The sequence below is a fragment of the Cibotium barometz genome, chromosome 1 (genome assembly GCF_041138505.1).
Source record: "Cibotium barometz isolate CiBa-2024 chromosome 1, ASM4113850v1, whole genome shotgun sequence".
NCBI classification, from domain to species: Eukaryota; Viridiplantae; Streptophyta; class Polypodiopsida; order Cyatheales; family Cibotiaceae; genus Cibotium; species Cibotium barometz.
Genome location: NC_141046.1, coordinates 59,728,003 through 59,800,091, shown reverse-complemented (window position 1 = coordinate 59,800,091; position 72,089 = coordinate 59,728,003). Strand labels below are relative to the sequence as shown.

General features: G+C 44.5%; 1 protein-coding gene across 1 annotated transcript; it reads right to left on the bottom strand.

The window, feature by feature from the left end:
* Positions 1-14,023: 14,023 nt before the first annotated feature.
* Positions 14,024-71,480, bottom strand: LOC147642249 (receptor-like serine/threonine-protein kinase ALE2). Its single transcript, XM_086804400.1, has 6 exons — positions 70,701-71,480; positions 57,070-57,441; positions 56,714-56,992; positions 15,605-16,015; positions 15,195-15,438; positions 14,024-14,927 (listed from the first exon to the last, which is right to left on the bottom strand). The coding sequence occupies exons 1-6, from the start codon at positions 70,834-70,836 to the stop codon at positions 14,189-14,191; spliced, it is 2,181 nt and encodes a 726-aa protein (XP_086660526.1). The 5' UTR covers positions 70,837-71,480; the 3' UTR covers positions 14,024-14,188.
* Positions 71,481-72,089: the final 609 nt, after the last annotated feature.

Sequence of the window (72,089 nt, the reverse complement as noted above, 5' to 3'; positions counted from 1 at the left end):
TGGAACAAAGTATAACTGCATGCAAGAGGTGAAAGGTTTGGATTTATGCATCAAGCCTTTAACAGAAAAGAGGGATTTCTTAGTTGCACCTTTACAAGGGGTAAATATAATTTTGGGTATGCCTTGAAGACACAAGTACAATCCTATTATAGACTATGACACTCATAGCATTTCTCTAAGGAAGGACAATGAAAATATTATCCTCCAGTATCAAGTCAAAGGAGAAATGAGTCCTTTGTTGAGTCACACTCAAGCAAAGAGAGCTCTAAGAAAAAGAGACAAGACTTATATGGTATGGATTAACCAGCTTGATGCTGAGTCTGACACATCCAAAAGTCCAAAGTTTGATCTTTTTATCTCCAAATTTAGTGACTGTTTCATGGAAGATCTACCTCCAGGATTACCTAAGTCTAGGCCTGAGGATCATAGTATTGACTTATTGCCTGGAAATTCTCCACCTTGTAAAGCTCCCTATAGAGTCAATAATTTAGAGCAAAAAGAAATCCAAAACCAAATCGAAGACTTGCTAGAGAGAGGCCTTATTCGACCTAGTAGTTCACCTTTTGGAGTTCCAGTACTTCTTGTTAAGAAGAAGAATGGAACTTACCAAATGTGTGTAGACTACCATGCATTGAATAAGATTACTGTCAAGAACAGATATCCTATTCCTAGGGTAGATGATCTTCTTGACAAGCTTAGAGGATCAAAGGTCTTTAGCAAGATTGACCTAAAGTCTGGGTATCATCAAGTTTGCATGACTCAATCTGACATTTTTAAGACAGCTTTTAGAACCCAAACTGGTCATTATGAGTTTTTGGTTATGCCATTTGGTTTGACCAATGCTCCAGCTACTTTTAGCCGTATGATGAAGCGCATATTCCTTAAGTTTCAAAGTTTTGTTATAGTGTTCTTTGATGACATTCTTGTTTTCAGCAAGGATTGACAAGAGCATGAACAACACTGGGAACAAGTGTTCAACCTTTTGAAAGAAAATGAATTGTATGTCAATCCTGAAAAGAGTTCTTTCTTTCAAAAAGAGATTGAATACTTAGGTCATATAGTGTCGGCTGAAGGGATTCGTGTAGATCCTAAGAAAATTGAGTGTATTGCTTCTTGGCCTACGCCTAGAAACATACATGATCTTAAATCTTTTCTTGGCCTATGTAGTTATTATAGGAAGTTCGTCAAGAATTTTGCTTATATTGCTCATCCTTTGACTGAACTCCTTAAGAAAGCTACAAATTTCAATTGGACTGAAAAGCAAGATAAATCTTTTGCAACACTCAAGAATGCTTTAACACAAGCACCAGTTCTAACACTACCTGATTTTCAAAGACCATTCTTTATAGTAGTGACTGATGCTAGTGGCAAAGGATTTGGAGCTGTTCTTATGCAAGACAACCATCCTATTGCTTATCAAAGTAGAAAGCTTAAGCCTACAGAGCAAAATTATAGCACATATGACAAGGAATTAGCAGCAGTAGCGCATGCTTTGAAAATCTGGAAGCATTACCTAATGGGTTCTGAATTTCTTATCAAGACGGATCAACAAAGCATTAGGCATTTGCTTACGCAACCCCTTATTTCAGATAGGCACATCAAATGGGCATCTTTCATTCAAAGTTTCCAACCTATGATTCAATACCAACCTGGAAAAGAAAATGTTGTTACCGATGCTGAGTCGAAGACCAAATATCAACAACATTTCCATTATTGAAAGTGAACCATTTGTACTTATGAAAGAAACTTATGAAGTTGATCCAGATTTTTTTGAAATATGGATCAAATTGCGTGAAAACAATTGGACACCTCAAGGAAGTTATTCTCATAATGATGGCTATCTTTTCTTTGAGAAAAGATTGTGTGTTACTCAACCTTATAGACAACTTGTCTTGGAAGAGATGCACCAACCACCATTTGTGGGACATAGAGGAGTTTCCGCAACACTTCAAGTAGTTTCTCAAGAATTCTTTTGGCCTCATTTGAAGAATGATGTAGCTAAATTTGTAGCTGAATGTAACATTTGTCAAACAATTAAAAGCTACAAAGGTAAAGCTTTAGGATTGCTTATGCCTCTACCCATTCCTGATAGACCATGGGAACAAGTGTCTATGGACTTCATTATAGGCTTTCCTACTACTTCCAGTCATCATGACATGATTTGGAGAATAGTGGACAGATTTAGTAAGCAAGCCTATTTCATTCCATGTAAAAAGACACTAACTTCTCAGCAAGCCGCGAACATATTTGTGAAGCAAATCTTTGTTCATCATGGACTACCCAAAGTGATAGTTTCTGATAGAGGTTCTAAATTTTGTACTCACTTTTGGGTTGCTCTTTTCTCAAACTTAGGCACTAAGTTAGATTTTTCCACGGCTTTCCATCCGGAATCGAATGGACAGACCGAAGTCACAAAACATAGTGAGGGAGAGCCCGACTTAAGGAAGAAGGGAGTAAGAAGTGGATTTGTCCCCTTTTTTAGCAGTAGAACATTGGAGAAGGATCAAGGGTTAAGAAGTGGATTTGTGCATGAAGAATATTTTTTGTGATTGTGCAGTCAACGGCTAGTATCGTGATTGTGTAGAGATAACATGGTAGTCACGGTCGTGATTGAGCAACTATGATTGGTGATTTCAACACTATGATTGTGATGTGCAAGCTATGATTCTACAATATCACGGTGGTGAAAGTAGTTTGGTTAAGTCCTTTAGAAAAGATGTCTGGGTAGTTTCCCAATAGTTGTAGTTGCTAGATGATGAGGTCCTTCTTCCTTTGTGATTAGCAAAAAAATGATGTGGTGATCACAGTGGTGATTATGCAAACTGACAGTGGGATACCCAATGACATACACAGTTAAACATACTTCTAGAACCATTACCAAAAACATCAGTTTGAGTACCAGCCTATGGAGACACAGAATCATCCTATGGCTCTAGTACATTCGAGAGCTAAACCCAAATACTTAGCCGCAATGGCTCCAAAACCAACAATGGAGCCTACAAAACTTAGAGCACAAGCTCGTATTCTTGAAGAAACGAGAAGTGTTCTAGATGCCATTCCCATGGTGGTCAGAAGACTTAAAGGAATGAGATGAATATGATCATGGCCATCCGAGGATAAGAGCCTCACATATATCCAAGCTAGTGTCAAAGTTTGACAGATAGTGTCTTGACCACCTAATTAAGGATTGTACTTGTAGAAGCACATGATATACTTCAATGACCACTAACCTAACCATGATACTTTGAATGATTAGGGTATGATCAAGGGTGTTGGAAACACCACTTAATGGCATGACCCTTATGTAACCACGACCACTAATCCAACCATGAGACTTCAAATAATTAGGGTAAGATCAAGGGTGCTGGCAACACCACTTAATGTCATGACCCATGTGCAACCACAACCACTAATCCAACCATGAGACTTCGAATAATTAGGGTACGATCAAGGGTGCTGACAACACCACTTAATGTCATGACCCATGTGCAAGCATGAAAGACCCCACAAAACAATAGAGAACCTCTAGCCAAGTCTTCTAATCGTACATCAAGAAGAAGTATAAGGGCTAAGAAAGTGGGATGAGAAGACTCTGCCGTGGTGATACAGGATGGTTTTAAGGAGAAAACAATTGATATTACATCCACCAAGTCAAGCCAACAAGAAAATATGCTGGCTACCCAAGCCCTAGTTCAAGAAAATATGCTGGCTACCCAAGCCCTAGTTCAAGAAAGCTAGAAGAAGTTTGAGGAATGGTTATTTTTGCAAGCCAACCAAGCCACTAAAATAATCTATCCTAGATGAAACAATACATGGAAATAAAAAAAAGTTAAATGTGCCAAAGCCTGCATAAGAACATAGTGAGGGAGAGCCCGACTTAAGGAAGAAGGGAGTAAGAATGATTTATTCTCAAGGATGTTTGAGGAAGGAGGAGAATATCCTCTATATGTGTCATGATTAGAGATGTGATATTTGATGAGATGGCTAGTTTGTATAAGCAAAGTGAGAGTGTCATGATTGATGACATTAATGCCAATGTGAATGTACACTTACCATTAGAGGAGTCTGCTGGTATGTCTAGGCCATATGAGACATCAAAGTGACAATGTGAGTCCATGGTCATGTAGATTGAGACAAGAGGTAAGCACTGAGAGTAGTGCATTAGACAAAGGTAAGAAGAAGGTTGAAGGCATTGGCATTGGGAATGCGAGTTATGACTCATCTAGTTCAGAGAGTCTTAATAATGTGTTAGGAATCCCAGTGGTGGTGGTAAGAACTCTAGGTATAAGGAATGATAGGTATGTACCTCCACCTGCTAGAGCTCAGAGCTCATAGTGACCCATAGTCATTGAGGAAGTCACAAAGGGTGAGATATCCAGTACAAAGATTCACATAGCGGGCATGCTATACATTATTCATATATGACATCTATGGTCAAGCATGTGGAGCCTTCTTTTTTTTATTAAGCTATTGGCAAAGAAGCATGAGACAACGCTATGGATGAAGAGATGGATGCTTTGGTACATAATGATAACTCCCACAAAATCTGGTAGAAGGTGAACCACGTGTTGGCCTATGTATTTTTCAATATTTCTAATGGGCATGTGTGCCTGTGCATATGCTAGACAACCATAGAGACTTGGAAATGTGGACACATGCATTTCAAACCATTCTATTTCATCATTTTGAAAAATTCCTAATACATATATGCCATTACATATCCGACATTCAAAACTATAGAGGTAAGATGTTAAAATCATTTTTCTATTATGCATGGATAGTGCTTAAACTGATGGCCTAATTTTGTACACAATGAACATGGCTTAGCTAGGTAGTGTTTAGAGCTATGCCTTTTATAACCATGAAAATTATAGTCAACTAATCAAAAAAGGTAGATAAGATGGATATAGATAAGATTTTAATTGCACATTTGATCCCATGTGGTTTATTGTATTTTGTTTATAAATCAAACAATGCCTTAAAAGTCAAATACGTATGATACAGGGATGAAGGAAAGGATGTGGAATTGAAGACTCTCACGCAACTCACTAAGGCATGTAAATAGGAGATCAACTATAATATGGGGCTCATTATTGCGGTCAATTAGATAGTGCACACTAGGTATGTTGGGGGTATGTTAGCAACAATAATTGATGTTGAGTCAATATGCATGAGCCTTTTAATGAGAAAGATTTTGTATCATGCCCTGATTTTCCATAGTAAGCCACATTGAAGACCAAATATCATAGGGCAATAAGCCAACTTTTAAAACTAGCGTGTGTTAACTCAAATAAGCCCACCATTAGCGACCCATAGTAGCCCATGGTAATTTGAACAAGCATCGTGTTCTTGTTCACATATGTAATTATGAAATCTAATGATACACTTTGAGTATGATCAATCTAGATCCAAAAGAAATTCCTAATTTATTTTCATCATCTTTGTGATGGCCATTGGTATTGGTGATGATAGTTAGTTCTAAATATGGTGGTTCACTTCACATCTCCTTCACACAAAGGGGTCAATTAGCATGGTGGATACCCATGGCCTTAACACCAAGGAATAACTTGGGCACTAAGCTAGTTCGTTAAGCTAGTTTTATTGCATTACTTATGGAGTGGTTTGAAAAGTAATCTTATATCTATGGTCTATGGTCTATAATTAAGATTATCCCAATAAATGGTTGTCGAGAGAGGACATTACATATGAATCTAAAAATCTATAATTAAGATTATCCCTTTAGCCATAAATGATGGCTCTCATGAAAGGACAATACATATGAATCTAAAAATCTATTTATAAGTATCTCCAAGCTCCAACATGCAATTCCATTTGTTAAATTTTCCTGGTATAAGCTGTTGGGTTAGTGAGTGGATTAGCAAAGCTAAGGAGGATCAAACATGGCTATGGACATGGTTAGGTCATGGTTAGAAGCAAGATTATGAGTGAGTTAAGAGATGCTAATGAAACATGGTTTAGGCATAAACATAGAAAGTCGAGTTGTACTCTTCATTAGCAAGGGCCTCTTATATAGGCAAGTAGTACATGACCTCATGACATCACCTAAGATGTCTTACAAGCATAAGATGCCATCTCCCCCCCTGAGGGTTTGCCATAAATGAACAAGTTGCCCTCTAGGCTATTTTGAAATAGGCGCCCATTTGAAGATGCTTCTTGAGTAAAGTTGTCAAGGTAATACAGCCCCTTTTAACCTTTGAATGGATTTGGGTGATATTTCCAACAAACCCTCCTTCAACCAAATCCATGACAATGCTACCTTTATGATGGCAATTCTAGGTTCTAGTTACAACTTACAAAAACTAGTTATGATGACCATGCTGGTGCCCGTAGGTCTTATTCCAGTTAGGTTTACAATGCTAGCAATGATGGATGATGCTAGAATACCATAGTAAAGCTTACAATGAGATAGTTATGTTTAGGATGGAGAGGTTTTAAACATGGTACGGGCAATCCCTTGATTTTACTCAAAAGGCCCATTCATCTTGGATAAAATTGGCCTCTTCGGAGGCCTCTTCTTGAAGCTCTTCTTCGTCTTGACTTGCGAGGAATGCCTTTTGTGCCTTTTGTTTAAAGAAACAATTTTCTTCATTGTGATTGTCCTTGCCGCAGAATCCACAAGCCTTCTTCTTTCCTTTTGTGTTGATGAAGTTCTTCTTCTTGAAGTGTGACTTGTTGTTGGAGAAGTATGCCCCTTCAATTATCCCTATCTTCTCTTGCTTCTTCTTGTGCTCCTCAAGGAGTGCAGCTTCAATGGCTTCTAAAGTAGGGTCCGGAAGATTCATGAGAGTTGACACTAAATGTCCATACTCATCATAAGGCATGCTTTTCAACAAAACTGCAATGGCATCTTCCTCATCTATTGGTGCTCCTATTGTTGCAAGTTGTGACATTAGGCTTTTCATATAATTAAGATGAGAAGGTAAAGACTCAGAAGCTTTCATTTCAAGTTTAAAAATTTGGATTTTCAGCCCTATCGTGGAATGCTTCCCTTTTGCCCCAAATAATTTCTCTAGGATTTCCCATGCTTCAGCGGAGTTATTTGCATTAGAGATATGATGTATGTAGTTGTCACTTAGACCTAATGCAATTATGCAAAAGCTTTCTCATCCCTAGGTACCCATCCTTGCTCACCATCTCTAGTGGTAGGTTTTTTCTCCTTTCCACTAGCAACCCCCCAAAAGACCTTTCTTCATGAGAATAAATCTTACTCTAACTTGCCAGGTATGAAAGCCTACCCCATTAAACTTATCAACATGAAATGAGGATGTAGACATGATGATAAAGCAAGGTCTTACCACTTGAGTATCACTCAAGGGCAGTGTCTAATGCTTTTACAAGATTAGATACCTTCACCAAATAGATGAAAATTATTTATGAAAAATTCAGACCAGTCATACCCTCTTGAAACATTGTTTGCTCTTGGGTTGTAGACATTGTTTCTTACCCGTCTCCTCGGCTTTCTGCTTTTCTTCTTAGGCTTCAAATGTTGAATATTTGATGATTCAGCATCAGATTATTCAGCCATTGTGATTCAAAAAATGATGTAGACAATAACATCATCACAATATAGTAATATCATCAAGTATATGGTGACCAATGTGATAAATGCTTTCAAAATAATTTCTAAAAATTGGGTCACTTGGAGTACTTGAAAGAAGTAGAGGCCCCTTCTTTTTAGGCTTATCACCTTATTTCTCTATATCCTTACCTGAAGATTCTGATTTTGGCTTATAGCCACCATGCGAAGAAGCTTTACCTTTGTCTTCCTGACTGGCAATAAAAGCTTGGTCACAATAACTCGCATAATAGATTTGGTTTTGCCTAGACTTCTCTTCTTATTGTTGCAAGAGTACTGAAACCAGCTCATCAAATGTAAGGGCATTTGGATTTCCCTTCATTATGTCTAAGGGTAGAGGCAAAACTCTAATAAGAATCCGACAATGCATTGAGAACTGTGGGCACCAATGTACTATCAGGATATATCTCATCCACACTAGCAAGTTGCTCCTTAAAATCTTTGATCTTGGTCAAGAAGCTGTCCATTGAGTCTCCCTCATTCATGTGCTCAGACTCCGACTATTTGTGCATATATGCAACACTGCTTCGTTGCGCACCTAGTATAATGCAGTAAGTGCATCCCATGCCTGTTTTGAAGTCTTACATGACCGAATATGAGGAATAATCCTTCGCTTCACAGAAAGTGCAAGCAATGCATGTGCCTGTGCATCTCTTCTATTCCATCTCGTTTAAGCAGCAATGGGAGGTACTGGTGGTGCATGTGGAGGAGCCACATCTGTATTAGATTCTACTTCAGATGCACCTACAACACCTGGTTGCACTCTAGTACTTGTGAAAGAGGACGTGTTTCACTACCACTGACTACATTCCAAAGGCCTTTAGAAACCATTACATGCCTCATCATATATGGGAGGACTGGTGGTGCATGTGGAGGAGTCACATCTGTATTAGATTTTACTTCAGATTTTACTTCAGATGTACCTACAGCACCTAGTTGCACTGGTAGTTGTGAAACAGGACGAGTTTCACTACTACTGACTACATTCCAAAGGCCTTTAGAAACCATTACATGCCTCATCATATAGGACCACAATGGGTAGTCCCATCAAGTTTGTCCTCAGTAGACAACATGTTGAACACATCACTGCTGCCAACCATGACTCTCTACCAAATGCAAAATCTTTCAACACGCTACAAATACTCAGTATTCACCGAATGCAACCTCGTATGGCTGTAAACTGATTGAATCACCTGCAAAGTGTATGAAAAATAACACAGAGTAGAGAGAATAGAGTGTTATTGGGGTGGCAAAAGTATGATGGCCGATGTTGTTGAAGACACTGTAGATGCTGCTGCACACCAAATCTTTGCCTTGCACAACCCAAACACCCAAAATCGAGTAGAACCAATCCAAAATGATGCCTCTCAACAAGAACATCTACAGAAACCTTGCGGTGTCCAAAATGTGCTCGAATCGCGCCACGGACCCCGAAAAATTTATATACATTGTATACGTCACACTACAGTATATACCTTCTTCTCCTAAGAGGGTATCTCAATCGGAGATAGAAAAACAGGGTCGTGAGTGAGGAGGGAGGCAGACTACTAGATCAAGTGTCAAGGAAGCTAGCTGTGATACCAATTGTTGGAATTAGGGTTAGGGTTACAACAGTGTACACACACAAGATAGAGAAGCTTGAGAGCACACAAACTCACTAGATTAGAATGAACAAATGTGTGCCAGATACAAAAGATAAGTACACACCACAAAATGAGTAGATAAGAGGGTGTACATACACACATAGGGGAAAAAACCTCCTAGTGAGTGAAAAAATACCCCGACGGTCATAAGTGCGTTCACACACATCACTACCATATAGAAATCTCTCTCTCTCTCTCTCTCTCTCTCTATATATATATATATATATATATATATATATATATATATATATGCTCAAGAGTTGTGGAATGTTAAGGTGTGTTTTTAGCATTTGTGCCTCTATCTCACATCTTGATAGCATAGTCTAGATGTTATTTGAACACTTGTCTAGACATAAGAAAGTTGATCGAGACTACATCCTGTAGATTAGTGTGGTGCTATGACCAGTCGGATAGCATGGCTGGAAAGTCGGATAGCATGGCTGGAAATGTTGGCTGAGTGTTCCAAAACCCATTGAAGTGTCAGGTTTGACCAAATAGTAACACTTTTTGTCGATCTTGGTAGGGATAGTAGAGCCAAGAGAGAGGAAGTTAGGAAACAAAGAAAGCTGGTCGTGTTAGCATGCATGAGTTTCATGGATGTTAGGTGTGTCAAGAGTCTCATTCAGTTGGACGATATGGCACTAATTGCTAGGAATGTTGCTATAAACCATTCTAACCATATGAGTTGATACTCTTTGTTGACGCATATTCTCAGTGTCATACATCAATGATTACTTGACTCATTTGCTTGTCATTGGCATCTAGTTAATCATGTAAAATTTAAGACTCTTTACTTATCTAGCAACTCTAGATATTGTGGCTCATTTTTGTTGAGGCTTCATCCCTCATTTTATGTAGTTTGAGGATTTTCGTGTCTTTTTTCCTCTCTTGATGGAATGCATGTTTGTTTTGACTTGGAAAACCAAAGTAGAGATGGAAGCTTTTAAAGCTTCTTGGGATCGATGTGAATGAGAGTTGTAATTAGGAAGAAGTAAGAGAGAGAAGAGAGGGTATGTAGCATAGCTAGAAGTAGTACAATGAAGTACATGAAGAAATAGGCATAGCTGGAAAGAATGTCTAGATTCAGAGAGTTGAGAGTCATAGTATAGGTCCATGTGAGTAGCATTCATGGAGGCTACATGGAAGCTGGTAGACTCTCAGCGAGTGGGAACGATGCTACAGGTGTAGGTAACCAAAACAAGTTAAAAATGGTGCATGTTACACAATCTTGACCCAAACAATGTGTTGGGAGAGCAAGTGCCTCTACAATATAAAGAGAGGTTATAGTGGTAGCTCAACCCTAAGGTCAAGAAAAACAGAATCCTTAGCAAGAAGCTGGTGTGGAGAAGAATTGGAAAGATAAAAAACAATTGAAATAAGTCCTTTAAAAGGAGTTATAAGATATGCCATGGCTTTGAAGTACCCAAAATTCAACGGCAAGGGCAATGGGGCCCGAATGTTCACGTGTTCTCTTTTGAAACCACTTTCTTGGACACTAGAGTTCCATTACCACAAAAGATAGAATTCTTTGCAACAACATTAGGTGGAAAAGCAACAAGCTGGTATGCACATCTTTGAGATATTGAAGGATGCTTTCCTGAAGAGATTCTAGAAGGATAAGCCAACCACGTAAGTAATGGACAAACTATAAAGGCTAACTCAGAAAGAGCTCCTAGAGAAGATTATGCCTCGGACTTTAGGGCCTTGTTCATGAGGTTGGATGAGCCTAATCGACCACTAGCACCACTCTAAAAGCAATGGTCTGTGAGAGGACTAAGGTCAACACTCCAACAAGCATCCAAATCTAGACACGTTCACATTCAAACAAGTGGTGGTAACAATTGCTAGAGCAGAGAGTGTTAAAGAAAAAGCTCAAGAAGAAAAAGAAGAGGGCTTAGAAAGATCAAGGAAGGGAGGAATGTCACTTCAACAAACAAAGACACGAGAGCGAATACACTAGCTCAAACTCAAAAACCGATGAAGAACGGAAGCCCCAAAAGAAGGGAGGCAGGAAGCGAGCAGCGGATAAGGAAGAATTGAAAGCCACCCTAGCCAAGATAACTGAAGGACATGCAAGAATAAATGGTTCTGGAGGAAGGATGGATATCTAGTGTAAAAAGTTTATAAACTAGGGACACTAAGAAAGAGTGTAAGATGCCCCTTCCTCAGCAATGTGCCATCTGTGACATGATAAATCACACCTTTGAGATATAGGAATCCAAGAGTAGCTAAAAGGTAGAGCAGGAGGTGGTAGATTTGGCCCAAGGGAAGCAAGATTAACCTGTTGTTACTGTAGTACAACCAAAAACATGACTAACTATCGAGTTTGGCAAAGACATTAGCAGGAGCTTGTACCTAGGAGATTGCAAGGAGCCCCTGGAAGTGATGGCTAGGATCGGATCACAAGGCTGAGTACCAAAAACACACAGAATAGGAAGTTTGAAGCTAGAAGAATAGATGGGGCAGCATAGAGTCCAGGAATCGGCAAGCTGGTAAAAGAAGCCTAGAGAGTGATCCGGACTATGTAAGAAAAACCGTACCACTCGGATCTAATTGAGAACAATCCAGAGCAAGATGCCTTGGATAAAAGAGGGAAAGAAAAAACTCCTAAAAAGAGTGGTAGGGGAACCTCACGGTAGTGGAAATGTGCTGGAGTGCTAGAAAGAGCCTGAAGCAACTCAAAGGGGATGGACAATGGACCCATTAAGTTGGACATGCTAGGACAAAACCAAAAAGAAACAAAGAGAAGTACCACCCCAATATCATGGAGCAAGGTGGAACCAACAGTCTTACTAAGAGCAGGAAAGAAATGAGATGAGCCTAGCATGATATCAGATGTGGGAGGACCTCAACAAGATGAAGCTTCACATTACATTAGACTAGTTCTTGTCGCTTGTACTAAATGATAGGTAGCTAGGTCCAGATGAATGGAGAGAGAAGACTCAAAGTAGCATTAAAAGCGGTGAGACAGAAGTAGGCAACTAGCAGCAACCAATTATTGGGGTCTTTTCGAAACGCCAAAGTTTTCTGTAATAGATATCCCAATGATAATAATGGGGGCCAATTATAAGTCCTAGGTGGGAAGTGTCTAGAAGCCAATAATTTTAGAGAGGTCATTTGTAGGAGAAAGAAAGAGTGAGTCAAGTGATTCCACATTTGTTTAGATGTGATGTCATATTTTAAAATATGTGCATACACATATGCTAGATCCCCCCCCCCCCCCCGCTCCCGCCCCACCCCACATGCACACCAACCCAAAAAAAGAGATGTCCCATCCTTACCTATTCTTCTGAATGACATGAATAACAATTGCCTCTTGCCATTGTTTAATGCATGCAATCCCATTAACATGGTTTTATCTAACCTTATTTTCTGAAGGATGCAAGTAAGCAAGGACAAGCCTTCTAAGGAGTTGTGTTCATTCCTCCACAATGGCAGTATGTCTTGTTAATTCATTTGATCAAATTTTTCTTGTATCTTCTCCATTTCTAAATACAAATTCTACTGACTATGGTTTTAAGTAATTCATTATCTCTATTCTATCTAGAAAAGATACTAATCAAATCATTCATTATCTCTATTCTATCTAGCAATTATGTTCAATATTGAACGTTTTAATTTCTTTCTTCTTGACTTTTTAGATGCCCTGAAACATTGGACAAAACGTCCATGATTGAAATGTTTCAATAGTGAAACACGTTTCACATTTCACCAACAAACAAAACATGTTCTGTGGTGACCATGGTTGAATTATTGCCTTAAAGCCTCTTTATTGCTCTCTTGTACCTCTTATGTGAAAATACCTTCTGTTCAACTATGACTCTCAAGTGATTTTGGCAGACTTAGTGCTGGTGTGTATCGTGCAAAACCAATAACATACCTCACACATGTTGTTGGCTAATGTCGCTTGTGTATGCATGCAAGCACTAAGAGAGGATGGTTTGGAAGCACCAGCTCCACAGAGGCTTTGGCCATGTAGCTTGTTTAGTGTAGGTTGTTGCTATGTAGCTCTAGCTATATATAGGTCCACGTTTGCTTAACCATTTTGTTCTTTGTTAGATTTGGTTTCTAGGGATTCATGGCATAATCATTGTAAGGACAGACATGTTATGTGGTTGCATCATATGTTTAGAAGATGAAGAACAAACTACATTGTGGTTATGGACTAGATGGTACATAAAGGTTTCCTTTGCTAGCTTGATGAGAACATAAAATTTACTTCCTTTTTCATATTCATAAAAAATAAAGCTTCACTATTTATGCTAGACCAGCATGGTTTTCCAAAGTGATGCTTTCTCTTTATGGTTTTATCAATGAACACCTTCAGCAGTAAGATGAGTGGCAATATAATTGCCAAAAGAAAGCATGACACGGTTACCATATAATGTCAAATGTGCGAAGTGCAACAAAAAAACAATCTTACATTCTATATTGCTACTAAATGGTGCTACATTATATCCCAAAAGGAGTGTGAGATTGACAGATGATCAAATGTATTCATGGATGCTTGGATGTAAGCACAGATTGAGTGTTTTAAGGTTCAAGTTGAGCTTCTTCTATTACAAGGTTGCTTACTTTGAGAACATTACTGCAAGTTTTGAAGATGGCAATGACCTTCTGGGGTTATGAACAAAGACTACAAGTATGAGATTTAAGTTATGTAATTGAATGTTTCTGAAACATCATGGTTGGTAACTTCCCATCTTAAATAAAGTCATGTAGCCTGCTTGCCCAGCTCATACCAACCGGCAAATAAGTATGGCAACTACTACACAAGCATTGATTAGCACAAAATGGAAACAGGATTCTTTATTTCAGTACTCCCCCAGACATTGGTGGTACTAGTCAATCTCTACTGGTGCTCAAGAAAAACACATTAAAAATGCAAATAAACATCCACTTCATCCAGAGAAAAAGATACCCACGAGTGTAATTTGGAACCTATGCATTAAAGCCATATTCCATGCATCTCTCCTTTGACACATTTCTCAAAATACCTCATTACCCTGTGCTCACTCATAGTTATGCGAACATAATCTCTTTCTAAGCTCCAAACAGAGTTAGTCCCACCAGTTGAACTTACAGGACCCGAGGTGCTATGCCTCCTAAAAGCATCAGAGGGCTTATTGTGTAAGTATTCAGAGTCAGATGAGCGACTCAAGGAAGACTCCGGCCTCTCACTTTCTCTACTGGTTACATGAGCTGTGCCTGAGTCATACTCCACCGTGATAAAAGATGTGCTGCCAGTGGTGTTCATGGGTCCAGATCCACCAACCATAGGATGGCTACCGCCATCACTTCCACCATCACCACTATCTTGAGGACTAACAGTGATAGAAAAGACACCCTCAGAGCTATTGCAGACAAGTTTCAGCGCTTGAACTACCTCACCCATGAAGGGTCGATGAGACACCTCTGGTTGAACACACATTGAAGCGATCGCTGCCACTCTGGAGAAATTATCGAAGGAGAATTTGCCCTGGAGGGCGGGATCCACCAGTATCTCTAAGCCTTCCTTACTTGAGAGAAGCGGGCGAGCCCAGTTAACCAGATTTTCCTCCCCTGATGCTTGAGACAAGTCAATTGGTTTCTTCCCAGACAGCAGTTCTAGTAAGACGACACCATAGCTGTACACATCACTCTTCACAAGCAAGTGCCCGGTCATGGCGTACTCAGGTGCAACATACCTACAACATATGGAAGTGGCACATCAAAATAAGCAGTGATTGACCAGCATCACCTATGAAACAGCCATTCTTGAGTTATCAAGTGAAAATCACATGAAGCAGCACTAAGGAGAGGGTAAAGCTGTTAGGGTGCACAAATTAAGAGGAGCCCAGGAGCCCCTAAGAGGCATCATGCTCTCAAACAGCTCATGAGAGCCGTCATGTGGCATCATGCACCCCCACAGCCCTACCCATCCATCTCTATGCTAAAAACACAACTCTTATTACCCAAATGTACCCATCACTGTTGTTGAGATGTGCCCATTTTCTTCATCTGGGGCAGCTTTGGCTAGTCCAAAATCTGATATTTTGGGAGTAAAGTCCTCCTCTAGAAGAATGTTACTTGCTTTAAAGTCGCGATGAATAACACGAGGATTAGCATCTTCATGGAGATAAGCAAGCCCTCTCGCTGCACCCAAAGCTATCTTCATGCGTGCATTCCAATCCAATGGCATCACATGCTTATCAGTGCCTGATCATGCAACCAATTCATCAGACCAGTGTAATTCCCCACCATCATGCATGAGCATGTGAGAACTATCAAACTATTCATTCCCATTGTTTACATGAGCATATTAGCAACCTTTAAAAAAATACATTGACAAGCTTTGGTAACAAACATGAGCAAACGGACATACCATGAAGATGAGACTCTACACTGCCATTGGAAATTAGCTCGTAAACGAGACAGTGGCTGTGCTCTTCTGTGCACACACCAATCAATTTGACCAGATTCCGATGATGCAGACGGCTCAGCATCTCCACCTCAGCAATGAACTCCTTACCACTTTGTTGATCGTTTCTGGTTATGATCTTCACAGCTACTTTACTTCCATCCTCCAATACACCACAAAAGACGCGGCCAAAGCCTCCCTGCCCAACAACATTCTTTGAGTTGAAATTATTTGTCGCTCTTTCTAGCTCATATAAGGAGAATGTTCTTGCTGATGTCCTGTAAGTGGCTATGCTGGAAGAAAATGATCCTGAGAGTGAACTTCTGAGTTCTGAGAGTGAACTTCCGAGTTCACTTGATGAAATGAATGCTCCCCCTGATAACACCAATAAAAAAGGAAAGGGATGTAAAGAGCACATCTCTCTCTCTCTCTCTCTCTCTCTCTCTCTCTCTCTCTCTCTCTCTTCAGAGTATCCATTGACGAGATCTCAGACTTTATTGACAAAGCAGGAGGGGGAGGGGCATCCCTACCAGGCATACTTGTGTCTATTCTCTTATATGCTGATGACATAGTGCTTATTGCAGACTCACAGGAGGGCCTACAGAAGCACATGGATGCCCTACACGACTTCTATTTGTAGAGGGGCTTGTCGGTTAACCTTGGGAAGACCAAGGTCATGATCTTCTATACTTTCCCTGGTGTGAGGAAACATACAGAGATCACCTACATGGGCAACCGGGTGGAGGTAGCAGAGTCATGTCTATTTGGGGGTCATTTTCACAAACTCCGGCAATCACTTCTCCATGAGACAGGCATCACAAGACAGATTGACTAGGGGATACGCTGCACTTGCCCTCCTAGGGAGACACTGCCACCAGACACATTTCCAGGAACCCAGGACAGCTTTTGACACACTAGGCACTAGTCTTATCAGCGGCAGATCGACAGTGCATAGCGTCCAGAGATTTTGATGCTATATAGATTGATATGCAACAGACCATCACCATATCATTCGAGCAGAGTTTGCTACAGCACCTATGGTGGTAGAGGCCTTATTCCAGATTGTCACACAGAGGATACTTGCGATGGATTTGTCATGGTCACCATACCTGGCACTACAGTCTTCTCAGGCAATAGCGGAGAGAGGGATGCATCCATCCTGGTATGCTTCTCACATGGTTCACCACACACCGGCTATAGATGAGGCCACTACCCCATTTCAGTATGACCCAGACTCCCCCTACACCAGGCACTCACATGTGGATAGGAATTGGGTAATTTGATACGACTTGCTACAGTCACACATTTGAGACACATGGATTACCCCAGGGGAGCCCCTACCACCCAAGATGCAGTCATATAGTAACCATTTTCTGAGGCTTACAAACAATGGATTCATACAGAGAACAGGGGACTTGGATGTTTTCGTGTCACATGCCATGAGGATAGCACTTGGTCAGCTTAGGGTGTCATCCCATAGGCTCGAGATTGAGGTTGACAGAGCTGCAAGGATCCCTAGAGAGAGCAGACTCTGTAGATTGTACCATGGAGGAGTAGAGTTTAATCATTATATTTGTCAGTCTGGTGTATTATGAGATCGAGGGGAGATTCCACTGCCTATTCAGAGAGGGGTTTGAGCCATTAGCTCGGGTTATGGAGTATCCAGCTCAACGTTCTCTAGGACTCTTCCTCTTGGGGATCCGATGACATAGAGAGTTACTATTCAGAGATCCTCGACCCCGGCACCCATCTCAGTCTACCATCACCAGTTTTTCCCACCCACAGGAGGACACTCAAACGGAAGCGATGCGGGGCCCACCATCTCGCCCCTCGATTGGAGTTACCCTGCCTTGTGCCACCGTACTTCGGAAACGTTCCACCTTGAAACGGGGTAGGAAACGCTGAGTTTCACCCCTTGACAAGTGCTCATTGAAACGCTCGACCAAAACGGCTATACACACTTTTTTTTTTGTAAAGCTTCATGTCATTAATTACAGGTGAGAAACCTCAAAACGAGGAAAACCCACCAAAAAGACCATATACAAGGGAGACTACTAGAGTGTTCACTATGTTCAGTGTGAACATAGTTAAACATCTAAAAACAATCTGTAAAAAGAGCATACAGAGATGAGTCAATCTCATGAAGAGAGAGACAGTCATATAAAGATTGCTGAAGAGAGGTACGGAAGAATGAGTAAGCATCCAAGTAAGGCCTAGCAAAAACTATCCTGTTGCAAGACTGCCAGGTAGTCCATAAAGCCCAGTAGCGAACCCAATCAAAGAAGACTTTATAGGATCTAAGGGGTGAAGGGAGAAGACCGAAGATCCAAAAGTATTTTCCAAAGGGTGCCTGTCGGAAGCGGGCTCTCAAACGTGCAGCAATCCGATCCAATAAAGTCCTGGTCAGAGGACAACTCCACAAAAGATGAAAGACTGTCTCTTGAGAAGCACCACAACTATGCCAAGTTGAAGGTGCCAAAAGTCGCCTAGCCAAGAAAAGGCCGACTGGCAAGACTCCAATCAAGCATCTCCATAAAAAAAGTCTACTTTTCAAAGGAAGACTGCATTTCCAAAGAGAATGAAGCCGCTGTTTCCACCAACCCTGACTTTTATGAAGATGCCAAATCTGATTCGCATGTTCTTGAACCCAAGAGGCAGGCAACAAGAGATGATATATCGAATGAACCGAAAGTTTAGCCATTGATAAAGGGCCTCGTGCAGGTTGTTCTCTTCTAAGGCTCCAATCAACCAAACGATCAGAACGATCCAAATCTGCAATTGGTTCAAAAGGAGCAAGAAGCTAAAACGGCTATACACACACACACACACCCAACATACATACATACACAAATAAATAAATGCACATATACATACATACATACATACATATACATATACATATAAATATAAATAATGTATTTATGTATATACGCATATGATGTATGTATGTAATAGTCTCTGTGCGTGCATGAGAGAGAGAAAGACAGAGATTTGAAACTGAGAACACGGAATGGTGTTTCAAGGTTTCACAAAACGCGAAACGCGTTTCAAGGTTTCAGCGTTTCATGGTGACCATGCTTCGGAGAGCCAAATAGCCTCACCCTCTTGGACGTAGAGCACCCCAGGCTCACCAGCCCTAGATTGATAAGATCCTCACCTGCTGCCACCGAGCATCTGTAGCTCCTACCTCGTTAGCTTCCCTCGGCTCTGGGCCCTCTCCCTCTCACCGAAGCTGGACATCCTTTTTATGAACCCCTACCACACATCGACGGATATTTCCCTCTCCACACTCACACGCCCGTATCCTCTACGACCACTTTGTATCCACAATGATGAGGATGGTGATCATCCATGATGAGGATGACGATGATGATCCATACACATCTACATTTACCTGGGGATTAGTGTTAGTTTTTTTTTGTTATGTTGCCTTTTGTTTTCGATGCTGAGAGTCCATGGACACATTATTTGTACATCTTTTGTCTCATAGACCCATTGGGTCTTTTGCAAGATGTTAATTTATATCTTCTTCTCTCAAACATGGTAAAACCATGAGGGCCTTCAATTGGAGTTATTCCTAGCCGAGCTTTTGTCATGGCTTCTTTACCCCAAAACTGGTCTAAGAACAGCACTAGACCCATTCACAAGACAAGACACCCAATAAATCCACAGAACTACTCGGCCATCATGGTTCGTCATCTCATGGCCAACAAGCAGTAGAGGCACACCTGAATGATTGGGAAGAGCAACAAGGGATTAGAGCCGCTCGCCAAGCAGGTTTTCAGCGAGATTATTCCCACAACTAGACCACATATTCACACTCAGAGACATCATTGAGGAAACCAAACATAGGAGATTTGTTGTTCCTTTGTGGATTTTAGCAAGGCCTCTGACATAGTTCTACGAGCTCGATTGATCAGTTGATTGAGACATAAAGGGGTGTAAGATGAGGTCATATGGGCCATTGTAACACTCTATGAGTGTGCTATCAGTGTGTCATTGGCCGAGAACACACAAAGCAGGGCTTCCAGAGCTTGTACAGAGCAAGATTGGGGTGAAACAAGGCTGCCCCCTCCTCCCCAGTCTTCAGGTTCTATTTCATTGATTTCATTGATGGATTGGGTGGTGAGGGGTCTACCCTAGCTAAGACAATAGTATCCATTCTCTTTTATGCAGATGATGTAGCATTATTGTCACACAAAACAGAGGGCTTACACTCCTGTAGAGACGAGACCTAAGTTTGAAAGGAAACGTGTTTCGGTTGTGGCTATGTATATGCCGAAATGCCTATGGAGGGGCGTTTGTTGATCACAAGCCTGCTAGGGTATGTGCGCAGTGAATGGAACTCCATGGTAGGGTGAGAAAAGAAAGCTAACTGTAGAGAGAGAGAGAGAGAGAGAGAGAGAGAAATGAAATGAAATGATATATTAACGTCTCTAAGAATGTTGGTACACTCAGATGAGATCATGGTTTGACCTACATGGTTTGTGGATAGAGGTACTACCACCCTTTCAATACAGTCTGGATTGTCCATTTTTGGATCTCACCCGCTCAGAGCAAAACCGCGTGATCAGGATGGATATCATCAGAGTGGACACAAAGAGGACATGGACTAACCCCCTTGAGCCCTTGGGCACGAAAATGGCTCATTACAAGAGCCATTTTCTACACCTCTCACCGGATGATTTTATCACCCGCCCGGCTTACATGGATGTACACCTATCACGTGGGATACGTTGTGCCATTGGACAGATCCGGACCTCATCACACCAGCTGCAGATGAGATAGGGCGATATGTGCATCAGATCGTGGATGACCGCATTTGTCAGCTATGCTACCAGGAGGTAGAGACAGAGGAACACTACATTTGCCGATGTACAGTCTATTATGAGATCCGAGGGAGATATCACTGCCTCTTCCGAGAGGGTTTTGGGCCGTTACGCAGGGTCATGGAGTTTGAGGATCAGAGATGCCTAGGATTGTTTCTACTTGTGCTCAAGAGACACAGAGAGACCCTCTTGGCAGACAGGAGGCCGAGCCATGATGTACCTAGACAGAGGACCCTAACAGATTTCTTCGGCACCAGCACCAGCAACCCAGCCCACACACCTCCTGATACCTCCTCCATTGGGCCATCAGGGCACCGACCACGCTCCCAGGGAGTCACCACTGATAGAGCAGTTATCTTATGTCGTGCTCGTCGGCCACGCCCACCACGATCCCGACCACGGCATCCTCACCATCGCCAAGTAGACATATGACCTTACGTACTCTACCGGATCCCCCCGGAAAGTGAACTGAGGCTGTGATCTCGTCACCCATGCCTGTGTGGTGTTAAACACCATAACCTTGGGTTTTTCCAAGGTTCACTGTCAGATCTCTATCCGCACAGAAAGCTTGTAATGCATCCAGGTGTCTCTCTAGTCCCTCTGGAGAGTCTGAGATTAGAACAATATCATCAACATATAACAAGATGGGTATCAACACCCCTGCCAGGCATGCCCCTGGGCCTCCCAATTTGTCTACATAATCAGAGACTGCATCAATGTACAATCCAAAGAGGGTGGGCAATAGCGGGCATCCCTGCTTCACCCCTATCGTGCTGGTCACCCTATCAGATAGTCTGCCTGGAGCTCGGACTCTGCTTGTCATAGACTCATACAAAGCATATATCCCCCACTGCATATCCTCGGGTACCTCAATGTCATGCAATCTGTGCATAAGCCTGGCATGTGATACGGTATTGAAGGCCTTGCGGAAGTCCACAAAGCAGCAGTATATTCTTCTCTTCCGTGCCCTGTCCTCTTCAGTAAGTGCCCGAAGTGTCACTATATGATCCAAGGTAGTAAATCCTCTCCTGAAGCCAGCCTGTCCATGTGCTCGATGACCATGCCTCTCTGTCCATCGGCTCAGCTCCGACTCCAATATAGAGCCATATAATTTGGCCAACTAATGACCAATCATGATCGTCCTGTAGTTGCCTGGTACCATGGGGTCCCCACTCTTAAAAAGTGGTACAATGATATGCTCTGTCCAGCTTGTCGGAAACCCTCACAAATGGCACGATTAAACACACGTACGATGAGTGGAGCCAAAGTGTCTCGTGCATATGAGAAGTGCTCTCCAACTAGCCCATCATGATCCTGTGCCTTTCCATTCTGTAACCTGTCTATCGCATCTAGAACCATCCGCATAGTAAAAAAGGTGCTGCTAGTAGCCGGTCTAGCTCCCAGTGGAGGGGGGGTGGGGAGCTGTCCTGGTGCATCATATAGCTCTCTAGCATAAGTATGCCATGCCTCAGGTGCAGTAATCGGAGTACCAGGCTGTCTCTCCTGAAACATCTTCCATGCCCTCTTGTTGTCCTTCCCCAGGAAGAGTTGGTAGATCTCCTCCTCTAGCTTAGCCAGATAGGGTCGTTTCTTCCTCCGCACAAGGCGCCGAAAGATCATCCTGGCCTGTCTATGCGTGTGAGACCCAATGGCAATCTCACACTGTAGTTGTGCTCGTGTCTCACGACACTCATCATCATACCAACTGTTCTGTGGGGCAGTGCTGCGGGGGTGGGTGGAAGGGATCATAGTGCAGGGAAACACATATGAGGCGGATGCATGTAGAACACCTGCCAATCCTCTCGTGATCTTGTCCAGAGGGCTATACGAGTCTAAAGCGAACAAGCCATCAGATACTGCATCCCGATAAACCCCAACTGTCTCATGTGTAAACTGATATCTCAGGTACCTAGGTAGATGAGTGGCTAGCCCATCTCTCGGGGATCTACCTACTAGTGTGAAACTCGGGTATGCATGATCGGCTGCTATGCCAATGGGCCTACTAGAAATCCTGAAACCCTGCACATCAGGTATCAATGAAGGAGATCCCATTAAGTAGTCCACTGTGCTCGCTCCCCCTTTAGAGTTCCAGTGCGTGAGAGCATCTGATCCTTGCCATCTCGATAAGCCATTGTATATGACCAACCCATGTGCACTCCCGAGTGTGAGAAAATGCCTGCCCTAATCTATAATCTCCCCCTCATCTTGTGTTGATCTCTACAACCCTACATCCTCTGCCGTGATCTCCCGGTACATAGCCTCTTGAGTATCATACAACTCTGCCTACTCTGTGCCTGTACGTGCATTAAAGTCTCCCAATAGTAATATGTCTCCCATGCTAGCAAACCTCATGATATCATCATATAGTGGTATATAGGGCGACTCCCCTGATGGTGCAAACCTGGAGTGGACTGGGGGAAAGTAGCATACCGCCACATATAGCTCACGGAGCCCCATGTACCTCACATCTGCATCTCTATGTACCACATGTATTTTGTCATGAAGCTCCTCCCTGTAAAGTATTGCCACTCCTCCAGATCCTCTGGTACCTCCCACTGTGCGTGACTAAGGGCGGAAAACTGATTCCCATCTATAACCCCGGACGTCAGGAAGCCTCTTGTTTGTGCATTGATGGGTCTCCGTATACATAGCAATATCACTGTGTCTGAAAGTATCCTCAAAGTATCCTGCATCTGTTCTAAGGGCTACGTTGCAATTCCACACCGTGAATCGCAAGGTCTCATAGGCCGCACACCGTGAAGCGGGCCTCCTCTCCGTAATGATGACTCGGCCATCTCTGTATAACGCCTGAAACCGATCCCGTCAAGTGGGAATAGACTCCGTTGGACACCCACACGCGTAATAGCACAACTTAAATATCACAATTTGAATGGACAACTTAATAACAACTGAAAACTGAAATGAAATGAAATGTTGATCAATGGACACCAGCACTGGGGCTAGAACAGGCCGACCCCCCCCCCTCAATATATGATATATTATTGGGAGTATTTAAAAGATACAATGCTCCATGGGTTCAATGAACCAGATGATGTCCATGTACAACTGAGATGAATACAGTTACCGAACAAGAGACTCGAAGTTGATGTTTGAAGGAGAGCAACCCACTTGAGTAGTCTAGTCTCTACGGTCCTGTGCCTTCACTGGAATCCGCGGAGAGCGCCCCACTGGTATTCTAGGACCACGCAAAAACAGGCACTCCCGTACTAACGCCGGGCTCTCCTGATCTCGGCCTCCATGGACCGTGCTTCTCCAGAAGCTTGGACTACCCGGCACCGAACGGGTGTTAGCAGTAGAGAGTATCCCTTATCAGATTTACATCAAAGTCCTTTACTTAAATCTCAATCCACTTACTTGTAGCTCGCTAGTGGAAGACAAATACCCGAAGCGTCTAAGTGCACCTGCTAAGCTCAACCGCCTACTGAATGGAGAGGAGGCCTGGGCGCAGCCACCCGAGTGGAGGTCTGGGGGCACAGCCGCCTGTGGAAGAGAAACGCAACCGCCTGAGGAGGGCAGAAGAAGCCACCTGTAGAGGGGAGGAGCGCAACCACCTATTGTGGAGAGGTGCAGCCGCCTGTGGCCGCCTGTGGAAAGGAGGTGCAGCCGCCTACTGTAGAGAGGCGCAACCGCCTGTGGCCCCCTGTGGAAAGGAGGCGCAGCCGCCTGCAGTGGAGAGGCGCAGCCGACTGTGGAAAGGAGGCGCAGCTGCCTGCAGAGGAGAGGCGCAGTCGCCTATGGAGGGGAGGAGCGCAGTTGCCTATGGAGGGGAGGAGCGCAGCCGCCTGCTGTGGAGAGCGCAGCCGCCTGCAGAGTGGAGGGAAGTGCAGCAACCTGAGGGCAAGCGGAGAAGAGATGATCGCTTGCCAATCCTCCCCAAGCTGGTGAGATGGTCGCTCCGTTGTAGGTGTTGGAGAGACAGCACACGTCCAACAGCTGGCCGGCCCCCCTAGCTTGCATGGAGGCGGCCAGTTCCAAGGTGGGGGGTGGGTAGGTGGCCATGCACCAAACCCCACACATAAAGGGTTCCCTTTACCCTTCATAATTAAAACGTGGGTGCCCAAAAACATGGGTGCCCACCCTACCAAGGACATCATTAAATATTTGGGAGGGTACCCACTCTTTAATGAATGTGAACTTGCCACCTTCTAAAAACAAAGGTTAAAAAGAATGGTATAAAGTAAACAAGTGCAATACACTTACCACCTGTTCACATGCAACAAAACTCGTCAGAAGACAGAGCAAACTTCACGACTCACTGGCAAGCATCCCCGCTCAGTAAGTGGCACGTCAAACAAGCAAACACAAGAATACAAGTCATGCGAAAACAGTTCCAAACATGCAAAACATGAATGCATGTGCAAATAGTATCATGGACATATCTCCCGTTCATGGAACAAGTACTAAACATCTGTCGAGCACAATGATGGCACGACAGAAAACATAAATCCTGGTCTTCCTATGGAGTGACAGTCCCATAGGTAAGACACAGATCCAGGCACGAGCCTCCCTATGGAGCGACAGTCCCATAGGCAAGGCACGGCACAAATATTGGCTCTTCCATGGCGTGACAATCCCATGGATAGAACACATTCCAGGTCATCTCCCGTCCATACAACACCATCCTGCTAACACACGGGTGGCACCAGTCTAGCACCCGTCCATGTTATGCAAAAATACTGGCCCCTTCACATGAGACACCGGCCTGGCCTCAAGTGAACGAGACACAAATCTGGAGATGGACCAAATGGTCGGCCAATTGGTGACATCCCCCCGGGCTTCTAGAGAGTTGTCCTCAACTGAAAAGCCTCAAGATATGCCTGCAACAACTATGGGTAGTCAACAAAATAATCCTCAGTTACCCACTTTGCATCAATGGGCAAATAATTCTTGAATTTCACAAGGTATCTCTTGGAAAACTTTCCTGCAGGTAGCTTTCGCTCCTTGTGAAAGACAATCTATTCTGGCTGGAAGATCTCGTCAAGCTCATCTATCTCTGGTGGATCTTCTGTGATAGGCTCGTCAGGATCTGGCCCGACATATTTCCGGAATAGACTCACATGAAATGCATTGTGAATCTTCTAATGACTAGGTAAAGCAAGTCTGTAGGACACTTCATTGATCTTTTGAATCACCTTGAAGGGTCCATAGTAGCGAGGAGAAAGCTTAGGATATGATCCTTCTCGTCCTGGCCTTTTCCGAAGCCTAGCTTTCTCAAATTTTAGCAAAACCCAATCACCTTCTTTGACTTGCATGTCCCTTCTATGCTTGTCAGCAGCCATTTTATGCTTATCTTGTGACCTTGCAATGGCTGTCCGTACCTGAGCAAAGGCTACATCCAAGTCACGAACATACTCATCAGCTGCAAAAATCTCATCCTTTGTACGAAGGATGGGTGGCAATACCACTCTGCCATAAATAATCTCAAACGGGGCCTTTCCCGTGCCACAAGAAAAACATTTTCCCTCCTTGGCATATTGCTCCCTTTGCTCGGGAGTCAAGCCAAATTTGTTCTTCTTTGGCCTTGATCTTTAGATGAGGTGTTTTCAGCTTTACCTCCCTTCTGGGTCTCCCGGAAGTTCTTTTTAGGTGGCTGTCCACCTTTTTGCAGATTTGGGACAGCCTTATCTTTACCCTTTGAACCGCCTTGATCTTGCTTAATTTTGAGCACCAATTGCTCCGTAGCAAGAGCAGAGGCTGTAAGCTGTTGCAAAGTATGTTTCGGGTACAATTCAATGCCCGAACGATAAGCTGGTTGCAATCCGGAGCGAAACTTCCTCTTTCTTTCATCCTCAATGATTTGCATAAAAGGAGTTACCTCAAGCAACACTTTCCAAAACTTATTGACATACTGTTGCACACTTTCATTATCTCTTTGCTGAAGTCTATCCCACTTTTGGGTGAGAGTTTGCTCCGCATTAAGTGGCAAGAACTGAGCATAAAATCTGTCCTTAAACTCTTTCCAAGTGCAAATGGGGTCTTTGGTGATCTTTTCAGTGATCCACCAATGAGCAGTGGTCCCCTTCAAGAACATGCTAGCATGGCGTACTTTAGACTTCTCAGTGAAGTCCTCATCGCTAAAAGCAATATCAAACTGTGCCACAAATGCTAATACTTTGGAAGCATCATGCTCTCCATGAAAAACATCAAACTTAACGGACTTGTCACCTGCTTTAAATTCCTTGAGCTTTCTGGCATAAGGCTCATGGTCCTCTCTTTTTCTTTTCCCCTTTTCCAACGGGGCAGCCCTATCTACATGGGCTCCATGGGCCATCATGGAAGTTTCATGAAGCACGGTGGCATGTGTTCCACGAACCTGAGAATCAGATGCATGTGACCTTCCTGCATAAGGCAATGTCTCTCCATGAGACAACTCAGTAGGCAAAGCTCTTCTAGTGGCAGACCTGTCACCCCTTCCATGGGATACATGTCTTGAATGCATGTAACCATCATGCCCTCCATGAGCACTAGCATACATTTACCTGTTAGCCTTTGTGCCTTGTGGAGAAGATGCATGACGAGAGGTGACTGTCACCTCTTCCCTTTGCATAAATGACCTCAACCTTTGAGATGCGGGATCTTCATGCTTCAAGCGAGGTGGATTTCTGAATTTCAGCTCTCCATCTTCCCCCTCTTTGATGTCACTTTTGCGGAGGAGGTAAGAAAGTGCCAACTCCCTTGGCTTCTTGCCCATTTCCCGTGCCATGGACTCAAAAGTCACGTCTACCATTGCATCGGCTTTCCTTGCTTCAATGGCACTTTGCACATGGAGATCTTCATGCAAAAATTTCAGCTCTTGCTCTTGTGCCTGCAAAAGCTTTCTCATATGCTCCAATTCAGCCCTCATTGCATCAGGCTTTTCTTCTTGCATGACTGTCTTTCCTCGAGACAGTTGTCCCCTTGAATCACTATCATTTACTCTCTCAAGGGGCTTGTGCCTTCCTTGTAAAGCATTAGACCCACGTGAGGCACTTGATAGGCCCCTCGAATTAGGCACTCCCAAAGGGTTGCCTTGGCTGTCCATTGTGTTAAGTGTGCTAGAAGCGGGGTGTCCAATACACAGGTTCGTTTCCCCACTAAGAAGAGGGAAATAACCGTGCTCTGATACCAATGAAACCGATCCCGTGGGAATAGACTCCGTTGGACACCCACACGCGTAATAGCACAACTTAAATATCACAATTTGAATGGACAACTTAATAACAACTGAAAACTGAAATGAAATGAAATGTTGATCAATGGACACCAGCACTGGGGCCGGAACGGGCCGACCCCCCCCCCCCCCCCCTCAATATATGATATATTATTGGGAGTATTTAAAAGATACAATGCTCCATGGGTTCAATGAACCAGATGATGTCCATGTACAACTGAGATGAATACAGTTACCAAACAAGAGACTCGAAGTTGATGTTCGAAGGAGAGCAACCCACTTGAGTAGTCTAGTCTCTACGGTCCTGTGCCTTCACTGGAATCTGCGGAGAGCGCCCCACTGGTGTTCCAGGACCACGCACAAACAGGCGCTCCTGTACTAACGCCTGGCTCTCCCGATCTTGGCACCCATGGACCGTGGTTCTCCAGAAGCTTGGACTACCCGGCACCGAACGGGTGTTAGCAGTAGAGAGTATCCCTTATTAGATTTACATCAAAGTCCTTTACTTAAATCTCAATCCACTTACTTGTAGCTTGCTAGTGGAAGACATACCCAAAGCGTCTAAGGGCAGCTGCTAGAGATCTGAGCACAGCCGCCTGCTGAATGGAGAGGAGGCCTGGGTGCAGCCACCCGTGGAGGCCTGGGGACGCAGTTGCCTGTGGAAGAGAAACGCAACCGCCTGAGGAGGGCAGAAGAAGCCACCTGTAGAGGGGAGGAGCGCAGCCGCCTGCTGTGGAGAGGCGCAGCCGCCTGTGGAAAGGAGGGGCAGCCGCCTGCAGTGGAGAGGCGCAGCCGCCTATGGAGGGGAGGAGCGCAGCCGCCTGCTGTGGAGAGTGCAGCCGCCTGCAGAGTGGAGGGAAGTGCAGTAACTTGAGGGCAAGCGGAGAAGAGATGATCGCCTGCCAATCCTCCCCAAGCTGGTGAGATGGTCGCTCCGTTGTAGGTGTTGGAGAGAGAGCACACGTCCAACAGCTGGCCGGCCCCCCTAGCTTGCATGGAGGCGGCCAGTTCCAAGGTGGGGGGTGGGTAGGTGGCCATGCACCCACCCCCACACATAAAGGGTTTCCTTTACCCTTCATAATTAAAACGTGGGTGCCCAAAAAAATGGGTGCCCCCCCTACCAAGGACATCATTAAATATTTGGAAGGATGCCCACTCTTTAATGAATGTGAACTTGCCACCTTCTAAAAACAAAGGTTAAAAAGAATGCTATAAAGTGAACAAGTGTACCACCTGTTCACACGCAACAAAACTCGTCAGAAGACAGAGCAAACTTCACAACTCACTGGCAGGCGTCCTCGCTCAGTAAGTGGCACACAGGCAAACACAAGAATACAAGTCATGCGAAAACAGTTCCAAACATGCAAAACATGAATGCATGTGTAAATAGTATCATGGACATATCTCCCGTTCATGGAACAAGTACTAAACATCTGTCGGGCACAATGATGGCACGACAGAAAACATAAATCCTGGTCTTCCTATGGAGTGACAGTCCCATAGGTAAGACACAGATCCAGGCACGAGCCTCCCTATGACAGTCCCATAGGCAAGACACGACACAAATACTGGCTCTTCCATGGCGTGACAATCCCATGGATAGAACACATTCCAGGTCATACACGGGTGGCACCAGTCTGGCTCCCGTCCATACGACACCATCCTGCTAACACACGGGTGGCACCAGTCTGGCTCCCGTCCATACGACACCATCCTGCTAACACACGGGTGGCACTAGTCTGGCTCCTGTCCATGTTATGCAAAAATACTGGCCCCTTCACATGAGACATCGGCCTGGCCTCAAGTGAACGAGACACAAATCTGGAGATGAACCAAATGGTCGGCCAATTGGTGACACCGCCCATTTCCCCTCTTTCCTTGCCTCAAGCACACGCAGCATGTGTTCCTTCCGGTGTGTTTTCTGTGCTGGTGTAAGATCCTCATCCAAATAAATCTTTTCCCCCTTAAGGGCCATCCTTTTGGAAAAAAAGACCTTCTTCTTCTCCAAGTCACCAAACCTAATGATCAATATCTTCGCCCTGGTTTCATCTCTGCCGACTCGCCATGCTCCGGTAATGGGTACATCAGTGGCTCCAATTTTTGTTGCAAGAGCTTTTGAATCCTCTTGGGGATTTCCCCTAACTTCCCACCCAACTACACGTACATGTAAGGGACGTGCCCGTCTCTTGGCTTCCTCTTCCAATGTAGCATTCATCACCTCTACTTTATTGACTGGTGTATCCTTCTGTCTTTTTACTACTTCAATCCATGGGTTGACTTCCTCAATTTGTTTCTTTGTGGCACTGGCAATTTCAGCCCATGAATGCATTTCCTTCTCACTTGCAGCCACTTTTGCCTTACATGATTCCAAAGTGTTTTGCATTTCTGTGATGTCTTTTTCGCGGTCAACCATACATGTCTTCAAAGTGCTTTCGTACGATGCAACTGTTGTGCCAATCTCTCGGAGCATGTCATCCTTCCATTTCTGCATCTCTTTTTTCATTTCCGTGTGCATCAAGGCTTGGGCTAATTCCATCTCAACCCGTACTTGGGCTTGCATTTCTCCCTTCAATTGGACATATATCTCTTCCTTCAGCGTTTCGTATATCACTTTCCTTTGGGCATGCATCTGTTCGGTCCATTCCTTTTCAAGCTCCTGTCGCATGGTGTTCATCTCTGTCCTTATGTGAAGCTGCAGCTCCTCATAAAGGGCCTCATCTCGTCGGGCCATCTTCGTAATCCTTCGTGAGCCAGGGGACATGATTCCTTCCCTCAGTCTTCTGCGGTAGGCATTTGGTGCCTTCATGGGGGTGTGAAAGGTTGTCTCACCATCCTGTTCCCCCTCTAGGGGTTGAGACATGTTTTCCCCTACTAGTTGCTGCCTTGGGAGCCTGAGCAAGGGTGGGTGGGAAAAGGGTGCACAGCTGAGAACTGGCAATGCACCTTACTGTACCTTCTGCCCGACTGTACCTCCTGCACCTTACCGTTTGCACCTGCGCAGCCTGCCAATAGTCCTCCAGCCGTCTACAGTTCTACCCGACAGTATGCAGAAGAAAGAAAGAAAGAAAGAAAGATTTTATTAACGTCTTCCAAAAGACCGAACTCGGCCTATGAGACAAATCGGAGTACATGTATGGGGTATCCTCTGTCATCCCAACAAAATGAAAAAGTACTGAATAAAAAAGCTGAATCTGGATGTGTAGGGGATGGAGTTCCTCTAGCCGTCTGCAATTCTACCCGACATTATGCAGAAGAGAGAGAGCATCAAATGCTTCAGTCCGTCGGTGAGAGAAAAGGGAGTCTAGCGCTTCAGCCCGTCGGAGAGCGAGCCCGAGTCCCGTCGCAGAGCGAGCTAGAGTTGGAGAGCGAGCCAGAGTCGGAGAGCGAGCCAGTGGCAAAAGCGCGGATCACAGCAAAGAGGCGGGCAGAGGCGCACAGGTCATCTCAGCAGGTCATCTCGACAGCGTGCAGATCATCATGGGTGGGCACAGAGCCAATGGTCAGCAGTGCGCAGGTGAGAGAGAGAGAGAGAGAGAGAGAGAGAGAGAGAGAGAGAGAGAGAGAGAGAGAGAAATGAAATGATATATTAACGTCTCTAAGAGGCCATAATGGCCTATGAGAACAAAACTGAGAGTACATCTAAAGTTGGTGTCTCATCAAAGAGAACAACCAAATGAAACTGAAAAGTACAATAAACTGACTATCTTACAGTTATAAGAATTGTAAGTAAGACTCCTAGATGATACTGAGTAGAAAATACTGGAAAATGTATATCAAGTAGATCCATGTATGTTGATCAGTTGAGTGCTACCCTCTCCTCAGATCAAATATCTCCGCCATGGGGCTATCTAGAATGGAGAGCTCGTAGAAGCGAGGTAGGTGCCTCCGATGCCGAGCAATAATGGCTCTGATCTAGTGATGGTGAGGATGTTGTGGTCGGGGTCCTGGTGGGCATGGCCGACGAGCACGACATAAGACGACTGCTCTATCAGTGGTGACCCTCTAGGAGCGTGGCTGGTGTCCTGATGGCTCGATGGAGGAGTTATCAGGAGGTGTGTGGGCTGGGCTGTTGGTGCTGGTGCCGAAGAAATTTGTCAGGATCCTTTGTCTAGGTACATCATGGCTCGGTCTCCTGTCTACCAAGAGAGTCTCTCTGTGTCTCCTAAGCTCAAGTAGGAACAATCCCAGGCATCTTTGATCCTCAAACTCCATGACCTTGCATAACGGCCCAAAACCCTCTCGGAAGAGGCAGTGATCTCTCCCTCGGATCTCATAATATACTGTACATCGGCAAATGTAGTGCTTCTCTGTCTCTGTCTCCTGGTAGCATAGCTGACAAATGCGGTCATCCGAGATCTGATGCACATATCGCCCTGTCTCAATCCATAGCTAGTGTGATGAGGTCCGGATTTGTCCAATTCCACTATGTATCCCATGTGATAGGTGTACATCCATGTACATCGGGCAGGTGATAAAACCATCTGGTGAGAGGTGCAAAAAATGGCTCTTCTAATGAGCCATTTTCGTGCCTAAGGGCTCAAGGGGACTAGTCCATGTCCTCTCTCTGTCCACTCTAACAATATCCATCCTAATCACGCGGTTTTGCTTTGAGCAGGTGAGATCCAAAAATGGACAATCCAAGCTGTACTGAAAGGGTGGGAGTGTCTTTATCCGCAAAAACATGTAGGTCAAACCATGATCTCATTTGAGCATACCAGCAATGAGTATCTCCATCCTCTGCCAACTGTATGGATGAGGTCAATGCCAATTGGGAGTACCTCTGCTGAGGGAGCTTCCATAGCTGCTGTAAAAAGGCAACTGCCTGGAATAGGGCCTCAGTCACTACCGGTGCGGCACCCAACTCACCTCGAACAATCTCATGTAGTACCAATGATTAGCTTGGCACGTGGTCCGGTATCGAAGGCTTTGCGTAAGTCCACAAAGTAGCAGTATATTCTTCTCTTCTGTGCCCTGTCCTCTTTAATACATGCCCGAAGTGTAAGTATGTGATCCAAGGTAGTAAATCCTCTCCTGAAGCTGGCCTTTCCCTGTGCTCAGTGACCATGCCTCTTTGCCCAGCGGCTCAGCCCCAACTCCAATATAGAGCCATATAGTTTGGCCAAGTAATGACCAATCACGATCATCCTCTAGTTCCCGGGTACCATGGGGTCCGCACTCTTAAAAGAGTGGTACAATGGTATGCTCTGTCCAGCTTGCCGGCAAACCCTCACAAATGGCACGATTAAACACATGTACAATCAGCGGAGCCACAGTATGACGCGCATATGAGAAGTGCTCTCCAACTAGCCCATCATGACCTGTGCCTTTCCATTCTGTAACCTGTCTATCACATCTAGCACTATCTGCATAGTAAAAAAGGTGCTGCTAGCCGGTCTAGCTCCCAGTGAAGGGGGGGTGGGGGGCTGTCCTGGTGCATCATACAGTTCTCTAGCATAAGCATGCCATGTCTCAGGTGCAGTAATTGGAGTACTAGGCTGTCTCTCCTGAAACATCTTCCATGCCCTCTAGCTGTCCTTCCCTAGGAAGAGTTGGTAAATCTCCTCCTCTAACTTAGCCAGGTAGGATCGTTTCTTCCTCCGCACAAGGCGCCAAAAGATCATCCTCGCCTATCTGTGTGTGTGAGTCCCAATGGCAATCTCACGCTGTAGCTTTGCTCGTGTCGCGCGACACTCATCATCATACCAACTGTTCTGTGGGGCAGTGCTGCGGCGGCCGCCCGGGGGGGGGGGGGGGTGTTGGAAGGGAAGGGAAGGGATCATAGTGCAGGAAAACGCATATGAGGTGGATGCATGTAGTGCACCTGCCACTCCTCTCGTATTCTCGTTCAGAGGACTATGCGGGTCTAAAGCAAACAAGCCATTAGATACTGCATCTCAATAAACCCCAGCTGTCTCACGTGTAAACTGATATCTTGGGTACCTAGGTAGATGAGTGGTTGGCCCATCTCTCGAGGAACTACCTACTACTGGAGCCAAGTGGATGGGTGGACCCAACAAGTGGCACACCACCAGCCAAGCGACTCTCTCTCTCTCTCTCTCTCTCTCTCTCTCATGCTTGGAGAATCTCCATCAATTAAGGAAAACACACACTGTTGCTGCCATATAAGCCATACAGCTTGTGCCTTGTTGACGTGCCTATATGTGTGAACCTCTGCTGCAGCTGCTTTCTCCTGTGTGTTGCCCATGAGAGAGAGAGAGAGAGAGAGAGAGAGAGAGAGAGAGTGCTTTGCATCTCCCTCATGGCAAGCAATTGGTTGCTCAAGCCCTTGCGGATGACACTTTTATGTTTCTCAGGGCCGAAAAAGCCAATATAGATCGAGCAATGGAAGCTTGGAATAATTTTGCATTGGCTTCTGGGCTGAAAATAAATTCAACAAAATCAACCCTCATTGTATGCACGGAATTTGATCTTGAGGCATTAGGGTGGCAAGGCCGTGTGGTGCATACAGGAGACATTGTTCGTCATCTTGGGTATCCGGTGGGTGTGGATGTGGACCCCCGAGCGGTTCTTGCTTGGATTTCTGCTCGGATCTCAGATAAATTTATGTATTGGAAAGCTCAAGGGTGGCCTATGCACGTGAGGGTTAAGGTAGCTCAGGTTATTATGCTTAGCATGATTTCCTATTTTTTGCCTTTGCTACCTTGGACGCACAAATCTCTTCTCCGTTTGGTTGCTCCCATTCGGTTTATGCTGTGGAAGAGGCAAGGAAATATTATGGGTCAAACATGGATAGCTTGGAATCGCATTACGACGCCCAAAAGAATGGGTGGGGCTGCTTTACTGGATGTCCGCTTGCATATGGTGGCACGTAGGTGGGCGCTTTTTCAGGATATGTGTTTGCAAGAGCAGCCTTGGATATTCATGGCTCGTGACTTGATTGAGTTGGAGGGATTGTCACATGGACGGACACGTGTGCAGGCTTCATGGTGGGACATTGTGAATGCGGCTCATCCTGTCCATATTCGCTCATCTCACATTTTATCGCATATTCTCTTTTCTTGGCATGAAGTTCTACTATTGGCTCGGTGGGATCCTGGTCATGAAAGACTACTTTTGAACTCTTTGCAGTTCGAAACATTTGTGGAGTCGCGTGTCATTGTTTGGCCAGACAGAGATGCTTCACGCATACGACTCAACCGCATGGTCAGGTTAGGCTTGGTTAGAATCCAAGATGCTGTGATACCTGGTCGTGACAGGCCATATTCGTTTCGTCGTATTCGGCAGCACTTTAGGGTTCCTCGGACATTTCAGCCACTATGGGTTGACATCATGCATGCAGTTGAGCCTTTTACTCCATTGCCTCGGCCATCTGCAGATCAGCCTTGGCTTGATTGGGCACTATGTAAATCTGGTGACTTGATATCACTTTCAGCTAACCAGGTCTATCATAAGCTCGTATCAGAGAAAGATTGGGTTTCAGCCAAGGCCAATAAGGTGTGGGGATTGCACAAGTCTAAATCATGGTGGCAGAAAACTCTTATGCGTGGTTGGCAGTCTAAACTCCCTTACCAAGGTAAGGTTTTCATTTGGAGGATGTTGGTGGGAGGGTTACCTACACGAGATCAGCTCAGCCGTCGTAAATGCTTCTTCTGCACGACATGCATTGAAACAGTTATGCATCTGTTCATGAGTTGTCCAGTGGCCCGTCAGATTTGGTCTTTTGTCTCTCGCGTTTGGGAGGCAGTAGAGAGGTCTACTGTTTCGGCTCATCAGTGGATATTTGGGATTTGTCCTCAAGTCATTACTTCGGACAGTCACCTTGTGATATTCCATTTCCTTAGATGGACAGGACTTTGGCATATTTGGACTACACAGAATGGGTTCATCTTTGATTCCTTGTCTAGAATACATGGGCACATTCTACGTATCCGCGGTTTGCTGCTTTGGCAGTTTTCTTCTCTTCTCTCAGCTCAGCTACTGGATGTAGATGTTATTTCGTTATGGTCTACGGCAGCTCGGCTGGCTCATCTTTGATGCTTTTATCTGGGATGCTTATTTGGCTAGGAGGCTTTCTTATTAGTGTACAGGTTTGCATGGTCATAATCCTTTAGAGGATCTTTTGTGGGGGGGGTTTTGGGCCATAGGTTCTGTGTGAGCCATGTGGCTGATGTACATTTTTACATATAATATAAAACACCATTTCACGAAAAAAAAAAAGAGAGTGCTTTGAAGATCCCTTGCCTGGAAACACCTTGCCTTTGGATGGTCACAAGGCGCCCAAGAAGACTTGTCTGGACACTCCGGTTTCCAACCATGTGCTTGCATCCGGTCTCCTACCACTCAGTCTTGGTTCTCACATGCTTTGCTCGGAGGCCAATGGAGGGTAGTATGGGATTGGCATGACACTGGAGCTTGGAGAAGGCGGGGCTTCTCCTTCGTGGTGAAGTTCGAGTCCACATCGACATAAACTCATTGTTTGGTATCTGGTTTCACTTTATTCTTGTAATGGAAATCTGGCACAAGGTACCTATGAAGCTTACTCCTAAATAATATCATATTATTGAGGGGGGGTCAGCCCATTCCGGCCCTTACGCCGGTGGCATCATTTTCAGTTGTGGGGATTTATTTGTCACATGCACTCAAGATTTCCATGGGCTAAATCACAGTGTTATCACACAAAGTTCAGATTGAGGCTGGAAGAAAGTTGGCACCCATGCAAGAGCATCAAGAGCTACACATATGTAGGGTATGGTACTATGGTGGCATGCATGAGATTGAGACTTGGGAGCACGCTATCCTTTGATGTCCAGTATACCACAAATCAACAGCCGCCTCCATCATTTATTCAGAGAGAAGTTTGGTTCACATGACATACAGAGACTCAGAAGCGAAATCGTGAAGGGGCAAAGAAGGCATGACGACCATGGCCAAACACTCATCGCATCTTTTTTCAAGCATATTGGCCCTTGGGCAATGCCAAGCAAAAGAATCAGGTAATCATGAATTACAAGAACATCCAACTAGAGCATGCTGCCTTGCGCGACCTCCACCCCACAGAGTCCTCAAGACAGTTATCTGCATCTAAGACACCCAAGAACTTGTCTTAGGACATCTCAGAGATCCACAGCAACCCACGGACCAAGGATACGATTGACTGCTGCGACCACTAACCAAGGGAAAACACACATTGCAGAGAGGGATTATGGACATGTTCCATGGACACATGAGGGCCCACCATGCCATCCCTCGAAATACCATTTGGTCACCTTTGTAATCCCATTGCCTTGGCTTGAAGCCCTAGCAAAGGCACACAGTGACACATGGTCGAAGCCCACTTGTGCGTCCTCAAACTAGTCATGCATATGCTTTATAACATTGAGCTCCCCACTTCACCTTCTAGTTATTTGTTGTTATAGCCCTTGGAGATGCTCTAAGCATCTCCTATTACATATTGTATACACATTGTACCTTCTTGGTCTTATAGGCCACTTTGGCCTCCTGTGAATGTTAGTTAAAATCTCAAAGTCTTACAGTTCTGTTCTTATAATTGTAGGACAATCAATTTATTGTACTTTTTAGTCTCATTTAGTTGTTCTCTTTGATGAGACACCAACTTCAGATGTACTCTCAGTTTTGGTCTCATAGGCCACTATGGCCTCTTAGAGACGTTATATCATTTCATTTCGCTCTCTCTCGCTCAGTTTTCCATGGCTCAGTATATCCATGGTACCATTGTATTACTCTTGGTCTCATAGGCCCTTGGGGTCTTCCGTAGACGTTAATATAACTCTCTCTCTCTCTCTCTCTCTCTCTCTCTCTCTCTCTCTCTTTGTGGACTTCGGCAAATCATTTGATACTGTACCACCGACAAGCCTTAGACGTCTTCACGAGCTGGCCTTTCCATTAAAGATGGTATGGGGAATCATGGCACTATATGAGTTGGTGAACCTTGGCAGGACCAAGGTCATGATCTTTATAACCTCACATCATGTGGCATCAATGTAGCATTTCACATATGCAAGTGATCACATGGAGATTGTTACCTCCTATATATATTTACGAGTTACTTTCACTGGTCCCATCTTACCATGCGCCCAACAGCCCGGGCCCAACTGGCAAGGGGATATACCACTCTAGCTCGCTTGGAGAGACATTGTTTCCAGGCACATTGCCATGCCCCTAACACTAAGGGGTCGCTTTTTGAAAAGACAGTGACACTTGAAGTGATGTATGGGGCCAACTTTTGGGGACCACACCTTGGGGAGGATGATGACTAGAGGAGGATAGAGAAGTTGCAAGTGATGATGTTTTCATGCATGATCCAGGGTATGCCATCAGTGCCTCACCCCATTATTCTTGCAGTGTGTAACTATTTGGTCCTCCTGGCTCTTTTCACATGATGGAACACATGCCCAGACACTAGACAGGTTGATGAAAGCATGGGAATAGGGATCATGAAGTTGGCACAAGGAAAAGCACCAGTTTTGGTCAAAAAGCAAGGAAAAGCAAAAAAGTCAAACTGAGTTGACTGTGAGCCAAGGACACCATTGAAAAGAGGAGACTAAGCCGGATCAAAAAGATAAAAGCCGCTTTTCCAAAAAGCAGCTCTAGGGCCAAAAAGCAAGGCCCTGAAGCTAGAAAATAAAAATTCAACAACTTTGATAAAAGATGAGTAACATTTTTAATTATTATAAAAAGACAAGCAAAAAGAGAAAGCAAAGCAAAAAGCATTGCTTTTGGCAAAAAAAGCAAGGCCCTACTCAAGTATAAAAGAAGCTTGAGTCCCTCTTGTTGAGCATAAAGCGTGTGAAGACCTTCAAGAACAAGGAGATCACCATCATCATCATCTTTATCCTCACCACCCCCTACTCCCGCCTATTTGCTGGCTTGCGCCCATCGCCGCCGACCTGCGCCCATCTCAGTCGGTCGCGTTGCCATTGGTCAGCCACTCGCCGCCGACCTGTGCTCATCTCCACCGCCTTCTCAGCCACGCTGCATCGTTGCGGCTCAACCAGTCTGCACCGCCGCTTGCTTTGCTAGTGCACTGCCCATCTTAACCGTTTGCACTATCTGCTCCGCCAGCAATGCTAGCTACACCGCCGGTAGTTTCAGTCAGCAGCGTTGCTAGCGCCGCTAGCTTGACTGCTGCCCTTATATCTGTCATATGATACAACTGCTCCACCGCCATCTGGGGGCCTGTCTTGGTGTTGACTCTTCCATGGGGCTTTTCTTTGAGGTCTTTGTATTTTTTTACTTCAGCTTGGGCATTGAGTTTATTATTGGACATCATCTAGACTCAAGATTTGATTCGGATACTAGATATTGGTACTGCCTGATGAGAGATTCTTGTGGGTCATCCTCGTCAAGTGCTCGGCACCAGAGACCTTGTGCCTTGGCATCGACTCCGACCCAAATTTCTACATCGATATATTTGTTTGATTTTGTATTCATTGATTGTATTGGTCCTGGCTTGAAAAGCCTGTGGATTGTTCCTAAATAAATTCTTGAAAGGGGGCAGGACCTGTTCCCTGCTCAGTGTGTGTGTACTGTGCAAAGCTCCCAAAACCTTTCTATCTCCCTTTATCTATCTTTATCTCTTGGATACGTGGTTGAATCTGTCACGACACGCCCCGCTTAGCTTACAGTGGTATCAGAGCAGGATCTCTCTTGAGAAAATCTTTCTTCGGGTGACAGAGCCATGTCAAGAGTAGAGGGAGATCAAGGTCGTAATGAAGGGAACAATTATGATGCCGATCCAAGACTCCAAGATGGGAACCAAGGCCGTCGATCCATTTCTCATGCCGTGGCCATGACATCGGCAGCGTACTAAGACTTTCAGCAGTTTAGACGATTTCTCAGAGACGAAGAATTCCTTGCTTAGAGAGCCAAAAAGGAACAAGACCATCTAGGACTCCAGGATGGGAACCAAGGCCGTCGATCCATTTCTCATGAGCCCGCGGCCATGACATCGACAGAGTACCAAGACTTTCAACAATTTAGACGATTTCTCAAGGACGAAGAATTCCTTGCTTGGAGAGCCAAGAAGGAACAAGACCATAAAAGGGCTCAAATGTTTGAAGATTTCATCAAAGATCGAGCCACCGAAGTAGAAGGAGTTGAAGTTGCTAAGGCCTACCTTCGGGCCAAAGGAGTCACCATTGCAGAAGGGTCTAGAGCTATCCATTCCACTTCTCATGGAGGGGACAGGGAGGCTATCCCTAGGCCCACTCTCTCAGATGCTGCATCTTCAGGTCAAGTAAGGGAAAAGAAGGCAAAGGAGCTTTCAACAACTTGCAAAAGGGACTTCAAGCTAGAAGAGAAGAGCATCAAGTTCGATGCTTTTTATGGAAAGTGGGACACTCAAAGCTTTATCTTTTGTCAATCAATTCGATGCCGCTTTTGGAGGCGAGGACTTCTCTCAAAAGCCCAAGCTTCATATGGTTTGTATGCATTTGAAGGATGCCACCTTGAATTGGTGGCTAAAGGTGGTACAAGAAGGGACCGAGCCGAAGACATGGACCGATTTCAAGACAATGTTCAACAAAAAGTTTCTACCCGCAAACTTTGAAGCGGATGTGCAAAAACAATGGGATTAGGTAAAGCAAAAAGTCAGTGAGAATGTGGCAACTTACCTTAACAAATTTTCAGCCGTTTCACTAAAGTTTACTTCTTGTACTCCCATTTCACCACTAATGGAAATGCGTAAGTTTGTGAATGGATTGCAACCTAAGCTTATGCAAGTAGTGTACATGGCTGGTCTGAAGCACAAGCCAAAGCTCTACAAGCCGAGACCTTGCACATGCCTTGGATGGTGGGCAAGACGAAGAACAACAATCGAGATCCATCACAAAAGAAGAGGTTCAAAGTGGGATCTCAATCAAAGAACGAGCCACAAGAGAAGAAGGAAAGGAGTGGGAACAAACCTCCACTCTTCCGAAAGAAGTTCTCCCATACGCAACTTGAAGAATATGTCAAGGAAGGAAAGTGTTTCCAATGTGGGAAGAAAGGGCATATGCCTGTAAAATGTCCCAATAAGCCAAAACAAGAAACCAAGCCGCCTCAAACCAATGCATTGCCAAAGGAACTTCAGCACCAGGATGATACACCTCCAAAGAGAAGGCAACTTTTTAAGGCTTGGGGCAAAGTAGCCAACCAACCCTTGCTTATTCATTTTGATAGTGGTGCTACCCACCACTATATCCATCCCCGAGTGGTTGAAGCTATGAACCTCCCTCTAGATTGTTGGGTGTTGGACTCACACACTCACACACACAAACCTGCACATTAGGGTTAGGTGCAGGGTAGAGAAGCTCACACAAAGAAATGAGAGAGAGAGAGAGAGAGCCAAAAGTGTGGTATCCACAAAATGCAAGTCAACCCTTGCATGTGTGCCACATCCATATAATATAGAAGTACAAAATATTATATGTTAGAGTGTCCTTTCACACTTGATGTCCAAGGGAAAAAACCACATGGGAAAAAGTGCCCTTGGTTAAGCCCTGTTCACACATAGCACTACCATAAGTGAGCATATGCCTACAAATCCCCCCTGTAGTGGAAGTGTGAACCTGTACAAGGTAGCAGATCACTCTCTGTATGACAGTAAGCCCAAAGCTTTGCGGAAAGCTTCAAACTTTTCTCGAGGTAAAGCCTTTGTGAATAGATCTGCAACATTATCCTGTGTAGGGCAATAAGATAAACTGATCTCCCCTCCATGTAGCCTCTCTCTGACATAGTGATAATGAATCTCTATGTGCTTGGTACGTGCATGAAATACTGGATTTCGTGCCACGGCCATAGCACTCTGGCTATCAATGAGAATGGTGGTGGGTGTCTGCTGACACTCACAAAGATCAGCCAATAGTCTCCTCAACCATACACAATCTACTGTAGCTGTAAAGACTGCCCTGTACTCAGCCTCACAAGTAGATGTAGCAACAGTGGGTTGCTTTTTACTCAACCAAGATATGCATGAACTGCCAAGAAAAAAACAATTCCCACTGGTGGATTGCCTGGTATCATAATCACCAGCCCAATCTGAATCACTGTATGCATAAAGCTGCAAGCTGCCCCCCCTGGGATAGAACAAACCAAGATCCAGGGTACCCTTAAGATAGCGAAAAATGCGTTTGATTGCTTGCCAATGCTTTGTGCCTGGGCTGTGCATGAATTTGCTCAACAAAGACACTCCAAAAGATATGTCTGGCCTCGTGTTACACAAGTAAACGAGGCATCCCACTGCCTGGCTGTAAATGCCGACCTCAAAAGGCTCTCCAATATCATGCATAGTAAGCCGTACTCCAGGTTCTACCGGAGTAGAAATGGGCTTACATTCATCCATGTGAAACCTTTTTAGCAAACTTTTTATGTACTTAGTTTGCTGCATAACAATGCCATCATCTGTATGCATAAACTGTATGCCGAGATAGTAGTGTAAAGGCCCCAAATCTGACATATCAAATTCAGCTTTCAAATCAGCTTTGAAATCTGAAATTTGTGCTTTGCTTGTACTTGTAATGAGCATGTCATCTACATACAAGATGACTATGAGAATATCGGCATCGGTTTTCTTCACATACAATGTGCTTTCAGCTGGACTATTCTCATAACCTTGGCTGGTTAGATGAGCATGTATCTTATCATACCAAGTTCTTGGAGCTTGCTTTAACCCATACAATGCTTTGTGCAACCTGCATACTTTATGTTCCTCACCAGGAACTACAAAACCAATGGGCTGATTTACATATACTTCCTCCTGTAAATCCCCATTTAAGAATGCAGTTTTGATATCCAATTGATGCACTTTCCATCCTTTATGGGCAGCCAATGCAATCACTGATCTTATTGTGGTCATTCTCGAAGTAGGAGCAAAAGTCTCTTCATAATCTATTCCCTTTTTCTGGGAGTAGCCTTTAGCCACAAGTCTTGCTTTGTACCTGTCAATAGTACCATCAGACTTTCTTTTGACTTTGTACACCCACTTTGTTCCAATTACATGCTTGCCTTTGGGCAATTCCACAAGATCCCATGTATTATTCTTCATGATAGAAGAAATTTCAGCTTGCATAGCTTGCAACCAATGCTCATTCTCATGTGCTTCTTCATAAGAAGAAGGCTCTTCTGAATCAAAGAGACCACCCATTGCGAATGCAGACTCCCCACGATGTACATTCAAAGCATGGCTGGAACTAGCCCTTGTTCTACCTGTGAGTGGAGCTGCAAGTTTGCTTTCTTGCAAAGTTTTCACCAACCATCTTGGCATTGACTTGGCTGTGTCTATGGCTGTTTGCTCTTCCCTGACAAGATCTTCCACTTCTTTTATAGAAGGGGGCTGAATGGCTGGCTGGTCCACATGTTCTACATGTGGATTTTCTTGTGTAGGGGCTGGCTGATCTGAATCCCTCCTAATTGCAATGGGTAAAAGTCCATCAAACATGTCCTGTAAGCCTGTATCATTGCTTTTATACAAGCTGTACATGGGCTGTACTGAATTTTCAGCAAATACCACATCTCTACTCACAAAAATCCTTCGTGTAGTTGGATTATAAAGACGGTATCCTTTGCTCTCATTGCTATAGCCCACAAAAATGCATTTAATTGCTTTGTCATCTAGCTTTGTTCGGAGTTGTTCTGGCACATGTGCATATGCCAAACACCCAAATGTACGCATATAATCCACTATTGGCTTTCGGCTATACCAAGCCTCAAATGGAGTTATGGTTTTCAAAGCTTTTGTTGGACACCTGTTCAACACATGAGTTGCACACATTATAGCTTCCATCCAAAATTTGTGAGGCAACTTTTGTGCTTTCACCATGCATCTTGCCATCTCCATGAGAGATCTATTTTTCCTTTCAGCTACACCATTCTGCTGCGGTGTATAAGGCACAGTACATTGGTGTTTGATGCCCTTTTGAAGCATATAATCCTTGAATGCATTTGACATGTATTCTCCACCTCTATCTGAGCGGAGTGTTTGGGCTTTACATGCACACATATTTTCAGCCATTGCTACAAAGTGTCGAAAGCATGTAAACACATCTACTTTCGCTTTCAAAGGGTAAGCCCAAGCAAACCTGGAGTAGTCATCAATGAATGTGACAAAGTAAAGATGCCCCCCTATGGATGGTGTCCGCATTGGACCATATACATCACTATGTATGAGCTGTAATTTACTTTTAGCTCTAACACCTCCATCTTTGGGGAATGGTTTCCGTTGCATCTTTCCCAAAATACACCCCACATACATGTCTTGGCGGAGACTCAAGAGGCGGCATATTATCAACCATATGATGCTTCTGCAAAAGCATCAAACTCTGAAAATTTACATGCCCAAAACGAGCATGCCATAGCTCTGCATCATGCATAGCAGGAGTGTGGGCAGCCACTGTATTTACATCATAAGTGCGCTTGTCATAGCTGTCCAGCTTATACAAGCCTTTGTATCGTGTTCCAGAAGTGACTATTTCATAACCCTTTGATGGGTCTTTTACCAAACACTTCCCATCTTCAAATTCAACCTTTAAACCTTGGTCGTTTATGGCTGAGACGGAGAGCAGATTTTTCTTTATTCCTGGAACATACAATACATTTTTCATACATATATTGGCACCATTGGCTGCAATAAGTATGACATTACCAATTCCCTTTGCTGGATATGTGGTATGATCTGCACATGATACAGTGCGGCCATTTGAAGCATAAACCAAGTGCTGAAATACATCTTTGCATGAAGTGATGTGGCTCGAAGCACCACTATCAAAATACCATGATGCATTCTATCTGTCAGATGCAATGCAAGACATATCAGTGTCTGAAGCACCTGGTGTGTCACTAGTGCATGTGACCAAAAAAGTGTACTCTTCCTGGATTACATTAGCTGATTGTTGTGCTTTGTCATCCGAAGAGTCTGCTACTGCATGGCCTGCCTCTTTCTTTTTCTCTTTTGCAATCCGCTTCCTACATTCACTGATGTAGTGTCCAGGCTTATGGCAGTAGTGACATTTGCCCTTCTTTTTGGGCTTGTTTGCATCCCCTTTGTCAGACTTTTCACCACTAGAAGAGGGCTGTCCATGACCAGCCTTGCTAGACTGTTGTCCCCCATGCTTAAAGCTCTTTGCTTTACCCTTATCCTTGGCTGTAAATGCCTTTTCTCCACCACGATTGCTCGATAAGTTTGCTCTTGTTTGCTCTTCCTGCAAGAGTAAACCCACGAGCTCTTCAAAAGTGACGGGATCACCACCTCCTCTCATTGAGAGGTTGAGAGAGGTGTGAAAGCCCAAGTAGGAAGGCGGTAAAGAATGAAGAGTGTTGGTGACCATCTGTCTGTCTGGGATAACCTCATCAATGTTGAGCAATTGTTCCTGCAAATCTTTCACTTTGGTGAGATGATCTGCCATAGAGTCACCCTCATCCATAGAAAGAAGATCCAATTGCCTCTTCAAGTAGGCAACTCTTGCCTCGTTGCGTACCTGATACATTGCTTCCAATGTGTCCCATGCAAGCTTCGATGTCTTGCATGAACGAATGTGCGGAATGATAGTCCTTTTCACTGAAAGGGCTATCAATCATGGCTTGTGCATCTCTAGAGTCCCATCTCTTCTGCTCTTGTGTGGGAGCAGGATCTACATCAGGAGCTCTTTGAGCACCTCCCCTTTGAGGCGTGGCTGGCTGTATGGTAAGTGGGCGTGTGTCATCACCACACACGATGCCCCAAAGCCCTTTGGCTACCAGCAAATTACGGATCATAAAACTCCAGAGGGAGTAGTTAGATCCATCCAGCTTGTCCTCCTGGGTGAGCACACCAAATACATCTGTAGCATTCTGTGTCATGTCAACAAAGTATAACTGCAAGCAAACCAAGCACCAATGTGCACTGCCACGCAACCAAATGTCCTGTGCAAATGTATGCTTGCAAACCAAAGCAAGTGTAAACCTGCACCAAATTGTCCAATTACACTCAATGTGTATACATACGCGACAAAACGCAGCTGTAATGCCCAATTACATGCTCCAATCAGAAAATCCCCAATTTTTATGCACTCCAATCGCTTCAATGTGCATCTAATTGGCCAATTTTCACAAAAGCCCCAAATTTCTGCAAGTGAAAGAGGTTCAATTTGCCAATTTTGACCTCAATTTTGAAAACCCCCAAATTTCTGCAAACGAGAGAGGTTCAATTTGCTGATTTTGATCTCAATTTCAAAAACCCCCAAATTGCAGGCAAAGCAACATGCCCAATTCTATCAATTTTTCTTGAAATTGAGAAATCCCCCAAATTTGCCTGAATCCTGTACCACCTGCAAGTTTTCAAATCTTCCTGGCAAAATCTACCTACAAACCAAATGTTTATTTTTTTTGTTTGCTGAAACAAAGGTACCTGGGCAGCAATGATGCACAGCCGGGAAGATGTAGCATGGAAGAGTCGTTGAAGAGAGTCGTTGCAGGTGGAGAATACACTGAGCTGCAGGCTGGTGTATGCACGTGGCAGCTGGCGGAGGCGTGCAGAGCTGCACGACATGCACACAGGTGACGAGGCGTGCTCTAGGCGGTGGCAGACCAGCAGAGGCGGGCTTTGGGCATTGGAGTCGGACAAGCCAGAGGCAGGCGAGCGCTGGGCGTTGCTGGGCACAGTGGTGTCGGGCGAGTCGTCAGTCGGGCAGGCGGTCGCTCAGAACAAGGCGGGCAGCTCTGGCCGCAGGTAAGTCGAAAAGGGCGGGAGCCGCTATCGAGAGGTGTTGGACCCGCTGGCGGCGAAGCAAGCGGAGGCGGGAGCCGTGGGCCAACACGGAGGGCCTGGGAACGGGCGACGGCGGCCAGACGGCAGTTGCGAGCAGATGGCCAGAACGGAGGGGACGGACGGAGCAGCGACGGCAGGTTCGAGACGCAGCGGAACGGTCGCCGCGTGGACGGAGCGTTGGTGTAGCGCCGGAACGGAAAGGTGCTGACGTCGACAGGTCTGGGCAGCCGACTGGGGGCGCTGACGTAGAAACGGAACAGCGACGGGCACCGGCTGTCGGATGAACGGACGGCGCACCTGGCCGGAGGCTATGCTGGGACGCCGGCTGCAGAGGAGGTGCCGCCCGGGAGGCTGGGCGGAGGTGGTGGGCTCCCCACTAGTGCCGCCCGTTCCTGGTGGCCGGATGGTGGAGCAGCGACGGAATCGGCGGACGGAAACCACGGACGGACGGCGACGGAAATTCGCAGTCGACGGAAAACCACAGCGTCGACGGAATTTTGCAGTTTTTTCTGCAGATTCCACCACTCCAGGGCTAGCTCCCAGCTCTGATACCAAATGTTGGGTGTTGGACTCACACACTCACACACACAAACCTGCACATTAGGGTTAGGTGCAGGGTAGAGAAGCTCACACAAAGAAATGAGAGAGAGAGAGAGAGAGAGAGAGAGAGAGAGAGAGAGAGAGAGAGAGCCAAAAGTGTGGTATCCACAAAATGCAAGTCAATCCTTGCATGTGTGCCACATCCATATAATATAGAAGTACAAAATATTATATGTTAGAGTGTCCTTTCACACTTGATGTCCAAGGGGAAAAACCACATGGGAAAAAGTGCCCTTGGTTAAGCCCTGTTCACACATAGCACTACCATAAGTGAGCATATGCCTACATAGATACGTTCGGAGCTCCTATTTCAGGTGCCACTTTCGAGGGAATGCCAACAGAAGTGACCTCTATCTTAGGAAAGCTTCGTTTACAGATTAGGGGTTATGTGGACCATGAGAACTTTGTTGTTGGTAAAATTGGACATAGTGATGTAATTTTGGGTATGCCCTAGCATAAGAAGATAGATCCAGCCATTGATTGAGTTGGAAACAAGATTAGGTTTCCTTTTAAAGGCAAGAATGTAACTTCTGATGTAGGAGTTGAGGGAAATTCTATTCCACTCATTAGTCATGTATAGGTCCCTAAAGCAATAAAGCAATCTATTTCTTTGTACTTGGTATATATCAAAGATCCAAAGGAATCTAAGAGTGATGGATCACTTCCAACTCTTGATCATGAAAGGACAGATTTTCTAAAGAAATATGAAGATTGTTTTGTAGATACTCTTCTAGGAGAGTTACCTCCGGAGAAATCGGAAGATCATCAAATTGACATCATGCCAGGAAGTTCATCTCCTAACTGACCTCCTTATCGTGTGAGTCAAGCACAACAGGAGGAGATTATGAAGCAAGTAAATGAGTTATTGGAGAAGGGTTTGATTAGACCTAGTTCATCACTCTTTTGTTCTCCAGTTTTATTGGTTCAGAAAAAGGATGGTTATTGGCGTATGTGTATTGATTACAGGGCTCTTAACAAGATCACTATGAAGAACAGGTTTCATATTCCTAGGATTGATGACATCCTAGATAGGTTGGATGGAGCCACCATCTTCAGCATGATTGACTCGATGAGTGGTTACCATCAAGTCAGGATTGTTCCAACGGACATTTACAAGACCGCATTCAGGACCACATTTGGACTCTTATGAGTATTTGGTGATGCCTTTGGTCTTACCAATGTCCTCGCTACTTTCGACCGAATGATGGACAGAATATTTCGACCACATAGAAAGTTTGCAGCTACTTTCTTTGATGATATTATTGTGCATTCTAAGAATGATGAAGAGCATCGAAAGCACTTAGATATCATGTCTCAGGAACTCACGAAGCATAAGTTATATGTGAACGGCAAGAAGAGTGAGTTCTTTTTGCCAGAAATTCACTATTTGGGCCACATAGTGTCCAGAGAAGGGGTCAGGATGGATCTAGACAAGGTCAAGGCTATTATGGAATGGCTAGAGTTGACTAGTGTGCATGCAGTTTGTAGTTTCCTTGGCTTATGCTCTAACTACAGAAAGTTTATCAAGTGGTTTACAGTGGTAGCTAGTCCATTGCATGATTTGACAAAGAAAGCCGTGGGATTTCAGTGGGCCAAAGCTGAAAAAGAATCCTTTGAAGCATTAAAATTTTATGCTAGCAAAGGACCGGTGTTGATTATTCCGGACTTATCACGGCCTTTTATGGTAGATTGTGATGCCTCAGGCCAATGAGGTGATAGCTCAAGTGGTGACGGTGTTTGCCTAGGACCAAGAGGTCCTTCCTCGGCGGCATCGCCTGTGGGTGGATAATTAAGCACCTACGAGCAGTGAAACATTGGTAGCTACGGGAGAATCTTGGGCCAAAAGGCCAATCGAAAAAAGAAGAAGAAGAAAGAATGTGATGCTTAGGAGATTGCATTGGAGCAGTCTTGAACCAAGAGGGCCATGCTGTGGCCTATAAGAGCCGAAGACTTCAAGGACCCGAAAAGACTGCACCCACATATGAGAAAGAATTGATGGCTATCATTCATGCATTGAATATTTGGAAGCACTACCTCATGGGTGTTGAGTTTGTTATCAAGATGGATCATCAAAGTCTTAGGTACTTCATGTCTCAACGAAAAGCATATAAGATGGGCTAGTTATTTTGTCCAATTTCATTTCCATATTATGCATACCCACGGTAATGACAACAAAGTAGTAGATGCTTTATCTCGGAGATCCATGATCCATGTAGTCTCTATGGGATATCATATGGATTTCACCTCGATGAAAGATCTCTATGCTATAGATGAGGATTTCAAAGATATTTGGAACAGATTGCAGAATGGAGACTTGGTGACCTCCTATGTCATCAAGGAAGGGTTTCTTATGATGCAAATTGGTTATGTGTGACTAAAGATTTGAGGCCAAAAGTAATGGAAGAATGCCATGCTACATGGATATCATATGGATTTCACCTCGATGAAAGATGTCTATGCTACAGATGAGGATTTCAAAGATATTTGGAACAGATTGCAGAATGGAGACTTGGTGACCTCTTATGTCATCAAGGAAGGATTCCTTATGATGCAAACCGGTTATGTGTGACTAAAGATTTGAGGCCAAAAGTAATGGAAGAATGCCATGCTCCACCCTACATGGGACATAGAGGCATCTTGACGACAACTAAGGCTTTGGAGAGTAATTTTTATTAGCCTAGCATGAGAAAGGACATTGAGCAATATGTTCGAGAATGTTTGGTTTATCAGAAGGTCAAGTTTGATCGACAAAAATCCGTAGGATTATTGCAACCCTTGCCAATTCCCAATGTTCCATGGGAGAGTATTGCTATGCATTTTATCAGCAAGCCCACTTTATTTCAGTTAAGAAGACTATCCGCACATAGTATATGGCAAGATTGTTCATTCAACAGATTTTCAAGCTAAGTCCATTGTGGGGGATAGAGATCCTCGAACTACTAGTTTCTTTTGGAGAGCCCTTTTTGACAATATGGAGACAAAGCTGAATTTCTCTTCGGCTTATCGTCCTCAAACATATGGACAAAGTGAGATTGCAAGCCTCACTATCTTGGATATGCTTAAGTGTTATCCTCTCGAAATGAAAGATCAATGGGAGAAGTATTTGCCTTTGGTTGAGTATGCTTACAACAACACCGTTCATTCCTCGACAGGCAAAGCTCCCTTTGAGATAATCTATGGCAAGATCTTCCATGCAGATGAGTTTATTCGAGACTTGGAGACATCCTTTGCATAGGTTCAAAGAGCTATTGAGACATCTCAAGCCAAGCAAAAGAAAGCAGCAGATAAGCATAGAAGGAAGATCACATTTGAAGAAGGGAATTGGGTTTTGTTAGATTTGAGAAAGCAAGACTCAGAAAGTCTAAAGCTAAGGAGCACAAGCACCCCAAGCTTGCTCCTAGATATTATGGACCTTTTCAGGTTACAGAGAAGATCAACGATGTATGCTATCGGTTGGATCTTCCAAATCATTGGAGGATACATAATGCCTTTCATGTTAGCTTATTGAAACCATATACGGGACTCCCCCCGAGGAGCCTGTATTGGAGGATCCACCAAAGGTGGAAGAGCAAGAAGAGATCTTGCAACTGGAACAGATTGTATTCCATTCCGTGAGAAAAAGAGGAAAGACAGTGGTTAGAAAGTTCCTCTTGAAGTTTAAAAATTATTCACCTAAGGATGTGAAATGGATGCCAAAGGAATACTATCCATAGATTGTCACGTGCATCCCGCACTTGGATGCCACGTAGGCATATCTGTACAAAAGGTGCAGGACCTGGGATGGTGAACTGGTCCAATGTGAGCCCAGTTCGTAACGAGTCAACCAAGGATCCATCTCAGTGGTCCGAGGTCAGGTGTGCATTGTCCTGCACATGAGTCCAAGGTCAGGTGTGCACTGTCCTCCACATGAAACAGTGCCAGTCCGTGCTGTAAGTCTCCCTCTGGAATGATGTCAATGATTTTGTGTATCTGGTATGGTACCGAACGCCAGATCATTGTGTAGATAGTTAGGGTTTGCTTTTAGAACAAGGGGCCAGCCATAGGGCTACCCCAAGTCTTAGTGTGGGCATGGGGATGGTGTGAAACCACCCCCATGAGGGCTAGGAAGGCCCTGGCTGAACCCACCAGCCATGGAGGGGCTATAGGACAGCCCCACGGGCAGCCAGGGTAGCAGACTGGTTATCCAGCCCTAGGAGGGGTGTAGGGCAAGTATGGGGCAGCCCATACAGGCTGCCCAGTCCCCAAACAGCCTAGAAAAGGTGCCCAAACCTGGCTTAAAACAGGCGCCTGATGCCCAACCATCTAGGGAATGATGCGCAGATTTTTATGTGATTTTTCCAGCATTTAATGCTGATTATCAGTCGTGGGACAAATCAGGGCTGGCCGACTGGACTTAAGCTGGCCAACTGCCTTTGTGGAGTAGTATAAATAGAGGAGCCCACAATCCCATTGTTTCATCTCATTTTTCACCAAGAGCTCAAGCATACAAGGGCTAGACAAGCCAACAAGTTGCTAAGCAAAGGGGTGGAGGACTGCAGGTCAAGAGCAGAGTTTTCTCAGCCAAGAAAGGTCAAGATTTCTGTATTTTCTTTTCAGATTTACATCATTCTAATAAAGCAAATACACCATCTGTGGTCGGGGCCCTACAGAGGGTATTTGGGACCCAATATTGTGTCCTCTCCATCTCTCCCTCTCTCTCTCTCTATTTTCTGCACATCTTTATTCAGATTGTGCGTTAATTTCCGTCGCAAAAAGAGTGCTGATTTCTGAGCCTTGAAGTTACCGATCTTCTCCGAAGCTTCCGCATGTTACATAGATACTTCAAGTTTATGAAGAAGCAGTTAGTCCATATGTATTTAAAGTACAGACATAGATGTCTTACGAATAAGACAGACTCAAGAGGGAGGGATTGTACCTCTACCCTCTTCATTGTACATATTTTTATTGAAATGCAATTGATCATTATCTTGCTTATGTAATGGTTAATTGGACATGCTCTATCTTGGGTGGCAACGATGGCAAATAGCCCAAGGAGCAAGATTTGTATTTAGGTGGCAATGATGCTAGATGACTCATTGGACGACAACGATGCCAGATATTTTGAACATCATAGTCCGACAGTCACTGCGACCAGATAGCCCATATGACTGTATTGGACTTCACAGTCGAGCGGTCATTGCGACTAGATAGCCCGGATGACTGTATTGAATTTCATAGTTGGGCGTCAATGCAACCACATGGTCCAGATGACTATTGATGAACTCTCTGGTGGTCCTAGTGACCAGATGGCCTTGAGGATAGTCTGAGCGGTTTCCCTTGGGAGCCAGATAGCTCAACACCGGTTTCCGATGAGACCAAACAGGACAATCCACGAATAGGAGGCTCATTACTTGTGCATTGCATATACTGATGTATGTCTGAATTTCTTTGACTTTGTGTGTTGATTTTGATGTGAGGACAATGCTTGGATTTATGGCATGTGATAGATAGTCCACTGGGCTCCAGACTACCTGGTCTCAATACCTAGAATACCCAGTAGACGCGAATTATGCATTCTTGTTTGTTGACTAGCTTCTGTCTAGTTTTTGTATAAGGTAAGTATGCATTAATTTTATCTAACACATGTTTCAAGCTCTAGAGAAGTACCATCAAGAACAAAGCTATTGGTAAAAAATAAGGGAGGCATACAGATGTTGCCAAATGAGCAGATGACACCATAGATATGGGGAAAGATCAAATGCACAAGCTCACCAGATGGGACTAGTTCTAGGAACATATGGATATACTTGGAACTTATGGAACACTTGTATTCCGCAATTGAGGACAACTACGATATAAGAGGGAGGGAATGTAACTATTTGGCCCTCCTAGCTTTTTTCACATGATGGAACACATGCTTAGATGAAAGCATGGGAACAGGGATCATGAACTTGGCACAAGGAAAAGCACCAGTTTTGGTCAAAAAGCAGGAAAAAGCAAAAAAGTGAAACCGAGTTGACCGCGAGTCAAGGACACCATTGGAAAAAGGAGATTGAGCCAGATCAAAAAGCTAAAAGCCGGCCACAAAGCAAGGCCCTAAAGCTAGAAAAGAAAAATTCAAGAACTGTGATAAAAGATGAGTAATATTTTTAATTATTATAAAAAGACAAAAGCAAAAAGCATTGCTTTTGGCCAAAAAAGCAAGGCCCTCTTCAAGTATAAAAGAGGCTTGAATCCCTCTTGTTGAGCATAAAGCGTGTGGAGACCTTCAAGAACAAGGAGATCACCATCATCATCATCTTCATCCTCAACACCCTCTCCTCCCGCCTATTTGTTGGCCATAGCCCATTGCCGCTGATCTGCACCCGTCACTGCTGATCTACACCCATCGCTGCGACCGCTGCCCATCTCATCCGGCTGCGCCACCATTGGTCAGCCACTCGCCGCCGACCTACGTTCATCTCCCCCGACTTCTCAGCCAGGCTGGGCCGCCGCTGCCTAACCAGTCTGCGCCGCTGCCTGCTTTGCTGGTGCAGTGACATCTGTGCTGCCCATCTCAGCCGTCTGCACTATCTACTCCGCCAGCACCACCGGCAGCTTCAATCAGCAGCGCTGCCAACGCTGCCCACGCCAAACTTTGACAGCTAGCTTGGCTGCTGCCCTTATATCAGCCATTTGATACAAGTGCCCCGCGGTCTTGGTGTTCACTCTTCCAAGGGGCTTTTCTTCGAGGTCTTTGTTTTTTTTTACTTCAGCTTGGGCATTGATTTTATTACTCGACATCATCTAGACTCGGGATTTGATTCGAATACTGGGTACTGGTACTGCCCGGTGAGAGATTCTTGTGGGTCATCCCTGTGGTGTGCCCGCCATCAGAGATCTTGCGCCTCGACATTGACTCCGTCGTCCAACCTAGATTTCTAGGTCGACATATTTGTTTGATTTTGTATTCATTGATTGTATTGGTCCAGGATTTTCTTCGAGGTCTTTGTTTTTTTTACTTCAGCTTGGGCATTGATTTTATACCCGACATCATCTAGACTCGGGATTTGATTCGAATACTGGGTGCTTGTACTGCCCGGTGAGAGATTCTTGTGGGTCATCCCTGTGGTGTGCCCGCCATCAGAAATTTTGCGCCTCGACATTGACTCCGTCGTCCAACCTAGATTTCTACATCGACATATTTGTTTGATTTTGTATTCATTGATTGTATTGGTCTTGGCTTGAAAAGCCCGTGGATTGTTCCTAAATAAATTCCTGAAAGGGTGCAAGGCCTGTTCCCCGTTCAGTGTGTGCAAAGCTCCCCAAACCTTTCTCTCTCTCCCTCTCTCTATCTTTATCTCTTGGATACATGGTTGAATCTGTCACGACATGTCCCGCTAAGCTTACGCAGTGTTTGGAGCAGCACTCCTTATTGTTGATGCACTTTTTGAGACAATGGCATATCCAAACTGCATCTACACTCTAAACGGACACCGGCTCCACGGCTTGCTTTGGAGTTGTCTAGATGACTATCAAACGAAGGAAATGATAGGGTATGATACAACACGGTTACACCATGGTTCCTCTCACATGGGCTCCAGATGGACCGTCTTTTCATTGCAGTCTTGATGCACCACTACGACCCCTCACTAGGCAGGATTTAACCAGCTCATTCTTTCTGATATCCTCCATTTATAGACCCACATTACAGGCTGGTCCCACCACAGCTTCCCACAAAACTGTGGTTCTTCTGGGATCATTCTTTGCGAATCATCAATGATGGCTTCATCCATAAGCCCGACTATTTTTACAAACCACATGCCACATGCCATACCAATAGTGATTAGATAGATCCGAGCCTCATCCAATTGCCTGTCCATAGAGACGAGGGGAGCAAAGCATTGCAAGGGAGGACAGGATCTGTAGACATCACTCCCACTCTAGAGGTCAAGACGGGCCCATTCTATTATGAGATACCAAGGAGGTTTCACCGTCTCTTAAGAGATGGTTTTGGTCCATTGTCTCCAGTCATTGACTTCCTGGATCAACGCCACCTGGGGCTATATCTAATGGAGCTACGCTGCCATTTAGACCACTTATACAGAGAGGCCTGGAGTCAGGCCCCCGATTCTTCTTCACAACCACCCAAAACAAGTTACTTTTCTCCACTCAGGATGGAGGCACTCAGCGATAGTAACGAGGGGCCCAAACTCACACTGACATAACTTCACCAAGCAGACGAGGCAGTGCACATTGGTAGTACCAACATAGTTGCATGCAACGGAAACAGCAACAGAAATGGATGCTGTTTCTGCAATGGAAACTGCTTGAAACTAGGAAACAGAAACAGTAAGGAAATGGCAAGTCTTTAACATTATATAGATGTAAGTAGAAATGATGAAAAAAAGATGAGAGAAATAGAGAAGAAACATGGGATAGTGATAACCTAATAGAGATAACAAGGAAAATTGGGGAAAAGCAAAACTTGCCATGGAAAAATCGTGGGAAAATTCTCAGGTGAGATCAGGAAACGGGGAACCGAAACAAACACAACTCCTCTTGAGAAATGGAGTTTCCACAACCTTTGGCTACGAAACCATCGTTTCCTGTTACAATGAGTAGAGATACCCTGACCACCACACCTCTCAGTCGCTACATTGGAGAGAGCACTCCAATAACAACGTGCCACACGCCCTAGGCCTACTAGGTCAAGTTGGACTTCCACACAGCAGCTCCAGATCCAGGAAATCCTCTAGAAACATAGGTGTGCACCACCACGGGTAGTGGTACGTAGTCACAGTTGTAAAGGATACACATTGACCTCCAGAGTGCCATACAAAGAACTTGCACCTATAAGATGCTAAGTTCCTCTTCCCTTTTTTTAGCTGGGCTAAATTTTTTCTCTCCCACATATTCCAGCCACTTAATGACATTGACTTTTGCATAGCCATCATGTTTCTTTTGCTAGTTTGTTTCACGTTTTTCCTCTATGATAAGTTACTTCATGCATATATTGTAGACCCTTCTGGTCTCATATAGACCCTTTGTTCTTTTGTAGACACTAATATGATTCACTTTGTGTCTCAGCAGCCCAGGTCAGGTTGACAAGAGGATACGCTGCATTGGCCCTCCTTGAGAGACAATGCTTTTTGGCACACTTCCAAGAACCGAGCACTAAGGGATGGCTATTTGACAGGTGATTCTAGCGGTGATGTACTAGCAGAGTTTGGAGCAAGACCCTTGGTGGTAGACACAATCTTCCAGCCAATGGTATCCACACATTGCGTCTACACCCTGGATATGCATAACCTCCCTAGGATTGCATTGGAGTCATCTCGGCAACTTGCTATGCAAGGGCACAACAAGGTGTGGTATGCCAATAGGTGGACAAAGAGAGATTATATGAAGTCAATAGACGATGCCCCGCACACTGATCACACTATATGTGGTACCCTATATTCATGATATGAGCCAGGAAGCTACTTTTTTGTACTCCGATGGTTATCTTGTCTCTTCACATGATCAATTAGCTAGTTGTTTCATTTTCTTTTTTCCATGATCTAGTTATCTCCTCATGGAGCTATTGTGACTCATCTTGGTCTCATAAACCCTTTGGGGCTTTTGTAGACATTTAATATAAATCTCTCTCTCTCTCTCTCACACACACACACACACACACACATCTGCCTATGTATTCCTAGAGCCAGGATAGATTGTTTTTGTGGTTGTACAAATAGACTCGGTTGGACTTAAGGAATAGTAAAAGTAGATGGAGAAGCACCACCGATGCCTTATGAAACAATGCCATGTACCTGATCTTTTCTGTGCACACATGTAGATTGTTTTTGCAGTTGTACGAATAGCTATGACCCGGTTGTTGAACTTAAGGAACAAAAGAAAAAGTACTGTAAAAACAGCAACAGCTGCAATGACAGATGATACTAGGATCACTGCCATGGTGCCACCACTGAACTTTTGACCTCTTTTAGCAACATCTACACTTAAAGGCTTCTCATGAGGCCATATCCCTGCTCCTGGTAACCCTCCTGGCATTGTGCCACTAGGATAAGGAGATGTAGAGGAAGGAAGCCCTGCATGAAAAGCAAAGATTGATCTCATATATTCCTCAAAAGGGACCTGATGTTTGAAGAGATTTCAAAACCAATACCTGGGTAGCGGACATAAACGGCCTTATAATTGCCAAAGTAGGACTCACTAATGAGCACTTGATGATTCCAAAACCTTTGAAATATCATAAATGCAGTTAAATTATCAAAAGCTTTTCCTAAGGGCACCAAATCAATCTCAGCAACTGACTTGCTTTGATCTTGATTATCTGCATTGGCTCCAACAACTCTGACCTGACTCTGCAGTAACAGTGTGCCATATGCTATCTCTTCAATGAGAACAGGAATTGCTGGGAATAGAGCATCCAATGTCACGTCTAGCTCCAATTCTATTTGCATGGGAAGAACACATCCACACGGTGAACCAAGGGGAGTTTGTGTATATGGAGCTGCACAAGGCACTCTTCTGCAATCTGCAAGTATAAAGAAGAGTAGTGAAGAGGTTGCAATTATATACAGTTATGATAGTAGAACATTTAGTACTGAAATCCAATTTGCACAAAACTTTTGCGAAACACCAAGCAAACCAAGCAACAGAAAAATACACATTTCGTTTGACTTATTGAGGGTACATGTTACTCATCCATGGCTGGCCACTCTAAGAGGGAGGGTACACGTTGAAGGGGGCAGGGAGGGAAGAGGAGAGCCACATTAGGGCCTGTTGCGCCATGTAATTTCATCATCACCTCCACAAAAAAAAAAATGTTTTGGGTGCAAAAAAAAACTTCCATTCATTCCTACATGGCCCTAGAACTACCCTACAGGCGCTCCTATCAGCTGCAGAGAGTTGTGTATAAGGTCTGTCCAGATGGCGTTGACAGACTCTCTAGGAGGGGTAGCTCTCTTCTTGATGGCCTGGACTCTCTTTTTTTTTTTCAGAAAGAGACTTCTATTAAGTATGAAAAAGACCTACAACAATCACAGCTATAAGCCGGAAAAATCACCCCAATATGTAAGGTGATTTCAACCACTAAGGACATCATGATGCCATGAAAGACCTGTGGAACTAGAGGAAAAGAAAATGCCATGGTCCCACTCCCGCATAAATATAACGCGCTTTGCCCTGCGCAGAACGAGAGGACCCCTAAATACGAGCCCAAGTAGCCATAAGAGTATGGATGATATCACCCCATATAGTACTAATGCACTGAGACCCAAAAATTTGGACACCCTCAATAGCCTCCATGCATCTAGCTCTCTAGATCTACCATGTTGTAATACTAGCAACAATCTCCCAACTGGTGTCAATCCTCTATCTAGGGAGGTGTATAATCAGAGTGAGGGACATCCTCCAATAAACCATGCTGGGCAATACCTCTACGAATGAAAATAGCAAAGTCTGTACCACTGCCCTCCTAAAAGAGCTGCAGACCGGACTAGGAGAGCCAAGCAACTACCCCCAAGTCACGTGCATGGCTTGGCCACTCAATTTGCCCATAAGTTGGGCTACAGAACCCCAAATCTGTTGTGCAGTGCTGCATCCCCATAAACAATGTTGTACAGTCTCAGAATCTGCCGCACACCTAGGGTAGGAAGGTGCTACACCGAAAACCGATCTCCACTGATTGGTAGGGAGACCACCATGTAAGAATAACCAAAAGAAATGAGAGATCTGGCTCCTTCTGTATGAGTGCCAAAGTCTATGCCAATATCTGCACTATATCATTGGAGAAATATCGTAGCTCTCCCAATGAGGCCTGAGAGTAGGGATCCTATGCATCTGTCGTAGCTCTCCCAAATCTGTTGTGCAATGCTGCATCCCCATAAACAATGTTGTACAGTCTCAGAATCTGCCGCACACCTAGGGCAGGAAGGTGCTACACCGAAAACCGATCTCCACTGTTTGGTAGGGAGAACACCATGTAAGAATAACCAAAAGAAATGAGAGATCTGGCTCCTTCTGTATGAGTGCCAAAGTCTATGCCAATATCTGCACTGTATCACTAGAGAAATATCGTAGCTCTCCCAATGAGGCCTGAGAGTAGGGATCCTATGCATCTGTCGAGCGAGGAGAAGCCTAGCATTCCGGACGGTGAAACCTAAAAAAGGAAGGGTTTTCAAAGGATTGAAGGCATCAATCCACTCCCACTCTCCTAGATCCCACTGAAGATATCTAATAGGACTCCCACTCTCTTCTTGATGGCCTCGACTCTCACGGCACCATGCCCACCAAACCTACCACCCTAAGAGGATATTGATCAGCTACCACCAAAGTCCCAAGGCATAATTCAGCCACAAGAAGTCAGAGGTGCTTATTTTGCCTCAATAACTGATCCACTGCCACCAGCTTGACTCCTTGCTTGGAGATTTACTTGGTACAAGCTTTGGAAGATGTAAGATTGCCCAAGAACAATTTTCTATGCATTCACATTTTATCTGCATGATGACTGAGAAATGATTTGTGCACGTGAAACTGTTTTCCAAGGTAGACATTTCCAATCTATTGCTGCATGTGAGTGTCCACAGGGCTTGGGGACACTTCAGAATCCCAAGTGCACATGTGCTTGATCCTGTTTGGGACTAAAGAGTTGTTTCACATGGGTTTTGTAGATGGTAAGTGTAAACTTGAAGCCTTTTTAATTAAATTGAGTTGTTTTTATGGCTAATATTATGGTATAATGTGCAGGCCATTAAAAACACAACGGACACTTCATAATCAGAGCATCCTTTTCATTACTGAGTGTGGAAATCATTCAAAGGTCCACCCAACTATGCAGGTTGGCAACCCACAAATCATGTGGGTTTTCAACCACTCGGCAAAAGATGCCAAGCAAAGGTTGTTACATGATGAGGGTTGATCGTAGTAATCACAGCTGTGTCTGGACTTTAAGAGAATGTGTATGCTAATCACCATGACATGCTCTCTTCTGTCATCTTTAGCAATCCCGGGTGCCCAATTGTCATGCAGCTGTAGTGGAAGCATGATTGGATCTAGTAACAAAATAGTGTGCATGTATCCCAAATCGATTCACGGCATGCTGTGAGTGTAGATCTAGAACAAACAGAATACAACCTCACTAGTTCCCAATGTGCCCCCACCCATTGCAATAACTCTGCTTTATTCATATGAACACAAATAGCTATAGCAGGGTTCCTCACTGCAATCAAAAAATGGAAGTTGCTAGGTTCTGCAAATGTTGGTTCTCTCCCTGCACATGCACCTGCACCTCTAACTAGAGTGATGCCTCAACATGGTACATCCCCTTTCAAGGCATGCAACACTTTAAAACTATGCAACTTCTGGTTCCATTTCACTTTGTGGCCATTTACTGCTCACATTAAAAATTATTTTCCTCCACCCATTCAGCCTTAGCCCAATATGCTCACCTGCATGCAAGGATGCATGTGACAACCCCCCTTGGAAAATCTTAAATCATGGAAAACCTTTGTGGGCCAACCCTTGCACACACAATTAGTAGTCGCTGATAGTAATGATGTGATGGCCCCGATCAACTCATGGGTAGTACTTAATGGCAGTCTCTCTTCTTATTTCTGCATCACGATCTCCAAAGGGACTGCCTTGCAGAACTTTTGCTAGGATAGAGACCTTAGAGTTAACTTGTTAAGACCAAGGTTACATCTTCCACGCTAGCCTAGGTTACTTGTACAGAGAATCGTTTACATTCAATGGACAGCTAGCGGATATCATGCATGCATACCCATACTTCAAACTTGTTTTCTCATGTCTGACATCTGCGCTTTATCAATATTGCCACAATATTGGAGGTTCACACGCCACAACCATTTAGGATCTGTATAGGGCAGTTCTGTGTTCATCACAGATGTTGAAGGTAGAAATCTGCTGAGAGATGGATGTCACGAATGAATGCACGAAGTGTAAGCCCAACGGAGCGTGCAGTGACAGATTCAACTACGTGTCCAAGAGATAAGAATAGAGAGAGAAGGGGGGAGAGAGAAAGGTATAGGGGTTTTACACAGTACACCACACTGAGTGGGGAACAGGCCCCACCCCCTTTTTAGGAATTTATTTCAGGAACAATCCACAGGCTTTCCCAAGCCAGGACCAATACAACAAATGAATACGATATCAAACAAGTATGTCGATGACAAGATCGGGCCGATGTCGACGTCGAGGCAGAAGATCTCTGATACCTGAGCTCAGCACTAGGAAGACCCACAAGAGTCTTACACCGGGCTAGTACCAATATCCAATGTCTGAATCAAATTTGAAGCTCCCAAATACCCACAAGGGTCTCTACACCCAATCTAGACAAAGAAAATCCCAAGAGGCACACACCAAGATGGTGGCGGACGGCGACGGAGCTTTGAAGGCGGCAGCGCTCTGAGGTGGAACAGGCGCGGCGTTGCTGGAGGCGCAAGCGACGGTTCTCTTGACGGCAGCATTGAAGGCTTTGTACATGGGCGGCAGGCAGTGCTACTAGCTGGCATTGGCGTCAATTGGAGGCAACAAGAGAAGCGGCTACACGTGGCACAGTGGCGGCGCAACCAGGCAAAACATGGCGCTGCAAGGGCAGCAAGCAGCAGATATGGCAGAGCAGGGCGTTGCTGGGTGGAGGAACGGCGGACATGGGCATTGCAAGGAGGAGCAACGGCGGAGATGGAGGAGCAGAGCGCTACTGGGAGGTGGAAGGAAAGATGATGATGATGATGAATCTCCAAGGTGGCTCTTCTCAAAATCTCCATGAGTTCTTCTCTAAATCTTCAAGAGGGTACAAGCTTCTTATATACTTGAAGAGGGGTCCCTGCTTTTTGTCTTGCCTTGCTTTTGCTTTGCTTTTTGCTTTTCTCTTTTAAATATTTTAATAATAGTCAAAAATAGCCAATGTTCTTGATTTGTGCTTTTGTAGCTTTAGGGCCTTGCTTTTTGGCCCTAGAGCTGCCTTTTGGAAAAGCGGCTTTTAGCTTTTTGATCCAGTTCCATGTCCTCTTTCCAATGGTGCCCTCAGCCCTTGGTCAACACAGTTTGACTTTTTGCCAAGACTGGTGCTTTTTCCCATGCCAGCGTTAGGAACCCTGTTCCCATGTATCCATCAACCTGTCCATGTGTCCGAGCATGAGTTCCATCATGTGAAAAAAGCTCGGAGGGCCAAATAGTTACAAGAAGCTCTCAATATGTACACAAAAGGAGGTGGAGATAGAAGAACATGCTAAACTCTGTCGTTCATGAGGGAATGGGCCCAAACAAGACAAAGAAAATGTGGAAGCTTGCACAAGTCCTAGATTGAGATAATAGTGGAAGAAATTATTGCAAACACTTGATAGAACAAGAATCGCAAAGAAATGCAATAAAAAATTTGCATTAAAAATGATCTCTGTACCGTCTTATGTTGTTCAGAGTTTTTCCTTTCCTTGTTCATTTGTCCTTGCTCTACTTTCATGCCCTTTCCAAGGGATGGATTAGAGGGAACAAACAGGGGTCTTCCAAGTGCTTTCGCAAACGTGCTTTCGATCTCCGACATTAGAGCAGACGTACTACCGTAGAAGAAAGACCTCTTTGCTTACTTCTGAGGTTCCATCATCCAACACGGATATTGGCAAGATAGGAGAACAGAAAGGCAAAGCAAAGATGTTGAATAAGTTTCAACCCCACTTAGAGGAAATGGTCCAGGAGAGTCAAGAAGATAGATGGCATGAGATCTTCAACAGGGGAAGTGTAAAAAACAGAACCGTTTCAGCCCCCCCTATCTATGTGAGGAATGCATTTGAAATCCTTGGTCAGGAGGAGTCTGATATGCAGGACATGCCCTCAAATCTTGATGTTCAGATGTCAGGAAAAGTACTTCATAGCACGGAGGTCCTGAGAGATTCTGAAGAGGGAGATGAGAGAGTATTGCACTCTCAACCACAATAAAGTGTATGGGACTATCAAGATGCTCTTGGAATGTTAAAGGATTGAATGCTAGACATAAGCGGGACGCATTTTGGGATCACATAAATGAATGGGGGCTGGATGCTTGTATGTTGCAGGAGCATAAACTCTATGGTAAGAAAGCTAAGAGGAAGCAGAGATTCAAGAGAATGAAGATTTTTTACGGGGGGTTGGAGTATGGTTACAGTGGGGTGATGACAATAGTACATAACTCATGGAACCCCACAATGATAGCTAATCATCCCTCGGGCAGAATCTTGGTTATTGAAGTGTCCAAGGGAGATGAACAATTCTGGCTAATTAATGTGTACGAAGCACACTCATCTAAAGAAAGAAAGGAGATGTGGGAATGGATTTGTGGTCTTGACAATCAGAAACCATGGATCATGGCTGGGGACTTTGACATGGTGGTTAGATAGAGGGATAGGTTAGGGTCTAACAATGTAGTTATGGGATCGGAGAAAACCAAATGGGAAGAGCTTACTATGCAAAAGAGGCTGGTGGATGCCTGGGACCTTTGGGATTGGAGTTCTTCACCGGGTCATACATATTTCAGCTGGCAGTATATATCTAGCTCTTCCAGGATTAACAGAGTTTACTTCAACAAAGATGCAGAATGGATCCCTCACGCCTTTAAGGCATAAGTTGACCACGCAACCACCTCTTCTGATCACTTTCCCCTAAGGTGGGTTTGGGAGAGCAATAATTGCTGGGCTGAGGATAGATTGCCCTTTCGTAAGAGGAAACTCATTGTAAATAATTCTCTCATCAGGGAAGATGCCTTTGTGGATGGAACTAGAGTTGCAATTACAAGGTTGGAATTAAGGGTTTATCACGGTGCCCAGGCATGGGTTAAATTTGTGGGAGAGATGCAATGCTTAATCAGAAAAGTGGGAAAGGACATGGCAGCAATGAGGAGAAAAGAACAAAAGGCATTGCAGGAGGAATGGGATGCTTTGATTTTGATTAGACAGTCCAGACCCCTGTCATAAGCAGAGTTGAGAGATTTTATCAAATGTAAAAATATGTGGAAGGAGATAGAAAACAGGAGAGCTCAAAAAGGGAGACTATTGTCAAGAAAGCTGTACTTTGGTCAAGCTCAAACCCCTTCAAAATTCTTCTTCAAAGCTCTCAAAGAGAAGAGGGATAGAGAATACATCTCCAATGCTAGAGATAGCAATGGTAAAATGATCTCAAACCCCAAGGAATTGGCTGCGGCCTAGACCACATTCCTTGGGGATACTCAAGCCTGAAGGAGGATGAGTCCACGTGTCAAATCCCCACGGATCCCCTCGTGATCGATCTTGGTTCGAAACTCGAATCCTGCAAACAAACGAACAAACAAACAAGCAAGGGGGTGCAGGCCTGACTCACCTCCCAACCATGACAGCCGTGGGCGAGCCCACAGTCTTGGCTGTCCCCACCGAGCCATGAGCTGAGCTAACTAGGATGACGTACCAACCAATCTCCTCCTCGCGACGTCCCATACCACCACGAAGCTGCCCTCGCGGGCCTCGAGACTGCTGTCGGCCTCGGTTGCATAAAGCAGGTGCACGTCTGCACTAGATCCAGGCTCCAAGACCATAGAGCGCTCACAAACTCGCGAGACTCTCTATAATACAATAACTAACCTTGGCCACCCTTTTATAGGCTCTTGGCCGGTCATCGGACGTCCACACTTGGGCGCCCGCCCATTAGTATTTCCCTAACTCAGCTCATCAATCAGTCTCCCTAGTTCCAAGCTTCCCCAAGCCTCGAAAGTAGTCTTGCGTGCGTGTAGCACACGGTAGATACACACTGTGCACATGACATACTCCCCTTCCTCTAAGAGCTCACTCCTGAGCTCACTAAAAAGCCAGGGTAATCTCTCTGAAGAGTAGTCAATGTCTCCCATATAGCGTCCTCCTCAACGCGATCCTTCCACTTGATCTTGTATTCCGTGATAAGCGTATTACGCAATCTTCGTTCACGAAATCCAAGAATCTTTTCAGGTTCGTGCGGAACAAATGTCATGTCCTCGACATCTATAATTTCTTGAGGAGTAACTAACTGATCTGCTCCACCCAGTACTTCCTTAAGTCTAAGGACATGAAATACAGGATGAACTTTCACATGAGAAGGCAAATCCAATTCATATGCAACTGAACCAATCCGCCGTGTAATACGAAATGGTCCACAGTATCTAGGGGATAATTTCGGAGATCTACTTGTCCGTATAGTCTCGGAATCTTTCGGAACTCGCAAATACACCATCGTTCCTTCAGAGAACTCTCTCGGTGAACGATGTCTATTAGAATAAAACCTGTCTCAGTCTTGAGCACTTCTAATAGATTCCTTCGCAACTTGTAACATTTCCTACATATCTTGCAATAAATTACATGCTGCATCATGCTGAAGTCCTGAGAATCCTACTGTAACAGGTGATCTTGGTTGAAAACCATACATAAGCATGAAAGGACTAAACCCTGTACTCGTATGCTTAGTACTGTTATATGCAAATTCTAACATAGGAAGATAATCCTCCCATGAACTCTGTCTTTTGGATACATATGCCCGAAGCATATCCTCCAAAATCTGATTCACTCTTTCAGTCTGGCCATCACATTGAGGATGATCAGAGGAACTCAAATTCAAAGTTGTTTCCAACTTCTCAAAAAGAAGTTTTCAAAAATCACTCATAAACTTAGAGTCCCTATCACTGACTATGTCCCGCGGTAACCCGTACAGTCTAAACAATTACTCGATAAACTGCCGTGCTAATTGCGTAGCTGTAATAGTCTTTCGGATCGGTAAAAATCTAGCCATTTTTGTCAAGTGATCTACCACAACCCAAATAGAATCGTGGCCTTGATGTGTTCTTGGCAATCCAGTAATAAAATCCATGGAAATACTTTTCCATTTATTACCTGGGATTTGCAAAGGATGCAACAACCCAGCCTGTCTAAAGCGTTCAGCTTTATTTGCCTGACAAATCTGACACTTGAGAACATAATCTTCTACATACCCTTTCATCTTCGGCCAATAAAAAGTGTTTTTCACTAATGATAGTGTCCTATGTACCCCAGGGTGTCCAGCAGAAGGGGCGTTGTGACACTCCTTAAGAATCTTGGACCTAATGTCCGGGATCTGTGGTACACAAATTTTGTCATTTACGGAATAGCAAACCATTCCGAATCATCCACTGGCCTCCTGCAACCTGAATAGTAGACTACTCAGTCATCGAGTCTTGGTCAATCAATGAGCTCCCGTCTTGGATCTTCTGCCAAAATGGACCAAAATAACTATCAGTCCTGCAAAGCCCTCTCAATGACTGAAATGAGTCGGTAGAAATCTCGGTGAACGACAAAGAATTCACCTCTCTAATCCGACTAAGCGCATCTGCGATACTATTCATGGACCCTTTCCGATAACGGATCTCAAAATCAAAATCTTGCATTAACTCTGCCCAACGAGCTTTCCTTCCTCTCAAATCATCCGCATCACACACATACTTGATTGACTGATGATCAGTCAATACCAATCAATACCACAAACTTAAAGCCATATAAATAATGTCTCCAAACCTTAAGAGCATGAATCACAGCATAAAGCTCCTTCTCAAGGGTTGGCCAACGAGATTGAGTGTCGTCTAGCTTTTTACTTTCAAAAGTAACCGGTCTACCATCTTGAAATAAAGCAGTCCCGATAGCATAGTCACTGGCATCAGTTTCAAGAACATAAGGCCGACTAGGATCAGGCAATGCTAAGATAGGTGCTTCCTTGACTTTATCTTTCAAAAGTCTGAAGTCCAAATCGTTATTCCAAGTGATAGGCTGATTGGACTTACGTCCACGACCTTTCAATAAGTCGGTCATCGGTAGTGTGAGCTGAGAGTACTCCCGTAGAGATTTTCGAAGAAAAACAACAAAACTGAGAAAAGAACGAAGTTGTTTCACTGTTCACGGTATAGGCCAGTCCAGAACCTTCTGAACTCGGTCATAGTCAATGCTTAATCCATCTCTAGTGATCTTGTGTCCCAAGTAAATGACGTCGGTCATAAAGAACTCACATTTACTTAACTTAGCATATAGTCGATTCTGTTTCAAAATAGATAAGACAAGCGTGAGGTGTCTGACATGATCCTCAAGAGTACGACTATATATCAAAATATCATCCAGGAACACCACCACAAATTTTCCCAAATGTTCACGAAAAAGATCGTTCATCATTTGCTGGAAAGTGGCTGGAGCATTGGTTAACCCAAAAGGTAACACAGGTGCACCCCAAGGTGATTTACTTGGACGGATCTGGCCCATCCTCAAATAATCTTCGAGTTGTTTAGCCAACTCATCTTCCTCGGCTTGGCTCATCCTATAAGGTGGAATACTCACAGGATGAGCACCAGGGATCAAGTCAATACGATGATCTACTGCCTGTTCAGGTAGTAAACCCGATGGCAGTTCCTTAGGAAATACATCTTGAAATGAATCAAGTATCTTCTGTGATTCTTTGCTTTCAAACACACTTAATTCATTTACATCCAACGAAGGGAGAAGAAAGTGGAATCAATACACAATGGAAAGCGGTATACAAAGAAGAATTCATTATATTTCCAAAATCAATTGTATTTACAAGAGGTCCCTGAGAGGGATGGATACAATCACCTAAAATACTATACTTGGTGTCTCTATGCTGAAAAGAAAAAATATGACTAGACCAATCTATCTGGACGTCAAGAGTCTTAAACCACTCAATCCCTAATAACAAGTCTACATTTTCCACATGCATAACATAGCATTCCAGAGTATCTTTGTAATCCTGAATCTCGATTCGAAGCATCTCCATCTTGCGATCCCAAACTTGCCTTCCCGCAAGTAGGCGTACCTCATAGGTATGGTCACTGAGTGTTGTATCAAGACTCAATTTCTGCACAAGTTTGTAGTTAACAAAGTTATGCGAATTGCCAGGGTCTAAAAGAATGTGAATTTTATGGCCATTCACTTCTCCATAAACTCGGAGAAGATCATGCAAGCCAAATACCTTAGAATTGAACAGACAATCAGAACAAGTACTAGGGCAAGAAAGTACAGTAATTAACGTACCTGTCAAAGACAACTGGTTAGCTGCCTTTGGCTTGGGTCTGGCGTTTGACTTAGTACCCTTTTGCTTCGGGCACTGTCAAATCCCCACGGATCCCCTCGTGATCGATCTTGGTTCGAAACTCAAATCCTGCAAACAAACGAACAAACAAACAAGCAAGGGGGTGCAGGCCTGACTCACCTCCCAACCATGACAACCGTGGGCGAGCCCACAGTCTTGGTTGTCCCCACCGAGCCACGAGCTGAGCTAACTAGAATGACGTACCGACCAATCTCCTTCTCGCGAAGTCCCATACCGCCACGAAGCTGTCCTCGCGGGCCTCAAGACTGCTGTCGGCCTCGGCTGCATAAAGCAGGTGCACGTCTGCACTAGATCCAAGCTCCAAGACCATAGAGCTCTCACAAACTCGCGACACTCTCTATAATACAATAACTAACCTTGGCCACCCTTTTATAGACTCTTGGCCGGTCATCGGGCGTCCACACTTGGGCGCCCGCCCGTCCATACTTGGGTGCCCGCCCGTTAGTATTTCCCTAACTCAGCTCGTCAATCAGCCTGCCTAGTTCCAAGCTTCCCCAAGCCTCGAAACTAGTCTTGCATGCGTGTAGCACACGGTAGATACACACTGTGCACATGACACCACGGAAAGATTCTTTGCTGAAAATTGGCTTCTGGACATTATCCCTCAGGCAATGGAGTTGGACCAAGCCAAATGGATTGAGAGGAACATCCAGGAAGATGAATGCGTGAATGCTTTGATGAAAGCAATGGGGAAGGATAAATCCCCTGGCTCAGATGGCCTTACTGTGGAGTTTTCCATCGAGTTTTGGTCATATCTCAAGGTTCCAATCACCTTCATTGTGAATAAGACCTTCAAGCATCAACAATTGGAGAGTAGTGTGAAGGAAGGGCTAATCAAACTGATTCCTAAACAGGTGGCCTGTGAATGTTTTTCACATTGGAAGCCAATCACCATGCTTACAGTCTTGTATAAAATCATAGCTAAAGTTGTGGCAATGAGAATGACTCCATTATTGCAAAAGGTGATTTTCCCCAGACAACATGGCTTTATTAAGGGGAGATCCATAATGGACAACATATATGCAGCCCTATTAGGGAAAGAGCTGGCAGAGAAGAAGAAGCAAAAATGCATCATGCTGCAACTCGACCTAGAGAAAGCATACAACAGAGTCCATTGGTCATTTCTTCATCTTTTGCAACAAAAAGTAGATTAGGTCAATCTTGCCTCTTCTTTGTGTATTTGCAGCACTAAGTGATTAGGTCTTTAGTGTTAATCACCTTTCTAATCAGTGTTTATTATGGCATATTCAATCATGCTTATGCTTCTGTACGCATGTAACAAGCATAGTTGGAAAGAAACTCGTGCCAAACGATTTGTTCCATTCCATACCATTTGTATTGTTTCTAACGTAAATAGAAACCTGGATTTTTTTAACCCGTCCCATCAAACTAGACATCCATCAACATAGTGAGTCCTTTTGGTGAAATCAACATCAACATAGAAATGTCACATAGTGTGCCTACTGGTGACACCAACCAGCAGACATGTATGTGCACCTTTCACGGCAGTTGACCTCACATCACTAGATTGCATTTGATACAGGTCATGATCTCTCACATTTTATTCCCAGCAAACCCTCTACCCCAGGCATCACATCATTCTAGCAGAGCTAACAGCCCACCCAATTGTCACTTACATGCATTTCAGCTTTTCACTTATGTGTGGACAGCAAGCCGATAGCAACAAAAAGCCCATGGCTAGCTTCGTTTTTTTTTCCCAACTAGCCTTAAGCCCAAGATCCTCCCATAGTTACCATTTTTCACCGCCCATAGGCACATTCTATCTGCCCGTAGGCGATGCCACCGAGGAAGAACCTTGCGGGGTTTTGAACCCCCAACACCTCCTCGTCCTAGGCAAACACCTTCACCACTTGGGCTGTCACCTCATTGGCTGACTAGCTTTGTTTTCATTCATGTATTTGGCTTCATAGGGAGTGAAGCTGTTGGAAAGATCTGAACATGGCCTTTCCATAAACACCATCACAAGAAATATTTCCCATTCCTCAACATATCCCACATTTTGCCCACTCAGTTATGATTTCCCCCAAATCTCATCACTATAACCCATTTCAAATTTTCCCTCTATTTTCCTCAACTTTTTCCTTGATTCCCGATGACCCCAAATGTTTCATACTGAATATATTTTCTTGGCCATTTCTGTGACCCTTTCTCAGGCTGTTTCCATTTTGCAAAAGAAGTGATTTGGCCAAGATTTAGTGAGGTTTGGTACCCCCCATGTGGCATTCACATGCTCACCCCAGCTCCACCCTGCCTAACATTCCATTTCACTTTCATCTTTTGTCATGATGGCTCAAGGGAATGCAATAGGCATCCACAGATTCGTTACACCTTGGTCCCATAGACCATTCTGGCCTTCCACAAACATTCATAGCGCTCTCTCTCTCTCTCTCTCTCTCTCTCTCTCACACACACACACGCGCGCGCACACACGCACACAAACCTGCACACATACAATAACATACAGACATAGCACACATACAATAACATAGACATACATCTACCATCAAGTGCTGCATTCAAATGTGCCTATATCAATGCTCTATACATTGTTTGACAAAACACGAAAACAAAATACATGCAATTGTTATGACAATATTTCGGCATCCAAGAATACAAAAGAAAAAAGCTAAAAAACTTTACCAAGGGAGTATGTTTGAGTCCATGTGATGAATAGCAGAAACACTAACAGCCTGCCTGCTGTGCTCCAGATGTGTTTCTGCCACATCATGGCAGTTTCTTCAACATAATCTGCCGTTTCACAAGATTGCAAGCGCATATAGTGGTGGCATAGGCAAGTCAAACAGGATGATAAAGCCTACTTCTCCCCTAGAGTACATCCCGCCCATTAAGCAATGATGAACCAGAAACTTTCTAATACATCTCCCCCAAAGCTTCTGGTGAGATTGCCATCTTCTACAGGATGTTGAGAAATCATGAATACATAAATGTGTTGAAACCTCTGATACGTAAGCCTCATAAGTACACCTTTGGAGAACTATGCTTTGTGAGCATCTGCCATACAGTGTGTTGAAGTGCTCTACAATTTGAATTTAACATTGCTGCTCTGGAGTTGAAGGGTGCCATGGCTACAATTAAGTGGACTTGCTTAGGTTTAAGTCTGCCTTTTACCAATGCATTGCAATGATGGGTCTGCAGAAAGCTGTAAAATTGAAGCAATATAGAGGCAATCTTGCTTTACAATGCTTGTTTGAGCCCTTCCAAAGCCATTGCAGCTTGCAACCAGCATTTTCTTTACAATGCCTGTGTTGGGCGACTTCGTTCTGATCTGATTCAGAGCAACGTACGATGGCATAAGGGCAGCAAGCTTCATCAAAAGCAGAGCTGCCCACGTTGCTTTTCCGCTGCAGATGCTGCCCCCTAGTGGGCATGGGGTACCTCAAAGTGGCCACGAGGTGATCCAATCTGATGAAAGAAAGCACGGCCATTGCAGCAAAGCGCAGCCCAAAAAGCAAAAGCTAAGCTTTCAGTGTAGCTATTGACCCAACAAAGAGCTTTGGCAGGGACCGAGTTGCACGGGGGAAGGGGGGGGCGCAGACAAAGCGATACATCACATCAAATCATCTTGGCTCACACAAGGACCCTTTTGGATTATCACCATGCATGCTTGCATAGACTTGCATACCATCACAAGTTATGATAGTTCATCACCCGTGACCATTACCTACGGAACTCCACAGCAAACAAACGCTTGTACCAAAAGTCCTACTTCCTCCTTTTCAGTCATCCACCTTTGAACTTCATGTTTGATTTATATTGCCATGACAGCACACACGCACACACACAAGGCAGAGTGGAACACACACACACACACACACACTCACACTCACACTCACGGGGTTAACACATTTCATGGGTTTCTTCACAAAGAAAATCGAGTGGGCAGGGACATGAACAAGAGCATGGGAGGGGCAGATCTCGAATAAGCATGTCTTTTGGTTGGGCCTGTCTGTGTAAAGGCCCTCACATTGTTCGTTTTGCACGTTCCAAGATGTACATAGTTAAATTGGG

Bases quoted from the DNA above. Each gene is read 5' to 3' on its own strand.
- LOC147642249 (XM_086804400.1), bottom strand. From the start codon at position 70,836: ATGCGCTTGCAATCTTGTGAAACGGCAGATTATGTTGAAGAAACTGCC. The intron at 16,016-56,713 runs GTACATGGCATT...TGGTGTTATCAG, and splicing joins GTGTGCACAGAAAAGATCAG to GGGGAGCATTCATTTCATCA. The intron at 15,439-15,604 runs GTATGTCCGTTT...TTGCATGATCAG, and splicing joins TGTAGAGTCTCATCTTCATG to GCACTGATAAGCATGTGATG.